This window comes from Silurus meridionalis, chromosome 3, assembly GCF_014805685.1.
Source record: "Silurus meridionalis isolate SWU-2019-XX chromosome 3, ASM1480568v1, whole genome shotgun sequence".
Taxonomy (NCBI): Eukaryota; Metazoa; Chordata; class Actinopteri; order Siluriformes; family Siluridae; genus Silurus; species Silurus meridionalis.
This window is the reverse complement of record NC_060886.1, coordinates 14344779-14416867: the sequence shown is the minus strand read 5'-3', so window position 1 is coordinate 14416867 and position 72089 is coordinate 14344779. Positions and strand designations below refer to the sequence as shown.

The window sequence follows — 72089 nt, the reverse complement described above, 5'->3', positions numbered from 1 at the left end:
GGTCATATACAAACATCGCTTCATATACAAACAGAAGCTGGCACTGTCTTTACTCCATGTTCGTTTTATAGCTTTCTGGTCATGACGTCACCCTGCCAGTAACGCCGTGCCTTCCATTGGACAAATTACACACGTGATTGAGAGTGCGGACAACGCAGAAGCGTTCCCAAAGCGTTGTGACACAGCTCGAGTTCATGAAAGGGAACTACAACTGCTAACTCCACAACTTGTTATATATTTTGCCTTTCAATGAGCAGTTATATATTTTTAGCTTGAACAAAGTCTTCATTTATTTAACAATTTGACATTAAATAGGACATCAAGCAAAACCTAGTAGATATAACAGTTTTTATTCATATTTACAAGTACATTAGTCAAGACAAAAGTCAAGACATTTTGTATGTAAATTTATAATATTAATTACATTCACTTGTCCATGTTGTGCTGTGGCTCCTTTCCATCCATTTTCCATGGTTAACCAGCACATTATTTTTATTTTGGGTTGTTGCCATAACCTGTAACACAGGGCCAATGTAAGGCTTAACTAGTTAGTAATACAGTACTTGATCCTGAAATACATTTCCCAATGGGATCTACTAGCACTGCCCTAAAGCACCTTCAGAATTGTCATATCTGCCATGCCAATTTGTCCTGTTTTGTCCAGTGCACATTTTGTCAGCACCTCAAGATTTGCCACCACCTTGTATATGTCACATCTTGTGATAGAGAGCCAATATAGGATCTGCCAGCATTTTGCAACACTCTTTCATGACACAGACTGTATTTATCAAGAAAATAACATCTTAAATATCTATCTGAACGTTCACAAAGTGTTGGTCTTTGGAATTTTGTGGAAAATAGGAATGAAATTGTTAAAGGAAGTGAATGTTACACTTCTATGAGGACAAAAAAATTTATATGAAAGTAAATGTATTATTTTTACTAGTAAGTGCTATATTTGGACTGTAGATTTGGCTCCACTACTAGACATGGATTTAAATATTCAATAGGATCATTCGTAATCTAATATTAAAAAATGGCATTTAGAAGCATTTTAGAGTCACTAAATAGGCAAGTCAAGTGAGGTTTATTTCTATAGCGTGTTTCACAACAGACATTGTCTCCAAGCAGCTTTACAGACTTTTGAGAGTAAAAAATACCATATTGCTGAATTACTGTATATAATACTGTATTATATAATTATAAATTTTTTTTAAAAAAGGATCCATCTTGATGTGCCGTAGTGTTGAGCATTTCTGTCATTTCGAAAGTTTTAGTGATTGGCTAAATGTTATAATGTCATAAAACCCATGAACAAATATGCCTCTTTAGTGCTGACATTATATTTTGTGACAAGAGGGACATTGTTGCTGTCTCGAATAGTGAACAGAGTTTTATTGATTTACACTGTGAGCAAATAGCAATGACTTTTCCACACTAGTGGCTACTGGGGGTGCCTACTATATTACCTATCACTCACATAAAAAGATGTCCAATGTGTGAATGTTAATGCTTTACAGTGCATGCAAACCAGTGAATATCAAAAAACTGAAATTCTTCAAATGGTGCTTTGGAAGCCCATGACTAAGGACTTGAGATGAAGCATGCAGTCAGTCTATATTAATCATGTCTGGTAAATTCTCAGTCAGACCATGATGAGTCAACAGTTATAACAGAGAAGATCCTGGATTATCCTAAAGAATATGAATGTTTAAGGATCGTGGCACAGAGTATTTGTGTTATCTATACTGTAAGTGGATGACTAAGATATATTTTTCGACCCACACTGATCAGTGTCTTGTGCTTCTTTCTGTCAAATACCCAGATATAATCTAGTGTAGCACAGACCAGACACTTGACCTTTCAGAACCAACAAACTGTCCCTTAATGTGAAGAAAAGAGATGGTTTTTAACTCCATGAAAGCACATATCAGCAACAGCTCCCCACTTAACGTCAATAGCTCCTCTGTGGAGCTCATCCAGAGCACTAAATTCCTTGGTGTTTACCTGGAGAAGGGCCTCACCTGGTCCCTCAACACCAGCTCCACAGTCAAGAAAGCCTATAAGTGTCTTTACTTTCTGCAAAGGCTAAGAAATGTAGAGCTCCCACCACCCATCCTTACCACATTCTACAGGGGGACTATCAAGAGTATCTTGAGCAGCTGCATCAGGGCCTGGTCTGAAAATTACAGTTTTAGATTGGAAAACCCTGCAGCAGCTAGGTAAGACAGCTGAGAGGATCACCAGGGTCTCTCTCTCTCTCCATCACAGACATTTACACCATGCATTGCATCCACAAAGCTTGCAGCACTGTGTGCAGCACACAGCCCTCATACAAACCCTTCTGCCATCAGACTGTGCAACAGCTCCTTCCTCAAGGCTTCCAGACTCCTTAAAACCCAGAGACTATTCTGATAAAATGGCAAAGCCACTTGGCAACTTAATATAATCTTATAGCTTTTTACTATCTGTTTATTGGTAGTATAACGGAACTGGAGCAAGCTGCATGCTTTTTCCAACAAATCCAAATCGGCAAGCTTATAAAGAGAAGTTGTAGGCAGAAGACAAAAACCAGGAACAAAAAACTATAAGGGTTAAAAAATATAAAAGGAAAATGAAAAAGAAAAAAGAAAAACCTCATATAGAGTTGAGGTGATATATATACTTAGCAATGAAATTGGAAATTAGTGTAGCCTGGAATCAGGTGATCAATATTATATCTGGGATTGACTAGACTGGATGTTTTTGTATATTTACTGCATCTAACTTAGACAGTATAATACATTTTATCAATTGACTTTAGACATGCAGAACTAAGTTATTTAAACTAACTTGAATTTTGTATTATTGTCAGTGGCTAAAACAAAGCCCTAATCAGTATAATTTCTTAATAGATATTCTTCCAAAAATTAATACTCTATTTAGCCAAATGATACCTGACCTTCACACACATATACAATATATTAGTCCCAAAACCCAAACAAAAGGATGTAAGGGCCTCAAATCTATTTCAGCATGATAATTCACCCTGTGCACAAAGAGAGAACTATGAAGGCATAAATCAACAAGGATGAAGTAGAAAAACTCAGTGTCCCAGTGTTCCTTACTTGACACCAGTGCCTGACTTGGTAATGCTCCTCTATCTGTATGGGCAAATCCCCACAGTCATGTTTCAAAGTTTAGTAGAAAGTCTTCACAGATAGGCAGAGGTATTTATAACAGCAATTAAGGAATACATTTGTAATGGGATATTGAAAAGCAAACATGGGTCAATTTGTCAATATATAGTTCATTTTTCAGTGATTTAATGGTTATTTAGTTTCTTGGTGCTCACTGGTAGTCAGTTCACTGTTATCAGATCTCTTTAACTAGTTATCCATTTCCCTCACATTTACCCACCACTTATTATTCTTCTTTCGGCTTCTCCCATTAGGGGTCGCCACAGCGGATCATCCATCTCCACAACCCCCTGCCCTTTACATCTGCCTCTGTCACACCAACTACCTGCATAGCCTCCTTTACCACATCCATAAACCTCCTCCTTGGTCTTCCTCGTTTCCTATGCCTGGTAGCTCCATGCTAAGCATTCTCCTTCCGATATACCCCATGTCCCTCCTCCGCACATGTCCAAACCATCTCAATCTCACCTCCCTCACCTTGTCTCCAAAACGTCCTACATGCACTGTCCATCTAATAAACTAATTTCTAATTCTGTCCATCCTCGTCACTCCCAACAAAAACCTTAACATCTTCAGCTCTGCTATCTCCAGCGCCACCTCCTGTCTTTTACTCAATGCCACTGTCTCTAAACCATACAACATCGCAGGTCTCACCACAGTCCTATAAACTATCGCTTTCACTCTCGCAGATACCCTTCTATCACAAATCACTCCTGCCACTCTTCTCCACCCACTCCACCCTGCCTGCACTCTTTTCTTTACCTCTACTCTCCTACACTTCTTCTTTTCCTGCCGTTTTTGTAGACATCTTCCTCCTCTCCTTTTCCTCCTTCGGCCAACAGTATCCTAATATCCACCGATTCCCTGTTGGCTAACGATACCTGTGGTGGTCGTCGGTAACCCGGGCCTTGACCGATCCGGTATGAAGTTCTTATTCGTGATCTGCATGTTCGATTTGGCACGTTTTACGCTGGATGCCCTTCCTAACGCAACCCTCCCCATTTATCCGTGCTTGGGACCGGCACTAAGAGTGCACTGGCTTGTGCAACCATAATGGCTGGGTTCTCACATTTACCCACCACACTGGTCACAATCTCTTTCAATCTTTGCTTTACTCAAATAAACCTCCTTTGTATTTTGACTCATGAAGGTCAAATTTTTTTTAGCTCACAGCCTAGCCAAAATACACTCAGCAGTACAGTTATATGCTTTTCCGTGCATTTCATGCAGAGACTAATCCTTTTAGCCATATAGAAACATCCTCCTGTAACTGTTCAAATGTTCAGTATTACAAAAAGCAAATCTTACTATGAATAAATTATTCTTTCTAGTGACTGCTCGTCAGATTGCCTCTGTTCTTCAGCGTTTAAAGCAATGACCACCCAGGAGACTGTATCTCCAGTTTGAGTCAAATTCTATCTAAAGATCTAAAGGCCTTCAGCAGCTTTTCTGCAGCCAGTTATTCCCAAATGGAACTTTTTGACTGTGTGGCATCTTTGAAGAGAACTCAGAGCCAATTGCCAGTTATTCCAGGTTTCCTAGGAGACCAGGCCAGATATCCAATACAATCTAGTGCATTCCTACAGACGGCTCCAGGATGAAGCAGAGTGTGAACATATGAGCTGTCAGTGAGCCGAGTCAAGCAGCATCTTATAGCCCAAAACTACAGAAGCTATCCTCCAAAAGCACCTGACAGCTTTTCCACTATTCTTACTGCGCTTCCCAAACTGCAACTCAAAGTAATATCTGCTCCATGTCAGCAATCCTGAATGTCGGTTGTAACACTGAATTACAGCATCTCACTCTCCTACTGCAAGCCATGTATAGCACTTAGCCATTATATGTGCATTCTAAATATGAAATATATATATATAAAAAAAAATATATATATATATATATATATATATATATATATATATATATATATATATATATATACATACACATACATACATACATACATACATACATACATACACCGATGTGATCTACTTTTATTGGGAAATTAAATGTGAAATAAATGTGAATTTTTTTCATGCATTGCCAAACTGAATGTGTAATTAAGCGTTAAAATTGCATATGTTGATTGGAAAACATATTTTAGAACATATTCTCTCTTTAGTAAGCATTATTCAGTTGTCACAATCACTTTACCCACACTGGTCTCAGTGAGGTGGGGTTGTCTGGGGTGAAAAATAAATATGTAATTATCCCACCAGTACGAGGCAGAGTGACACAGAATAAAATTCCATCCTCTGCCTGTATAAATATTAATCATGTAACAGCTTCCCAAACTCTATAAGTAAAATGTATTACAGGAGTGTAGTGTAGTCACTGACTTAAAAAACCCATCATATTGTACGTTTAGTATTTTTACATCTTATCTGAGTAAAGAATGAATGAGAAATATGATCTTATCATACTAAGAATATGTATAAAATTAGAAAGTACTGGTGCACATTTGTTGGAAGGTTGCCTTTGTTGTCATTGCAACTGTTTATTCAAGTACATGGCCTTCCAATGAGGTTGCAGTACATGACTGCCCCCTATAGGTGTTTGCTTGAGACAGTGGCATGCACTTTTAATGCTAATGAATTCAGCACAAGTAGCTATGACCAAGATAAACATATATATTTTGAGCAAACGATACAATATTAAAGAGCCATTTTCACTTAAAAAGTGTATAGTGTGGAAATTACAGTTCATTTCAATGCTGTTTGTCTGTTCCTTGCTTTTCTTTATTGAAATCAATTATACAATTATTAATAATATAGCTTTACTACTTTATGGCATTTATGTTTAAAACATTTTTTTAGCAAAAATTATTATTTTTCAACATTCTATAAAAACTCATGTGGCATCCACAATCTAAAGAATTTCACAATACATAGAGTCACTTTGGCATTTGTAATTAATTTCTATTAGCATCTTATATACTAATATGCATACTATACATGTAAATTACACATACATTTAGTCAGTGGTGGCCGTCAGGGCTAGAAAAGTCTTCTCTGCTGGCCTTAACACTATTAGAAGCACTGACGTACATTTACAACCTAAATTCTAATATTTGTTCCATGAAATTTTATTAATTTATTCCCAACAATCTATTTCGTAGCATTTCTCTTTGCTGCACTGCTTCCAGTACGTGTATGTGGATGTTAGATTTTTTTGTCCAATCAGATTTCAGCCTCTTTGTGCTGCCATGTCAATCTAATCTGCCCAGGGCCTTCAAAGCCTGTACTGCTATCCTTTTACCATAGTCTCTTTAAGAAATAAACTAATCAGATTTCAAATTTGCCTCACAGGGCAGCTAGCTGGTCTAGAATAGCGTCAGAATGTTTCCATCCTCTGATTGGTTGGTCAGAGGGAAACTGTTACAGCCAATTTGACTGGCAAAACACTTTTTTATGCCTACATCGCCTAATCTTAAATTGATTTGGTTACGGACATACTTAAAAATACATTTTCGAGAAAAGTTAGACATCTTGAGAGGAGAGGTCAGTCAAGCTAGCTAGCTTGTCTCAGCCCGGGAAAGTTTTTTTGTTCTCCATTTTCAGACTAATGAATACGAGCTGCACCACTGGATTGCAGCCTCTGAGGAGCGGTGCAAATTATGAGTCTGCATCTCTGATGAGTAGGTTGTATTTATTTACATTTTTAATGTTTTTGTCATGTTATTAGACAAATAATGATTCTGAACTGCTCCAGATGATGTAGGTGGCACAGTTGCGGTTTGTAGCTTGTTTTAGTAAAATGGTATTCACCCTCCATATGTGAAATTCCTCTCTCTCTCTCTGTAATACCACTTTTTCTGCTTTCAGCTGCTCCCATTAGGGGTCGCCACAGCGGATCATCCTTCTCCATACCACCCTGTCCTCTACATCTGCCTCTTTCACACCAACTACCTGCATGTCTTCCCTCACCACATCCATGAACCTCTACTCTCCTACACTGCTCCTTTTCCTGCCGTCTCTGTAGACGACTTCCTCCTCTCCTTCTCCTCCTTCAGCCAACAGTAGCCCAATTTCCACCGGTACCCTGTCGGCTAACGATACCTGTGGCGGTCGTTGTTAACCCGGGCCTCGACCGATCCGGTATGAAATTCTCATTTGTGATCCGCATATTTGATTTGGCACATGTTTTACGCTGGATGCCCTTCCTAACGCAACCCTCCCCCTTTACCCGGGCTTGGGACCGGCACTAAGAGTGCACTGGCTTGTGCCCCCCCTAATGGCTGGGTTTCTCTCTGTAATACCACGCTTTGTTATATTGCGTTTTTGTATAGTATTGATGGTTTCTTTAATTGCGGCATTATAGAGATGGTATTAAGGGGTGGATTAAGTCGTATAAGTCCCCACTAAAGGCCCAGGTACCAAATGCACTGCCCGCCACTGCATTTAATAGCTATGATCTTAAATTGGGGTGCAATTACAACTTCTGCTTTTAGGTTCAAACAACTCCAATTTTGGGTTGCATTTCTTCCCATTTGCAAAGCATAAAAACAAAATAAAAACAATTATTAATAATGCGCCCAAAAAGTTTCTGAGACATATGGCAATGCATTAAAATTGTGCACAGTTGGTCTGCCAGGATTTCATCACAAACTGTCCCATTTCACAATGAATGGTTCCATGCCCCATTTCTATGGATTTTTCAAATATGCAAATAGTCTTTTATTCAGCCGTGTGATAAAGTGTGTGGCAGCAACAAGAGAAACACTAGAGAACTGGGTCCCTGATGATTAAAAGGCCCATCTTTCCTCAGGCAATTGTGTCTTCAGTGACATATCATACTACTCATGCTTTTTCAGCTCCAACAAATGACAAGAACGACCTTGACTAGGATGCATTTATTTATCTCCAAGGGTTTTGTTTTCCTAAAGTCATGATCTCTTTAGAAGGGTGGTGATGAATCATATGCAGTCTATGCAAGATCATAATTAAGATTGCTTTCTACCTCAAAATCCACTAACCAGTTTATTAGGAACACCTCTCCTACTGTTCTTTAAATGTTCTCTATCTCATTTCTATGTGCTCTTCTGCACATCACAGATTGACATGCTCATTCTGCAATGCTCACCACAGATGTAAAGAGTGCCTTTCTGCCAGCTAGAACCTGTCTGGCCATTCTGCTATGATTCTGATCAGTAAGCCATTTCTGCTGGAGGGACTAACAAATCCCATTATATAAAAAAAAGCAATCAATAAATGTTCCTTGTGAGAAAATGTAAAAACAAACAAACAAAAAAACCCACTATAATGAGCAAAAGTAATTTTAAATTCTTAGGGTCAATATAGAGTTTCAACAATGTTTAGATATAATTAGTACCCGTGCTTGGAGCCAAGAACCTACTTTAATGATGTTTGATTGATAGTGATTGATCATCTTCGAGACAAGAGCTAATGGCATATCAAACTACTGATGTGAATGAAATTAAATTAATGAAATGATCATTCATACATTAGTATGGTCTGTGAAAAAAGTTTCATGAAAGATACTGTGCAGTGGCAATTTGAATAATTTGTACTGTATGAGATATATTGCTGTAAATAGTTTGTTAGGCATTTAAATATGTTTATTTAAATATTTTTATTTCTATAACAGTTATTCAAATTATTTATTTTCTTTAGCAATGCTGAAAAACAGCATCTACAAATATTGAATACTTTGCAGATAACAGTATTTATTTTGTATTATATTGCCATTTCTGATATTTATTTATATTTATCTACCACAGGCCTAGCAGACAAGGACTCATATTCTCAGGCAGACGTAGTCGTTCCTCTTTATTTGCTATACAAGTCTCTTCTCTTCATACATACTTGACATTGTATTTGCATACAGGTCACTTAAGTGGGGGCTAAATAAATCCTCCTGGGGCCATGGGGACAATTATTTAGGAAATGTGCTCTATTTTTCTGTCAGGTAGGAACATTATTAATTATCTATTTGGGTTCAAAATGCTAATGGTATGTTCCTTCATTTTTGTGGTGTTACATGAAATAATTAATTAGAAATTAGATAAGAGGTTCAGTCATGCTTGATTTTGTCCATCAAAATTTATATAACCCAAAGGAAAGCCACTAAATTTTCACTACTTTATGATCAAATCAATATCTTTGTTAAAAAATGAATAAATAAATAAATAAATAAATAAAGTGCAAGCTATTTTACATGAACTAAATCTAGTAAGCACTTCATTTTATAGTAATAACTATATAATTACATATTGTAACACATAATAAATCAGCCAATGGCTAGTAAGACATGTGATTCATGACAGACCTAAAAATATTGCAGTAACATGCTAATAAAAACAATAAAATACATCTAAGCCTAGAGCTCAATCCCGTGTTACTTTGATTTATATCATCCCAAAAACAACTCTCCAAGTCCAGTAAAGCATGGCAGGTCATAGTGTTCTGCAATTTATTTTTTGCAAGGCAGGAGAAAAAGCGGGGAAACTTTGTGCTGACTGATTTAATGTTCTTTTAGACTGAATAAAGGAATTTTCTATTCATTTTCAACAATTTACACTAGAGTCTTTGATTTCTATCCACTGTCCAAAACCACACAGGCTGGTAGATACATTAACTTGAATATGTGTGTTTAGATACCTTGTCCAAGATAAAGTGGTTAATGAAGATCAATGAATAAAAAATGCAAAAATAAATTTTAGCAAGATAGCCATGTATACTGTGAAGGTATACTTAAGGGACTGCATTAAATTCAGGTAAAATTATCTTCCGTAAATAACATTTGAGCAGTGCTGCATAACTATTTCCCTCTTTTTTGTGCTTCTTGCCAGAGATGAATGGTCTTTGTTACCTCTATTACACTGCATGGTCAAGGTCAACAGTCAAAGTCATCTCCACTTATCCCTATATAACACCTTACCATTCCATTTTATATTTCAGAACTTGGCCCCAGTGCAGGTCTTTTGTCACATTCAACAAATAACCTACAATTATTTTAAGTCTGTTGAGGTGCCATGCATCACTGAGCAGCAGCAGCCAACGATGGAACCTTTGGGAAAGACCACAGTGCGGCCTCCCTCCCCTTTCTGAATAGTATCGTGAGATGAAAAGACCATTTCTAAGCATGTGATAAAAAGCATCCTGTAAGACTTTACACATGATTAACACCTAAGCTTATTTTTGAACAATCCCAAAGCATCTGGAATGATGTGATCTTTAACTGGTGAGGTTTGCTAATTGCTGTAATGTACTGTATGTCATAAATGCTTTGGGTCAATTATTCATAGAAAGACATCTTATAAAAGACAACAGCAGGGAGTTATTATGAAAGACAGATTGCACATTTATGATAGAAGTTTAAGGAGTATATTAAGAAACATCTGTGACCAAAAAGACAAGAGACAATTAGTTTATTTCTAACAGAAAGGCAAGTAAAATATACAAGTGGTTGCTTCAGCAAATCCATAACAATCTACATGCTTATGTTAAGTTTTAACTTTTATGACAACTAAACCCCATCAAGGTACATTTCCCAAAAAAGAAATGCTACTGAGGTAAAATATTGAGTGAGACTGTGCAATAAAATTCAACTGCACAACACATTTTGATACCAATATAGTTATTCAAAATTCTTTGTGAGATCAATTGCCCACAACCCACGAGCAGTGGCTGGAGACATCAAAGTCCAGATGAAAGGCTAATTCTTTATCATCCTGCAGCAACAAGGGAGAGACAGATGCACACAGGGCTCCACTATCAGTCAGGTGATTATCTCTCAAAGGCACTGCTGTCACAGGCTCCTCAAACAAGCCGACAGATTACTGCGACAGGCAATTAAGACTTCAGCGAGCACAGTGACTGTTGTACACACGGTTCACTGCAGTAAGCAAACCAGAAGCTATAAAACTATAGTGGCAGGACATTTTGCTTGCACAGTAATGGATAACATCTTTGCATGCAGATAAAAGTGATGGTGAAAATAGCAAAAAGACTGATTTGACACTTACGTTCCACTGGGCGGAATATGGCATTTCAGCTTTACAATTTGATGCCTCTCAACTATCGTGTATTTGGCAGGATAACCATCAGATATTTTTAATTATTCTCAGAAGAAAAATAAATCTTTTTAAGATAGATTTTTCTTGTTAAGATTTTGCTGATGTTGCATAGGCATTCTGTATAACTGTTTATACATTCTATATACGTATATAACTGAATTTGAGAGCTTACCCAAAAATATTGAAACTAACTTAAATATTGTCGAGCTAAAAATAAGCCTGAAAATAAGATCATATTTTGTTTATAAAAAAAGCACATTTTAGTATTCAGTATACTTGAATATTATTACATTATTAATACATATCCTTATCTGACAGCCAATAATAATAATAATAATAATAATAATAATAATAATAATAATAACTAGAATGTGACATTATGCTTGCCGGTGCAACAGTCCACACCACGGACGTATCGTTTTTAGTGTTGATAGTTTTTTTTTTCGTGCCGACCACGAGACGCGACCGTACTCGTAATAATACGCATGATCAAGCCCACTTCTGCTCTTTGGACCTCCCTGATCCATCCTGATGATCTAGTTCTGGTTGGAGTTCTTGTCAATTGGAAACCACTTGCTGTGTCTGAGGGTTGTGCCATGTGGGCAACCCAAAGATACATATGAGTACTGTGGATGGTAACACTTATATGGATATGTTTGGATTGAAATTGCCACAGATTTGTACTCAAGTCTTCATCAGTGACTGACTGACTTCAACAAAACAGACTTCATAATGTAACTACACTATTTGGACAAGGATTTGAACAATTGATTTTTCCAGCCATATGTGGTTCTTCCCTAAACTGTTTCTCACGTTTTGCCATGTAAAGAGAAAGAAGCAAATGCAAATATTCCTTTTTATTTATAGCATTAACATGTAAGGGCTAATACAAACTAAAAAAGCACTGTCCTATGAAAATCTTAACCTGAATAAGAAGCTAAAGACCATAAGAAACTGCTACAAACATGTAAAAGGAGTTCCATGAAAGGTAAAGCTTATATAAATTGCTAATTGCACAGACAATGCAATAACAATTGAGTGATCATAAATGTGACCAAGTTATCTGAGGTACAATGGCTGCTTTTTTTCACTTACAGCAAATCTATCTTCTTAATTTACCATGATATATTTATATGATCACCAGTCACTCAGCAACTTATCAAGAAACATAGCATCATGTTAATTTTATTTTCTGACCACAATATTTCTTACTGTTCTTTCTCGAACTCTGTTCTAATCTGAATTCTCCCTCCTCCACACACACATACACAAACACACAGAAGGTTGAGCTCAGAGTCAGTATAATGACCTCCTATGGGATTTGTAGATCTGTCCATAATGCTTGGCTGTTTGCTGTAATAGGAATTTGTAATTCCATGTGTAATGTTAACAACTCCAACATATTGCAGCACACAGCCAATCCTTTCCAAATTTCTATCGGCTGTACTGCAGTGATGCACAGCCACAGTCATAAAAAAAGACAGACATGCGTAATGTCACTTAATTAGAGCACGGCTATGATCTGGTACATATTTCCCCCCAGACCATTTGTGAGTATTTAGAATATGCTAAATAGAAGAGCTCACATAAGAAAACAAAAAGACAAGGAAAAGATGTATGCAAAACATTAAAATGCAAAGCAACAAACTTCGCCTTCATGTGAGGTTAATCAGTACAATGTAGTGTATTACATTTTAATGCTTTTAAATGCACTATGTAATATTCAAAAGCAATCTCTAAATGCACTGACCATTAAAAACACACTGTTTTTTTCAGTGTAGGTGATATATTTTTTTTAGCAGCAGTGCTGTTCGGACTTTATAGAGTTAACACAAGGCCATACATGATACATGAACAATGAAATGCTAATGAAGAATATTCAAACAGCTCAGCTGGTCTTTGCTCCTCGCCTTGATTAAAGACAAATCCAACAAAAGAATCAATCAGCAGTCTCAAGTCTCTGTTATCTAATCAGCCCAGTAGAGGAGTTTGTGTCAAAAAATGTTCAGGTATTTTAGAGATTACAGAGTTGTGTCTAATGTAGTAAAAGGTCAGTCAATCATTGTATGCTATGATGTATTAAACACTGGATATTAATGCTTCATATGCTGCAGATTTTATAAATACTAGCTCTGCTGTGTTATAGGAGTATAACCTGTCTGTAAACCCTGTAATACCTTGGGGCCAATATTCCCATTAAAAACAGATTTTAGATTTATCTAATGCAGTGGTTTGAAGCACCGATGTACTGAATGTATTTTTTTTCCCCTCTTCCCAACCATGTTGAGGGCATTACTGTTAGACAACAATTATTAAGCAAAGCAAGAGAGGTTCTGCCTATTTATTTACACAGTGTGCATTACATAAATGCTCAGCCATTAGCTGCATTTAAATTTTTTGTATCTTTCTACATTCACACTGTCACGCTTTGATCAAGAGTCGAAAACCATAATACGAATAGGACGTTTATTAGCCTTGGGAAACTACAAAAATCTGATCAATAGATAGATAGATAGATAGATAGATAGATAGATAGATAGATAGATAGATAGATAGATAGATAGATAGATAGATTGATTGATTGATTGACTGATTGATTGATTGATTCCCATAAGATTTGACAATGGTTTGTTTGGTTTGATAATGATTTAATAATGTACACAAATACATTATGTAATGTAAATCATTTACTATTGGTTTTAATGGTGATTTGTAATTGTATTTGAAGTGGGAACTATTAGAAGTTCTATAATGATTTTTACTGTGGCTTTTTTTTGTTTTTTAGCAAGTTGGAGTGTTGGTTTCATGTAGTTAAGTGAAGTCACACGGTAAATTAAAAGTATACTTTTACATGGTATAAATTGCAATATCCATCATTCCTCATGTAGATTACTAGCTAATGTGAATGCTTCAAAATTCTTTGCTTCTTCCTCAATATGAGAAGATGCAAGATTGATTGATGCAGCTGATCTTAATTAGGTGGCTAAATCATAATAAAACATTAAAACTTTGTTTTTTTTAAATCTGTAATCATAAAACAAATGCAAAACACATAAATTCTCTTTTATTGGAAACAATTTTTTTTTGTCTCATGGAGGGTGCAACATGGAATATGTTGGTGGGTCATACTGCCTCCTTCATACTGAGGAGAACTGTGATGGAAGGAAAGAATAATCCAGGTTCAGAAATGGAATGTAGTTCATTTTTGGGCTTGTCAGGTTTTGGAATCAACTATGGGACATCACCTTCATAGCAACAAGCTGATTAAAAAGGGTAACATGAAAGTCAGCTTTCCTGAGAAAATCCACAAAATACAGTCCCTAACCTTCTCCAAGCAAAATTTTTTACTACGGGTTAAAACGCTACACCATCAGCACATTTGTCAAAAATTATACTGCATACAAGAGGGAAAAAACGTTTCATTTATATTTATATTAAAAAATTTATTTAACGGTTGTAGAAATATGCGTCAGTTTTTGTTTTTTATTCTGCTAAGAAGTGAGCAGGAAAAGCAAATGTGTAATAACATCAGGGAAAAAATGCAGTGTACCTTATTAGGGCATCTGTGCTGATGGATGGAAGTCAAGAAATGGCCTTCTGGCCAAGCTGTAGATCTTGTGTAGTCAGAAATCATTACATTTATTTTGCTTTATTCATCTAAGAAACAGACTTTAAGAAAGGCCCAAATACTCTCTTCTCCCAATTTCTTCATGTTGCTCATTGTAGCCTCAAACCTGTTGCTTTTCTAGCAGACTGTCTACTAAAATTACGTCAGATTTAATACGTATAATGTGTAGTGTAATATTTTATATATATAGTGCACTTAGCAAAAGTCTAAGAAAGCTAAGATGCCTTTAAAAATAAAGAGAAGCAAAATGTAATAAAACAATAATAGTCAATATTTGCAACAAGCCTTTGCATTTAAAAAAAGCTACATCAGCAGTCTCAGGTACACCTTGTGGAGTTTTATATGGAAATTAGCTGGTAAGTTTTAATCTTGAAGAATCTGCTGGAGTTCTTCTAAAGAAATTGACTGTCACACTTGCTAGTTCTTCTTTCTTTGCATGGAAATCCCAGGAGCTTTCATTCTATGTTTGTGTGAGAAGTGGTCTGTCATGGAAAATGTTGCTTCTTAAATTGTTTTTATTTATATATATTTTATTTGGAAAAGTAATGTTCATAAAATGAGCATCTACAACAAAACTACAAAATCGCATTACAAAATAGGGTAAGAAATACTAAAATTACTTCTGCATATATAGTTTTTATGCTGGTCGAAAAAAAGAAAAAAAAAAAAAGGTTTTCTTGTTAAAACAAACAACACTTTTTGATTGCTTGGCAGTTGTATGTTATTCAAATCAGAGGCTTAAAAAAAATGAATATACCTCAGACATACTTAATTCCACTAAATCAGTACCCATTTAAAAGCTTCTCCCATATCATTGTGGTGAGCTACTCATCTATGTAATTGAAAAGAAAGGGTTCTCTCAATTTTTAGTTATGGAAGTAGGAGTTTAAAGGAAAATGGCAGTGCATTGAACTGGGAATGCATGAAGTGTCAGTGGCTCCATTTACTCAATTACTTTCTATTCATCTGTATCTGTTTAAAAATAATAATTAAAGTCTTGTTAAAGTTATTAAAAATATGAACGATTATAAAGAAAGACAAGCAGAAGTTGAACATGACAAACTTTAGCATTAACGTGAAGCAATAAGTGAGTAACTACTAAAAGCCTACATATGATTTTCAATTTAGAGTGTACAACTGTTTACCTCTTAAAAGTGGTAGTTGGTTTCATCAGTGTATCTTGAATTATTCTGATGACTATTGTTTTATTAAGAGGCAAACCAGTCTGCTTTTATTTGGTTGTTCATTTATTCCCTCCAATTATTTATTATTTATTTATCCAATTATTTATTATTTATTAGTTAATGAAGAAAAAAACTGAAATGTTGCAAACAGCTTTAATAATTTTCTCTTAATTTATATTAAGTTTAAAAGCATATTCACATTTTCAAGTGTTAAAATGTGTAGACTCTATATTCCACGCCTCATTCCTGAAAATTCTTTAAACACCTCCAGCTTTTGACAGGCACCAGGTGAGCTGACGAGATCTGTGAATAAGATGAAGCCAAGGTTATCACAGTAATATTAATTGACAGCATTTTTTTGGCAAACATCAGAGAAATGTCTGAAATCTTGAACCTTCTCAAAATGTGGGGGGCTTTTTAGAGTCATTACATTAAACACACCTTACCTTCTTTTGTAATAATTATAAAATTGTATAGTTAATTAGTCTATGTAGTTTAAAAAGTTGGTCGATTTTAGTCGGTGATTTATTCTCAATAGACTCTAGAGCCAATATTCACATCAGACTTAAAAGTAAAAAGGTTTTCAATGCCACAAAACTTTAGAGGATAATTTTTTTTGGAGAATTTGAATAATATTAGAACTAATGGAATGTGTTTTATTATTGTTTAACATGCAAGTGGGTAACACTGCTGTCTTACAGCTTTTGTGATTCTTCCAAAACTCGGGTAATTGTATGTGCTCTATAGTGTGTCTGTATAGGTTTCCTATTGAAGGACTCTCAGACTGTGTGGAAAATGAATCTCTGTTCTGATGAAAAGATTGGTTTCAAATGGTTTGGCCTCAGTTTTAAATATCTGGACGAAATCTGGCACCCCTATTCATCTTCCCAAAACATCGCAAAAGTGAAGCATGATGGTGGCAGCATTGTGCTGTGGATGTGATTTTCTTATGCAGGGACTTAGCAAATGGCAAGGTTGAGGAAAATCAGAATGGAGAGAAGTACAGAGATATCCTTAATAAAAACTTGTTTCACAAAGCTCAGGACCTTAGTTTGGGGAAAAGGTGCACTATCCAGCATGACAACAACCCTAAGCACATGACAAGACCTAAGCCAAGACAAAACAGGAGTGGCTTTGGGACGACTTTGTGAATGTCCGATTGTGGTCCAGCAAGAGTCCTGATTTAAAACTCTGGGAAAACTGAAAGTGGCTGTCCACCACCTGTCCCCCAACTGTCCCCCTCCAACCTGACCCAGTTTGAAAGGAGTTGCAAAAAAAAAATTGCAGAAAATCCCCCAGTCCAGGTGTACAAAGCTTGTTGGGTCAAACCCAAAAAAGACTCAAGGCTGTAATTGTTGCCAAAGGTACTTTGATTAAATACTTAGAAAAGGGTCTGAATACTTATGTACACAAATTAAGTCAGTTTTTTTATTTAAAAAAATTAAATTTCTAGAATTCTCTTTTTACTTTGACATTTGCACTAAGTGTAGAAAAATGAGGGGAAAAATCAATCTGAAGGGGGTCTGAATACTTTATAAATGCACTGTTGGTCCATTTTCTTTCTTTTAAACAGTATTAGATGTTGTTTGCTGTGTTCTGTAGAACTTAGACATAGAAGGAAGTGTGTTCTTTAAAACACATTTCAGTAAGTAGGTTAAAAATTGATTTTCTTAGGTAAATTGTAAAATACTGGATTGGTACAGCTTTTGTGGTTATCAATAAGACTATTTAATCACCCCATGCATAATGTCCAAGAAGTTACTTACTACATGCATTTAAAACTTTCTACATTGTACAGACCAAATACTTTTCACCTATCAAAATATAACTGCAGAATATTTTCTGCACTTTTTATGCAAGCAGAAAGTTTTATAAATAGGCTCTGATGTCTTAAAATAAAATGTGCAAACCCGTACAGAGTTTGCACATAAGGAAGCCTAAATATTCAGAATTTCAATTGAGCTCAGGTGTGTGGATTAATTAGGTCTACATCAATAAAGTCCCATGGGGTAGAGCTGGAAGGTACTGTGGGACCATTTATTTTTGAAGAGGATGTCGTCTTATGGGTATTTGAAGGGCTTTTCCCCCACTCTTTGAATTTGTTTCATCTAGATGCACGCATATGGCTTAAACACCTGACAGCTTGGCTGTTTTTGCATTTTTGCCTAAACATCATGGTCCAAAGTTATGAATATGACTGGATATTTTTCTTCTCACAATTACATTCATATCACATCTTGTTGTGGAGCACACCTTGTTGCACAATGAGAGCACTCAAGAGCAGTTAACTAAGCTATCTGAGCTCTTTTCAAAAGCTAAATTGCAGCTTATTGTTTTTCAGAAGAATTGTCCATGCTGAGGGCTAACTCAAATGTAAAATGGCACAATATCTTGAAGATGCTTTGAGCTCCAATAACCAGAACCTCATTAGAATCAAGGGCTTTATCTGGTGCGTGAAACAGTCAGCAAACAAAGGGCTCTGTTGAAATGAAAGGTCATCCTGTCAAGCCAAGCAAAAAGAAAATGGCGGCATTTGTGTTCTGTGTGTTCTGCTCTGCTACCTGTGGCTGATCTAATGAAATATGGGTACCTCAGCTTGACAGTCAAGATAAACCCACTGGCAGTCAAACTTTTTGGAAGTCTGGCAAGTTGTGGGAATGGGTTTCCTCATGCAGCTGATCTTTAAAACTGAACCTGAGGTTAAATGATTTAGTTGGGTAGCGTTCATAAGGCTGTGTAACTACATTTTATAGCCTTTAAATCATATAAATCTACATATACATTTTAAAGTCTCATTTTGGTTGGCATTAGCAGACAAATATAACCCATGCCAATTCTAAACTTAAGTGGTTATAACATTGTCATGGATATCTTGCTTTAAAGCATCATGCCAGCTAATAAACCACTGACAAGTCACATTAATAGTACTTATGTGAAGTCATACTGCAGTATCTCTTGATACTAAAGTAAATCCGTTAGACTAGAACCATTTGTAGTTGTGTGTCTAGAATCTGATCTTGAAGTCTGCATTACACACAAATGTACTGTGTGAACTTTTCAACAATTACTGTGATAAAAATATCCCTGGCTTCTGACTGACTTGAATTACTTGTGTAAATGCATGCAATACTCATGGGGAATATTCCAGAAAAGGTTTTTGTCACACATCATTGCTTCCTTAGCAGGTTTATGATGCCTGTACCAGCTCGAGTGAATATGACCATTTGCTGCAGCATGAGAAAATAAATTTACTTCAAGGAGACCGAAGACTCACCAGCAATATAATTCAAAATGTCCAGTACATTTGTGTGACATGACTGCCCCCCGGTGGCCACAGATATGTGTTACAGGCCTTCAATACGCTGGTGCTACAAGTCAGACATTATTATTTTGATAACTGCATGTATTTATTAAGAATTTTGACCTGTTGTTCAAAGCCCTTACTTAATGAAAAACGTTTAAAGGCTTTTCTAAACAATCAATAGAGTCATGTAGTGTGAATAAATAACCAGAATCCACAAACCACAAATAAGTTTCCTGGGCCTTTTATGTTACAAAAATCAATTTTGTAACATAATCCAACCACAACACACAAATTCACAGAAAGTTATTTTTCTGCAGTTTTAAACCATCATACAACTGAGCAATATATTTCGCATGTCTCATGCCAATGGTAATCAAGATGCATGCAAATTATTTAAGATTCTTTAAAAAAAAAAAAAGAAATGTACACTACTATTTGGATCAAATCCTTTTCATTTTCCTGAATAATTAAGTCAAAAGCTTGTATTTTGAAGCTCTCCTGCATGTGAACTAATTTTAGGCCCTACTGTATGCATCCATGACTGTGAGCATGAAGTCATGCTTACTGTAGTGGGGGGATTTTTACAACTAGAAATAGATGTGAGACTTAGACTAGAGTTAGACTTGACTTGAGATGAAGAGAAATCAATGAATGATGCTGCACTAAATCCTCCTTCTGCATTCATCAAATAATAAAAAGAAGAAGAAATTCTACAAACCAGCAATAACATTAAACTCTGACTAAAGTGAAGACTACATTGAGAAATACAATGTGTTTATTTGGCAACATACTTTGTATTATATTGATTATAATCCAGTGGAAAACAATCATACAAATTGCAGGACATTTCTGAAAGGGCAGAACCTTTAATATGATATAAAACAACAATTTCAAGAATATCATTGGTGGACCTGTGTGTGTGTGTTAGAAAAGTAAATAAAATAAGCCACATAAATTAGTCCACCGAAAGTTCAGTCAGAAGTCATTGTTATATTCATAATGTTAGGTTGGCACGAGTTCTTATGGCACATTTATACTGGACAGGTGGGGTGTAATGGTGGAAAAGGAAGCATATTTCTACAAAAAAAATATCAATAAAACAAACATCAAGGCAATAACTTTAAAGCAGTATCTATCCAGATGATGAGTCTGTTTTGACTGTGAAGTATTTAAGTCTACCAGTAGGGGCAGTGTAAATTCTCCTATTCCAAACCTGGGCTTATTTAGTGGCAGAAAAGTTGAGCATCATTTCAGCATCATTCCAAGCCCTAATGAACAATAACTGCTGTTTACTCAGAAAATAGTGTTGTTGAATGTGACTGCATTTAATGGTCCTGTATTTGCTGCCACAAACTGGGTGAATGCAGTTTGAATTAAATGGGAATCAGGCATCAAGAATACACAGAGTGTTGGCACGATCTTGTGATATTAAACATTTTCCCATTCCAAATTGGAAGCCTTGTTTGTGTACAAGAAATGTCTAATGCATATTTAAGATCCCTTTACATACTGTTATTAAATGTACATTTTCAGTCTGTGCAGAAAATGCAGTAATATGTGGTTTTTAGACAAGCATTGACAATTTCCTTTAATCTGAAGAAACATGTTGCTAAAGATGCCTCCACCGAAGTCGAGTTCTTCCGGTTACCAAATTGTATACTTGAAATACCGTTACAACATACTTCTAACGAGAATCACAGATAGATGGACAGAAAACCCTGATACATAATACCCCTACTACGCAGAGGCAGAAGGGATAAAATATATATTTCTGAATAAACAAAACATTAATGCATAGCAACAAATAAGGCTGCAAAATAAAAAAATATATGAATTATCTAGCAAATGGCTGAAAGCAAGCTGTGAAATTAAGATAAATTAAACAAGATAGAAGATAGAAAACTTAGTGTTGGGCACAGGTCAGTCACCTCCATGTTAGTCCTAAAGTGCTACAGTCTTTTTCTCACAAAGTAGCCACTGGTCATCGATCACTGAAAAAATGATTGTTTGCATTGAGAAAGTAAATTAGGTAAAGCCTCGACATTGATGACCCACCACTAAATATGGATTGATTGCAATAAAGAAAAAAAAAAATCCTAATGTTCCTCAGAGTAGAAAGTAGATTTGTTAAATGAAAAGTCCATGTGGAATTCAAAGTAAACAGCACCGTTCCTTTAAGCTCTTCTTGTTCTTCTTGTTCTTCCCTTTTCCATTTTTGTCCTTATGTTCTGACATCTTCTTGGCTCGCACTTCTCTCATGAGATCGAAAAATACCTTTGGAAGTAAACGTTTTTATTAACATATACTTATTAGACTGTCGGGTACGAAAAAAACATATATAAGTAAAATATAACTACTCAGACTAACCTTATCTACGTTGGCACGTGTTTTAGCAGATGTCTCCACATATTGTACATTCCACTCCTCTGCTTTGGCTCTGGCATCATCAACAGACACCTGCCTGCGCTCTTCCAGATCAGATTTGTTCCCCACCAGCAGCAGAGGAATCTTATCCTCCTCGGATTTAACACGCAGGATCTGTTCCCTGTACATACATCCCATAAGAAATCTAGGGCATTTTGGCAAGTCTATAACCAGGACGTATTTTGAGCTTGTTTGGTGCAGGGACTGTGCAATTTCACATGTCACATTTGCTGGAAAATGTGAAATGACTAAGTGCCACTCTAAAATACAAGGAGTGTGGACACGCCAGTGCAAAGATCGGTTCCCTAAATGGAACTCGTGTTTGACCAAGTATAGCAAACTCGTTGTGCAAACAGCCTTGGACCATGAAAGAAAAGTATGTGTCTAAACTGTTTCAAGTGAAATATAGACGACATTATTCCCAAATCACAAAAGTGTGCTGTTAATACTGACCTGAACTCCGCTGTGGCTGTGAAAGACTCCTGCTCAGTAATGGAGAAAACAAGCAGAAAACCCTCTCCGCTGCGGAAATAGTTGTCTCGGATGGCTGCATAGTCTTCCTGTCCAGCTGTGTCCAAAATATCGATCTGCACCTCCTCCCCATCCAGTACAACCTTTTTTCTGTAACTGTCTGCTTTTGTAGGTTCATAGTCTTCAACAAACTGATGAGCAAAAATATAGATATCCTAATGTCAAGAATGTATATGTATATGTAAGTGCACACATAGCCAAAGCAAGTGACAACTGATTATCACACCCATAACTGTTTCTTCCTCACAGTGCTGCCACAAAACTACACACACACAATTGGCTAAATTACATTTACATACTATAGCATTACATTTTCCCTTCACTGACAGCAGTTGGCCCAAATATGGTGCAAAACTGCAATGCCTCATGCACAAACTTAGCTCCATAAAGACAGTTTTGCATTTTGAAATGGCCCTCACAGATTCCTGACAAACCTTGAGGATAAACTGAAACTTTGACTGCGCCCCAGACCTCTTCAGCCAAAATCATTACCTGATCTCCCTAATACTCTTATGGCTACATTGGCAAAATTTCCCACAGCGACGCTCCAAACTTTACTTAAAAACGTCCCACATAAATGGAGGTTATTGAAACAGTAAAGGGGAAATAATTTTGAAAAAACATTTACAAAACACACAGCTGGATGTAACAGTCAGGTGTCCACCAACTTTAGGTCATTAGGATCCCACCTAAATCCCATATAATTTCCAAACATTCATGAGTTAGTGTTTTAACATGACTGCTTACCTCATCATACATGAACTGGAGTGTAAGGGCTGACTTGCCTACACCACCGCTGCCCACCATGATGACCTTGTGTAATATCAAGGAGCTTTGACTTTTCCCCTTGTTGGCTGCCATATCTGAAGGTCTCTACTACTGCACACACACTTGATCTACCTCAGAATTACCTTCTACCTGTAGAGAGACACACACACACACACACACACACACACACACACACACACACACACACACACACACACACACACACTTGATATTAATCACACTATTTTCTTCTGTTCTAAATGTAATTTATAGAAATATTTTTAATTTTTAATTTTTTGTATAATTTTAATTATAAAAAAAAAAAGTTTTAGCCCCCATTAGGGGTTGCCACAATGGATCATCAGTCTCCATACTACTCTGTCCTCTACATCTGCCTCTTTCAAACCAACTACCTGCATGTCTTCCCTCGCCACCTCCTCCTTGGCCTTACTCTTTTCATCCCTTCTGGTGGCTCCATCCTCAGCATTCTCTTACCGATGTACCCCATGTCCCTTTTCTGCACATGTCCAAACCATCTCAATCTGGCCTCTATTTTTTTTTGTCCCCAAAAGGTCCTACATGTGCTGTCCCTCTAATAAACCTGTTTTTAATCCTGTCATTCGTCGTCACTCCCAATGAAAATCTCAGCATCTTCAACTCTGCTACCTCCAGCTCCATCTCCTGTCTTTCAGTCAATTACACTGTCTCTAAACCATACAACAACGCAGGTCTCACCACAGTCCTATAAACTTTCCCATTCACTCTTGCAGATACCCTTCTATCACTCTTTTCTTCACTTCTCTAACACACTCTCCATTGTTTTGGACTGTTGACCCCAGGTACCTAAACTCATCCACCTTCATCACCTCTTCTCCCTGCAACTGCACCACTCCACTGCCCTCCCTCTCATTCACACACATGTACTATGTCTTACATTCCCCTTCTCTCCGGCGTGTAATTTTACCTCTCCAGGCTCTTCTCAACCTGCTTCCTATTCTCATTACAAATAACAATATCATCCGCAAACATCATAGTCCACGGAGACTCCTGTCTGACTTCGTCCATCAACCTGTGCATCACCACTGCAAATAGAAAAGGGCTCAGAGCCGATCCTTGATGCAATTCTACCTCCAACTTGAACCAGTCTGTCGTTCCTACTGCACACTTCACTGCTGTCACACTGTCCTCATACATGTCCTGCACCACCCTCGCATACGTCTCTGACACACCTGACTTCCTCATACAATCCTCTCTTGGCACCCTCTTGTATGCTTCCTCTATATCCACAACTACACAATGCAACTCCTTCCAACCTTCTCTATACTTCTCCATTAACATTCTCAAAGCAAATAATGCGTCTGTGGTGCTCTTCCTCGGCATAAAACCATACTGTTGCTCACAGATGGTCACCTCTTCTCTCAGCCTGGCTTCCACTACTCTTTCCCATAACTTTATGGTGTGACTGATCAGCTTTATTCCCCTGAGGTTACTGCAGGTCTGTACATTTCCCTTTTTCCTTAAAACCGGTACCAGCACACCCCTCCTCCATTTCTCAGGCATCCACTCACCTTCCAACATTTTGTTGAACAATCTGGTTAAAAACTCCACTGCCATCTCTCCTAAACAACTTCACGCTTCTACCGGTATGTCATCTGGTCCAACCGAGTTTTCAATGTTCATCCTCCTAATAGCTGCTCTCACTTCCTCCTTACTAATCCTATCTACATCCTGCTTCACAATCTCCACATCATCCAACCTTCTCTCTCTCTCTCTCTCTCTCTCTCTCTCTCTCTCTCTCATCAGCTGCTCAAAATACTCCCTCCACCTTCTCAGCACATCTTTTTCAGCTCGGTCCCTCTACCTGGCCAATCGGTACAAATCCTTTTCTCTTTCTTTAATGTCCAACTTCTCATACAGCTCCCCATATGTCTTTTCCTTGGCTTTAGCCACATCCCTCTTTACCTGCTTCTGCATTTCCTTGTACTCCTGCCCACTTTTCTTATCTCTCTGCCAATCCCAATTCTGTTTTACCAATTTCTTTTCCTTATGCTTTCCTGTACTTCCTCATTTAACCACCACGTCTCTTTGTCTTCCTTTCTACTTCCAGATGTCACACCAAGTACCTTTTTAGCTGTCTCCCTTTTCACTTCTGCAGTAGTTGCTTTATCATCCAGCGCCTCTTCACCACCACCGAGCCTCTGTCTGACCTCTTCCCTGAACCTCACACTACAGTCTTCCTCCTTCAGTTTCCACCATCTTATTCCTCTTTAAGTCTTCACTCTTCTCTTCTTCTTCACCTCCAAAACCATACTACAATCCACCATCCGATGCTGTTTAGCTACACTGCCCACTGCCAACACCTTACAGTCTCCAATCTCCTTCAGGTTGCATCTGTACATAGAACACTACTCCAACTGTGTGCACCTTCCTCCACTCTTATACGTCACCCTATTATCCTCCTTCTTCTTAAAATAAGTATTTACCACTGCCATTTCCATCCTTTTTGCAAAATATACCACCATCTGCGCTTCCACATTCCTCTCCTTACGACCATACTTACCCATCACCTCTGCTCCCTAACCATACAAGGTAAAATATAAAGGCTCACAAAAACATTAACTTCTGCTAAGTGAGATCAAAACAGGGTGATACAAAATATCAGTTTATCAGGCTAAATAAACTGTGCAAATAACAGTGGGAAGTGCAATACAGAACCAGTCTTGTCAAGAGAAGCACCCCTTGCTTTATCCATTTCTTCTTGCTATCCACACAACGTTGCTGCTGCATCGCTTCGTAACTTGACTTCCCAAACTATGAGGCGGGCCAAGGATCAAATCTCAGAACGTGCCGTTAAAAGTAATTTGCATTAACGTGTTATTCTTCAACAGCCCTAATGTGTGTGAGAACATTTTTTTTTTATTAGGGCAGCAACTAATGATTTTTTTGCAATCGATTAATCTGACAATTATTTATGTATGTATTAATTTATTTTGATTAATCAGATTATTCAGGGTTTATGTATAAAAGTTTACTTAAAAAATGCAAAAGCCACATATTGCGTTTGACTATTTTTAATTTAGACATTATAAAGCTTATAGTAGCTGCTTGTTGAGGAGTGCATGGTGAATTCCTCCTTTCAACAAATGCACTCATGCCAGGTTGTTTCTTTCTGCAAAATAACCAAACAAACAAAAACTAATAACAGCATTTGAGTATGCAAGGCAAAGCAATCTGTGTAAATCCACATTTCTATTTTATTTTGCAAATGGTAAGTTCACAAAAAAGTTCACCATGCTTAAAAAAATTATAATACAACATTGTTTAAAGACTATAATCACAGCCTTGATGTCACCCAATTGAGGATGGGTTCCCCTTTTGAGTCTGGTTCCTCTCAAGGTTTCTTCCTCATAACATCTAGGGGAGTTTTTCCTTGCCACAGTCACCATGGCTGCTCATCAGGAGTTAATGCACACTGTTCACCTTGACTGTTGATTTCTGTAAAGCTGCTTTGAGACAATGTCTGTTGTGAAAAGTGCTATAGAAATAAACTTGACTTGATTTTTTTTTTTTTTACACAAAAATTGTCATAACAAACACATTTAGTTTATTTGTGAATATCTAAGCATGTAGAATATATATGTAATTTAATTTTGTGTAATAATTAAATGATCGATACATAGATTAAACCTGACCTGATGTTTGCGAGTTACGTCAGAACAGTGCGACTGTCCCGAAGTTAGCAAACAAACACAATAGCACTTCATTAAACTATTCCATTTTCACATGAAGAAATGCAGTTTCTGCTCACCGTGCTTATGTTTCGCCTTCATCAGTGACACCAGCGTTTCCTTTTTTATACATAATTTTATCGTACGTATCGTAACACACACACACACACACACACACACACACACACACACACACACACACACACACACACACACACACACACACACACAGCATCTGGATAGTTTTCACAGAGCAACATTTTTTTTCCACATTTTCTGTTACGTTACAGCCTTATTCCAAAATAGACTAAATTTATTATTTTCCTCAAAATTCTACAAACAATACTCCATAATGACTATGTAAAAAGAAAAGCAAAAAATGACATGTACATAAGTATTCACAGCCTTTGCTCAATACTTTTTGAAGCACCTTTGGCACGAATTACAAAGTCTTTTCGAGGATAATGCTACAAGCTTGGCACACCTATTTTTTTGGCAGTTTCTCACATTCTCTCATTGCCTTTCCAAATCACGTCCAATCAACTGAATTTATCAAAGGTGGACTCCAATCAAGTCAATCAAGGATGATCAGTGAAAACAGGATGCACCTGAGCTTAATTCTGAGTGTCATGGCAAAGGCTGTGTATACTTATGTAGATGATTTATTTTTATTTTTTTTTATTTGTAATAATTTTGCGAAGATTTCAAACAAACTTCTTTCACGTGGTCATTATGAGGTATTGATTGTAGAATTTTGAGGAAAATAATTCATTTCATCTATTTTGGAATAAGGCATAACAAAATGTGGAGAAAGTAAAGCGCAGTGAATACTTTCCCGTTGCACTGTGTATATAGATTAGGGCTGCAACAACTAATCGACAAAATCGATAGTAATTGATAATGAATTTGGTTGTCAACAAATGCCAATATGGATTAGCTGGCCTGCTCAAATTACGGGTTTAGCGCGATGGCAAGATAACTACAGAAATACAGGGTCAACCAGCACCAGGAAAAAGTGTGCGTCCCAAGTCATTCAAGGGGTGGGAGCATTTTATATTAAACGCAACAAAGCACTTGCAAGTTATGCAAAGTGGAGCTTGTGTGGGATGGAAGTACCACAGTGATGCACGAGCACATGAAAAGAAAACACGCTGGTGTCACAGATGAAGGTGAAACTTCAGCACATTAAACAAAAACTGTAGAATCCTCATCATGTGAAAGTGGAATATTTTAATGAAGTGCTATTGTGTAAACTGTATTCTGGTTCTTTTCTGTGGTGATTCGTGAGTATCAGGTTACACAATCAGCTCGCTCGCGACATAGTGAAGGATTCAGTTAAAACGCTGCAAACAAACACTAAATTTAAAAGAGGCAAATAGCAGCAGTAAACGATTACATTTTAGTCACTTGTGTTTTGTGCAAATGCATGTGTACACTAATGCATTTTTTTAAATAATTTTTTTTATCTTGCAACGTTTCTCCGTTACATTCTCTTTATATAGCATTTGTCTGCTATAATAGTAAACTTCTGTTTTCAAACGTAATTTACTGCGGCTTTAATACGTTCACATGATTGTTATACACACACACACACACACACACACACACACACACACACACACACACACACACACACACACACACACACACACACACACACACACAGTGGTCTCACAGAACTCACCGGGGTTTACGTTCTGAGACTTAATCCCCGAGTTCCGAAACGCGAGTTCTAAAAATCCAAGAATTTTGGACACAAATCATTTTAATACAATAATGCGTTTTAAAAAATTTGATGGAATTTGTTAGTGAAAACAAAGTTTTACATGTGAATCCTAACGTTCCTTAACATTCGGTCCCACTGTGGATTCCTGCCCATTTTAAGATAATCCGCAACTTGCTATTAGTCAGGTTACAAATGAGAACTCACTAATTTTTCAAGCCGTGAGTTTTATTATATTATATTATATATATATATATATATATATATATATATATATATATATATATATATAATTTTGGATATAATTTTATATATAATTTTATATAAAATGTATATATATATATATATATATTGCTATTAGTCAGGTTACAAATGAGAACTCACTAATTTTTCAAGCCGTGAGTTTTATTATATTATATTATATATATATATATATATATATATATATATATATATATATATATATATATATATATATATATATATATATATATATATATATATATATATATATATATATATATATACATCCTGTTTAAAATCTGCTCTTGCATGAGAGGAGAAGAAGAGGAGAGACAGAATAAAATTTCATCATGGTATAAGTATTCAACCTGAAAGCAGATTTAACAATTTAGAGCTTCTTGCTGGTTAAATGGGTAAATGGGTTTCCTCTGTGGGTTTTTAATAAAGTGGGCCTCATTTATCAAACTCATCTCATGCACATGACCATTTACACAAGAAATTTATTTACTCATTAAAATCCTGTAGCGTTGGACAACAAAACATTTGCAGTCTTCCTGTGCTCCTGAGCGTGTGTATGCAATTTGCCCGTATGAACAGTTACTAATGTAAACACTGATTTAATTAACTTCATCTCATACAGTTTGCCTGGATTTTATGTTTGAATATAGAATGCACTGCAGAGATAAATTGCTTATTTTAATTATTTTTGCATTTAATCCAGCACACCTTATAAAAGCGCTTAGTAGCATTTATCCAAAACAACATCCTCATGTAATCTCACTACGAATAACATGAAGAAAATCTGTGTAAACCTGATTTTATATTATGGGTATGTCATTAAAGCATACAAATCATAATTCATTCATATTAATGTAGCGATTATGAAAAAAAGACAGTAAACCTTAAATTGAGGAAAATCTAAATTCACCTTTCAGTTATTACAACGGAAATATTGCCATTTCTTCTGTTCTAACTGAGGAAGGATGACAGAATGGTGTGTCTGTACATTGCCATAAACCATAAACAACTGCCTCAGCTGAGAGATTGATATTATTAACATTATAAATTATTATATACTCTTTTAAAACACAGAAGTGAGTCAACATGACTTCTATTTTTGTCTGCCAGACTTTACTTATTCATTCTGTGCTTCCAGCTGTCTGTGCACTTGAACTTTTATGAAGTGCTGTGGACGTCACTACATGCAAATGAGCTATCAGGAACATGCTTTGCACTGTAGGGTTGATAAAAAAAAAAACATGAGAGTATGAAATAAAACAACATTTTCAAAACTTCTCTAAATTTAACAGAAAGTTGTTGTTTGTTTTGGAATACACTATTATTGACACATGCCTTTACTAAATATTTATTAATGAGGTCCAGTGTTACAGTTTTGAAAACATCAGGAAAAACCTTCAGGAAAACACTTATGTTACTTCTGCCATTTTGCACAGCTGCCCTCCTATGACTCTTATTCTTTAAACATTTTAACCCAGAATCTTTTAATTCAAGCAGTTGATAGTTAATAAATGTTTGTTTTAATATCCTAATCCTAATATAAGAGCTATAAATACTATCAAGTAAACAATAAAATATACTGAAACAAATCAAAATGCTGTATACAATATTTTGTATTTTGTATTAAGTAATAATTTTTTTTTACAAATTAATAATCATTAAAAAAAATAAACTTTAAAAAATGTATTCGCCCTAGTCCAGTGTGCATTGTGTAGACTCGTAGCGGTCGATGACTAGCTAGCTGCAACTCTCCTTCGTTTTATATATTTTGGTTTGTTCGTGTCCACGAAAGTAAATGTTCGTAAAGTAGGGAGCATCTCATCTCTCTCTCGGTCTCTCTCTATAATAATAATAATAATAATAATAATAATAATAATAATAATAATAATAATATATATATATATATATATATATATATATATATATATATATATATATATATATATATATGTATATATATATATGTGTGTGTGTGTGTGTGTGTGTGTGTGTGTGTGTGTGCACGTGTTTGTTTATTTAAGAGTGGTCCTATATGGAAACATTCATAACTCTTGTTCAACCCAACATCATTTTATTTAAACCTTGGGGATATAACATGTTTGAGAAATAAACAGAGTTGTTGGTTTCAAGGATGTGGTGTCCAGTACCTATTCACACTGCTGCTCTTTACCCAGGAAATGAGACCCTGATGCATTGCTTCCAGCTATTGTGCTTGGCATTGTTGAAGTCAATAAGGACCTCACCAGGAAACTGCTCAAACCTCATGCAGGAACACCACACCAGAAATTTGCTGGCTATGGCACTTTTTGATGCATGCTCGCTCTTCCTCACACGCACAGTCAGCACTAACTTTACAGGTACAAGAACAATCCTGGGTTGAGCCATGATCCTGCTCCAACTGGTCCAACCACTAGCAGGACACTCTAATTAGATGCATTACCTCTACACCTTCGACAGAACCCTACCAGACATCACACTGAGTATAGTTAGAAGTATATTGCTCTTTAATTGCAGACAATGGCACCAAGTAGGCCATGACTCCAGGACTGCCTCCATCAGGGGAAAACTCTAGTAAGGAATGAACAGAGGGCAATAGGGTTGAATTTGCGACCTACATATGGTACTTTATTCTGTTCCCCGAATCACTACATGCTGCTGAAATAAAAATGCTGCCACCCTTCCCCCAAATAAAGGAATTCATTAGGATTCCCAGATCGCCAAAGGCTACGCAGCAAGCAGCCCATGACATTCATCTTTCTTCCCAACTCTCCCTCTCTCACAGAAACATCCCACTGAGCCTCTATGAGTGTTAAGCGTGTTTGGCATCAACAAAATCATCTATGCTTATTGTCCACTTATTAAGCCGGAGTCTGAATTTGGGGTTTTACTGTGTTTTTTTAACCATTTTAGTGGGTGCTATTTTTAAAATAAGCTTTATACGGTCTTCCTTCTTCTGACGTCAGCGTGTGGCAAACATAACCTGTTTAACCTCACACCCTCTTCTCTACACAGAGATAGCAATGACACTGGGTACAATCACTTTGCACGTCAGGTGCTTGAGCAGATATAAAAGCAAGGACACACAGCTAATCAGGTGACTGTCTATTAAAGATAGAACACTTCTATATACTATAAACCGTAATTAAACGAAATGCGTAACAGTGTAAAAAGTATAAAGAAGTGAATATTAACTGTCACTATTACTATCCTTATTGAATGAAAGCAAATTTCACTAACGACTTTTCTTTTTTTAATTATTGCTGTTTGGAGTAGTGCAACATAATTTCTCTATTGTATTATTCACACCCAAATGTTAATGACACAAAACAGTTTCATGACTTCCATAAAACTGGTTAATGCTAAAACAAGGAACATGTGTAACTGACATCCCAACAAGAGTTTGTTCCTGAGATAGACTATGACCCACACTGACCCTGACCAGGAAAAAAAGGGTTTACTGAAGAGGAATGAATGCTAAAGAAATCTTTTGAATGATGAACTAATCATTCCAAGGCTAATTGAATCGTTACATTAAATCTATTAAATCTGTATAAATCCGGGAAAAATAGTTCGGCTAAAAAATTAAGAGCTTCTAACATTCTTGAAACATTCACAAATCGCACAATTCGTTAAATGCTTGCATATTTCAGCCCAAAACCTGCCTCTCCCAGGAGGTTCAAGAGTGCCAATGGGCATCTTTTGACAAGAGGATGAACCAATTCAGTACCTAAATGGTTAAAAAAAAAACACAAAACCATGTAAAACCAAATATGAAGAACCTTAAAATGCTTTATATGGAGACGTCAACCAAGATTTCTACAAAACCCTTTTGAATAAAGCTATATAATATTTGCATGTTTGAGCTCAAAAAACTCCTAAGCATGTTTTCATGAAGGATGCCAATAATTCTGGAAGAGAGGGGACAGGCTGTTCAAACGGAAATATCTGAGGGAACCAGATGGATTTCTCTTTATTTAGCTGGCTTGCATTAAACATCCTGATCAAAATTATGGAGAAAACAGGAGCACGACTGGGCCAAGGCCCCTCAGCATTAACATCCTCTTTCTAATTTGCACTAGAGGCAAAATTCCCTTTGCATGAGGTCACATCCCCTCTTGCTATTAGCAAAGAATACACATTACCAAGATCATAGTCCGATCTTTACTGTTGCACTCATACCAACATTATTTATGTCTCACAAATAGTCATGTTAGCATAGACACTAGTATAGTGTATTCATGTTAGTATAGTCATGAGTATAATATAGTTTTGTAAGTATATCATAAGTAGTAATGCTAATATATATATAAAAAAAACCTGCAATTAGATGAATTTGTTACATTACAGAACATTTCAATGTTTAAATTCAGCTGATTTCCAGCATAGAAAGCTGATTATTTATTTTGGAGTGTTCCTTGTTCTAAAAAGCTTCAAACAAGTCGGGAATTTAGTGAACAGCACTGATAATTATGGTTGCCACACTGCTACCGACAGTGCACACAGAGAGAAGCCAACAAGTCAGCATAATCCTGATTTCCATAATAGCTTGCTCCAAGTCATGTTTCAGTTTTAAAGCTAAACCCTGGGATTCTCATTTTTTACATCGCATAACTCTATTACACAGCACAATGCTCCACATCAGAGCAAATACTAGAAATAAGGAGGAAATAAACCAATAGGAATATATGGTGTTGGACAGATTATGTAATATTACTGTAAAACAAACTAAAATGTATTTACTAATCAGTTTTTAGTATTAGCCACAAAATAGCTGCTCAGTAATGCTTCTCTCATAGCACTGGAAACTGCCATCACTGAATGCTAACCATCTCGGCCTGGACACAAATGGCTTTTTGAGCATCACTGAAAAGAATGGTATGGCCTAAATTATAACAGCTTTTTCCCTTCAGTTTTTTTTATCATAATTTGTTTCTTATTATGAGTTGTGATTTTGTTTGTTTTTATGACTAGTGAAAATTAAAACCAAATTTTATGAGTGATTAATGCTGTACAATATATACTTCATAATACTTTTTTTATTAATAATAATTTCATGAGATACTGCAAGAATCACTAATGTAAAAGAAACACAGAAATGCCACACTTAACCACTTTTTAATCTTTTTTAAAATCTCTTTCAGCAAAAAACCCAAACCATTAGTGGTGGACCATTAGTGTAAAAATATTGTTCATGGTTAATGGTAACATGGTGTTAGGAATGTTTTTTTAAGTTAACTTAAATTCACATTGTGGTTTTTTTTTTTAACTGTTTAAGCCAATCTAATTGGTTTATTGCTGAGTCCTTCACTGGTCAAACTTAGGAACATTCCATTTACAATTTTCCAGAAAGGCCTCCTGTAAACATCCTAAACTGACAGTCATATAATATATTCTGTTAACAAAAGATCCCTCACTTCCTCTGATCTGACTACAGTCAACACACACTACACCCCTACATACGCCTGCAAAACATTTGACCAGCCAATCACAAGCCAGATAACTAACATATCACCTCTTATCTGTTCTTCAACATCCTCAACTTGACATTCTGCCTAATCAAGTGTGTATACTTAGCACATTCTGCTTTTCTTTCAACTTCTTTCTTTTACATTTATTTCTCAAACACACACAGTCACTATGAAAACCTTCATAATATATTTCATGTATCATTTTATGTTTGTTTTTTACTTTTAAATTTAATAAACCCTCCTCTTCACAAACGATATGCTAATAAAATCTGTTTTATTGGCATATTACCCTTTAATCTAGCTTTATTAAATACAGATAGATTTTGATCTCAAACATGACTTTCGTGTTACAAAACGAGAGAGATTAAATGTTAGCAGAAATGAAGGTGAACCTGGGTACAATATTTACAATTGAATGGTTTGCCCCTGTGCACAGTCTCAGTCAAACTTTTGCAAATATAAAGCACCAATTATTCAAAGTTAAACCAATATTGTTTCCCTTTAATACTCAGACATTTAAGTCTTTGTAGTAGGAATATCATCAATATGATGATAAATAAGGATATAAAATACACTGCCTGTCAAAAGATTGGATCTACCGAGTCTATTACCGTTTTTGAGACACTCGCATGTGACCTTTGCTCATATGCAACAATCCAGCTAAAAGACAAAAACAAACAAGAATTGGACAGTGAATGACTGGAAGAACGCACTGTGTACAGATGAGTTCAAATGTGACTGGCTTCAACAGAAGAACTTATGTAAGAGGGAGAACAGGAGAATTGATGTTACCAAACTGCCTTATACCCACAGTCAAACATGGAGGTTCAATGGTTGGAGACTCATTCGGGGTAAAAGCAATACTGAGTCAACATGGTTACCATTCCATACATCAATGCCATGTACTTCTGCCTGGACTGCAGCTCATTAGAACCAACTTTACTATAAAACAAAACAATGACCTGAAGCTTACATCCAAGCTCTGTCAGTGTTATTCAGAGAGCAAACAATCGGCTGGAACGTTATCATGGAATGTCCTGCCCAGTCACTGGACCTAAATGATGTTATGGTGAGAAAAAAATATCTAGAAATAACTATAATAACTATAACCACCTGAATGTTTGGAGAAACTAACTGATGCCAAGAGTGTTTGAAGCTGTTATTCATAAAGGTAAACTTCTATACATTTACATGTTTGTTTGGTCAAAGTAAATCTTCACACAGTTAACTTGCCTAGTTTATTGCATAGAAACAAAAGGAACATGCATATGTAACCTTTTGACAGGCACTGTCTATATAGTGTATGTAGTTAATACAGCAATACATTTTTATAACACTGTTCAATTATTTTAGCACAATAAAATTTTTTCCTGTTGTCAGTTTGTTTGCGAACCTATATATTCTGAAACGTCACAGAAATGTCTTAAAGTATCATCTTGTAGCAGGCAGACACTAAGCGTTTTCCTAAATTATACACATTTTAAGAAAAGAAAAGCCGCCTTGAATATGAGGAAAATATGAGGACGTTATTTAAGGTTTCGTCATCATCTTTCACACATTTCATGCTGTAACCTCACCATCTCTAAACCTTCAATGAAATGCACCATCATACAAACTCTGTTAGACTGCAACTAAGTGGAATGAACTGACAACATGAAATTGTAAACAAGCTATAGGACAATACTTAATTTATACTGTAAACAAGACTAACACGCCATTGGAAACCAACTATATTTTGACAAGAAAAAAAAAAAATCGAGAGAAATGAATTTACTGAATGTGGGAGAAACTCAATTCTCACGAAAAGGTTCATAGTTTTCCTTTTCTAGAGGCAGAACCTCACATGAGGTTCAAAAGACTGAAAAGGAACAAAGTTTGCATGCTGCGACATGTAACAAAATACCTGTAGAAAAAAAAAAAAAAAAGTGGAAGTCAGAGTGAACGTTATAGTAAAGAGATTGGCTGTCATTTTTGAGCATTAAAAGAGAAGTGGTTGTATTTTTCCAGTCAGCCTTAAGCTTAAACTGAAGCAAACCAGATCTGGAGAAACAATGGGAAAATGCATACAATTAGATTATCACTGGTCACATGGAATGACCTTGCAAGCTAGAGCTGTGGAAAATGTATTTGGGTCGGTTCCAGTGACCCCACATTATGGGTAACAGACTCAGGAATAACAAGCTAGCCTACCCCAATGATTAGTGTTTTTGTGATAGACAACTGACCAGGTGACAAAGGCAAGACATTGTGTATTTAATCTTATTGTACGACATTAAAATCTTATGTAACTATGTAATTTTATTATGTTAATCCACCCAACACAATCTATATGGTTTTCAGAGCAGTTAAATAAAAGCACAAATAGGAAGATCAGGCTACATTCCTGAACAGAACATACAAATGGGGGTTCTGAATAAAGACTAACTGTAATAAGATGTGATACATGGGTTATTACATGTTTTAATGTAACTATCTTAAATTATGGTTTAAAGCATTGGTAAAAAAAAAAGTATCTATGTAGTGCTCAGTTCAACTTTCTGGGTCGTTGCCACTTCAGAAAGTTTCAATCTAAAAAAATTAAGATGAACACAACTGATAGCATTTTGCCAATAAAAACAGCTGGGCTGGTTCCTGCATGGGTGTGCTTGTTTTCAGGAGTACACCCACAAGTTACATAAAGCCAGGCAACATGTAGTTTCCAAAAGGATGTATATGTTGCTGCTGTGAATGACTGATCACAATTTGTAGAATTCAAATGAACTTGCTTCGATCTTCAATATGACACTAATTTTCTTAATCGCTTTTCACTCAAGCAGGCTTATGTTTTTTGCGCAACCGAGTTGATCATTTTAATGCAGTGCCTCAAGTGACATGCTTACATTTTAAAACTAAATGATGTTTTAATAATTCAGGCACACAAAAAAGTCTTTTAAACACCATTACACACTTATTTTTGAGTATATAAAAAAAAAGCAGTCATTTGAGTGGCACATAACCTGAGTTTCCTGTTGGGGCAATCCCATAATCTATCGGTCTGTTTGAAAATGTTGTCTAATGTGAAATGTGTGTGTCATCTATGTTTGACTGTGCATGAGTGCACTCCTCTACATCAACACACTCTCAAACGGTAATCTGGGTGCTTTTAGAGCTCCCAGTTCGGTTATGTACTAAATTCACAAGTTGGAAATTACACACCACAGAAGATTAGACAGTATTCATTAAAATAACATTCAAAGATTTGTGATGATTTGTATTTATTAGTGCAATACATTTTAAAAGCATTTCTTAAACCTGCAAGCTAAAAATGTCTACAGAATGTACACTAACAAACAAAAAGAGCACACTTACACTAGATTGTTATTGTCTATAAAGAACAAGTGCTCACCATTTCCTGAGGAACAGCAAATGACCTTTTTCTACTACACTAACTGCCGACGATAAATAAAAAGACAGCGCATATAAAGAAACAGCATGTAGACTCGTATATTTATGTATTCATACATGAAGTAAAATGTTCGCAGGATCTGGAAGCCAAACAGATCTTTTCTTAGATAAAGGTGCATATGGGCCAACCTGTTCACCTTTCAAGGTTTTAATCTTACATGAGATAAGAGGGGGGGGAAAGGGCATAAAATATACTTATATAAACTTAAGAAAGTTAAGAGAGGCGAATGTGTGGACAGAGAAAAGGATTTCCACGCTGAACTTGATTTTCTTAACATGCAAAGATGGCAAAGCAGCTTGCACATGTCATGTGCAGCTACCATATTTGTGCTACACATGCAAACTTTATGTATGTATGTAGATACACCTCAATGGTCATTTATGTCTTCCATATGCCTTGTTTAAATTAAGTCAGAGGATGCTGAGAGGATTGGTAGCTTAATAATGCCATTGTGTTACATTGTTTCCTGTAAATATGGCTCTTGACTATATAAGTGTTTGTACACCCTTTAACCACACAGTAGCTAATATATAATTAGCACTGCCATACTATTTACATATGACAGGAAAAACACTAGCTAAAACCAAGAGCAGCCTCTAAAGTCCAATAATGATCAGGTCTGCAATGATGAACAACATACCTTCATCTCTTCAACATAAAATAGACAGTAGATCCTGTTAGGGGCGTGAACGGGTTACCAGCTTCTAGTTTGTTTGTTTGTTTGTTTGTTTATTAAGTTTGCTGATATTCGGTTCAACAGGGTGGACCTCGAAGCAGTATACAATGTCACGTAGTTCAAATAGACAGTTGTGTTAAAGAAACATGATGATCAGGATTATGATTTTGAAAGCAAAATAAAACAAAGGCTCACCACACTCTTTCTCGGCCCTCTCCTCTGTCGTAGTGTTATCTTTTTCCGTGCATTAATCGTTTGTTGAAAGGCACACAGCTCGAGTCCTGTATCAGAGAAAAGCGGCTGCCCCTGAAAGCGCGACCCCACCCTCCAGCACAGGGAAGAGCGGAAACTGGACCGGATGTGACGTCGAGGCCACGCATTCGTTACATCCGGAATCACTGTGTACTATAGGTGGCATACTATTGTAGTGAATTCTTTTGGATTTTGGGTGGTGGCCAAAAGTAGGGTTAAAAAAAAAAGCTTTTTGTGGTTGGAATAATAATGATTATTGTCCGTTAATATGTGTTGGTGCTGATTCCAGTTCAGTAAAAGCCTTATAGTCTACTGGTGTACAGAAAAAGTTTCTAGGTAGTTTGGGTAGAACTTTATCAGAGAATAAATAAGTTTTACTCCATAGTAAAGCGATTAAAGTGTGATATACTTTTTACTCCACTATATTTCAGTAAAACATAAAGTTTGAAGTGAATACGTAAACAGATGGTAGACGACCCCACACAGCCCTCATACACACTCTTTACTCCGAAGCATTCGGGCCTCACATCCAGACTGTGCAACAGTTTTTCCGCTCAAGCCATCAGGCTCCTCAACACACAGAACTGTACAAGATTTACACACTCACTAAACTGTGTTACTGAACTGTTACAACCTGAACTCAACCAATACTCATTTCACTTCAGGACCACTCATATTATTTTAATCATGCTATACTGTTTACATGCTGTTTTTGCAAAACATTGTGTTCATGTTTCCAAGTACACTATTGTTTCTAATTCCTTCTTTTGCCCATTGTACTGTCATCTTCACATCCCAGTCATAAACTGTTTAACCTCCTTCTATCAAGAAGGAGATACATGAACTTGTGCACCAGAACCAGCAGGTTCAGGGACAGCTTTTTTCCATCCACCATCACACTACTGAACTCTACACTACACCGCTAGATCACTGTAAAACAAAACAAAACACTGTATATAACCTCAGTACTATACATGTACATATTACATAGTATATCTTTTTTACTCCTCATTCCATCCGCACTATTTGTATCTATGTCTCTTTGTATCCCTACTGTACATTCTGCCCAACATTTCATTCATTTGTGTATATAACGTGTGTATGTATGTATGTATGTATGTATGTATGTATATATATATATATATATATATATATATATATATTAGACTGTTTATTTAGCTAACTTCTTAATAATAATCTTGTAACCTTTCACTTCTGCACATTCCTCTTCAATGCCATAGCCCTAGAACCATTTCTGTACTTTATCTATATTTTGCACAATTGCTACATTTTGCACTCCATTTTGTTGCTGTGTACCTGTACAATGCAATGACAATAAAGTTATATCTATCTATCTATCTATCTATCTATCTATCTATCTATCTATCTATCTATCTATCTATCTATCTATAAATAACATATTATAAAGTAGGTTTACTAGTCAGGCTATTTTTGTGTTTTGTGTATTTGTCCCACACTGTCTTGTGTTGTTTGTTTGCACTGTCTTTGTCTTGCACTGTTTGCACTTGGTTGCACACGATGCACTTTATGTGGTGAAGACAACTTACTTTAGTTCTTAGCTCTGTGTTCTGTTATGTTGCTCTATGTTGTTTTACGTAGCACCAGAGTTCTGGAGAAAGGTTGTCTCGTTTCACTGTGTACTGCATCAGCTATATATGTTTGAAATGACAATAAAAGTTTCTTGACTTCTGGACTTGACTTGATGTTAATGATAACATGTCATGAGACAGTCCCGCAGTTCTCACGAGAGTTTCAGTAGAGTACGAGTACTCTCACTGTGTGCCTCTTTAAGAATAATCTTTATTACCAAGTATCATGGGTTAAATATGCAATGAATTTGTCATGATGTGCTAGTGCTATAAAAATATTACAACTAGGAAAATAAAATATAATAGAAAACTCTCTCCACAAAAACGTATGTGCCGGAGAATGGGGTGTTGAACTTTTACAATTGGTACTCAAACACAGTCAAAAGCAAGTAGTTTTGTATGTAGTTTTTGTATGCAGTAGAAATGTAGGTATTTTTAACTCATGTAGAGGAATGGTGTACTTCATGCACCACTGCTCCAATATTTCTTTTAAAAAGGGCCTCAGGTATTATTTCACATTGCAGTTTCGATCATGCTCAAAATTCTAGACTTCAGAACACGTACTACATACTGTATACTGTATATTACCATGTACTGTATACAGACTGAATCTTACATACCCACCTACCTGTTTACACAAACTATGCATACATTAATATTTTGTTGTCTTTATATTACTGCGTAAAATGCGATTATTCCCATTCCCATTTCTGTTTAAGTTGTGACAAAAATCTAAATGAAAGTATAATGCCCTCTGCTGGTGACTGTAATATATCAGAAAGGAAATGGTACTTTTTGATAAATATAAGTAAGCTTAAAGGTATCTTGTCATGTTGTTGGTCATTTATATTCCTTACACTAGTTTCATAGTTTCTTTAAATAGGGAGAATTGTACATGTATTATTGTGCAAATTATATTCAGCTTGGTAATGTGCCTACATTTTGAAATAGTAATAAAAAAAACTCATTAAGATTTTAATTATTCAGTTAAACACACTCAAATCGATGTGGACGGATAGAAAGATGAAGAAAAACATTCTCTAATCCTCAGCAAAGTGAAATTGGCATGTTTATGATGTTTTGGGGATGGAGCAGGAGCTGGTTCCCCTTTATTTGACATCCTGGAATGGTGATTATTGTCATTATTTAAGTTAAATAAAGTGCACTGAAATGTCATATCGCCATTCCTGGAAAGTTGTTCCTGATTTTATCTTTAAATCTACTGTCAATTCCAATTTCTATTATTTACTATTAGACATTTCAAAGAATTCTGTGCTAATTATTCTACTTTTATACCTGTGAAAAGTATCTACAATATAAGAGGCAACAGATGTTTGTTGATAATATTTTCAGGTAGTATTTTCATTAGTTCAGAGCCACTTACTTCACTGGACGAGCCAAAAGTGTTTAGTTTGTATAACAGCACTGGGACTCCCACTGACTCCAGTAATGTTAGTTTGTTTGTTTATTGTTCTTTAAATGCCATGCCGAAATCAATGGCTATTGTCATGGCAGGTTCAATGTTGATAGGATGAGACATCACAGCAATAGTTAAATGAAGTCCTTAATTTTAATACAGTATTTTCTTTAAATCATTGCGAAATCCCCTATATACATTCTTTCTGAGTAAAATCTCTGTCTTATGTCGTTTGAGTATTACAATCCATTATTATATGTTTAATTATCATGTCTGCTTTACAGAGGTCACATGATGGGGGTTTTACACTGTTTAACATTAAAGCATGTGTGAGTCTCATGTGTCCATTATGGCATCTTGTGTACATGGCCTTGCTATAGCTGTATTTAAAACTAAAGTTGAGTGATAGTCATTAATTTATAGCAGACTTGATGTAATGTAGCTTGCCATCAGTGCATTGCCAATTTTTAAGATAATTTATTGGTTTGAGGAAAAATATTTATGTTTAAGATTTTTTCTGTACAGTAATGTTGGCAAAAACTTTTTTGGACATGTTGCAATACAATACAAACAATTATCAAAACAATACATAATAAAAAAAAAGGTACAATTTAATTGACTATAATCTTTTAATAAATTACAGCTCTGTAGATTACATTAAGGGAAGCCATGTCCACTGGATACTCCTTTAGCATGGAAGTACAGCGTATTGAGCAGTAGCCTATTTATTTTATGTCCAAAAATGAATATTTGTTTATTATTTATAAAGTTATTAAATGAACCGTGCAGCCTGTGGCCTCATACCTACAATCACAGGTGTGACAATATTCTAAATTAAACTAATAGTATAGAAAATGTTTAGCAAAAATGTGATTTTTCTAATAAGACTGTCATTTTGAATAATGTAAAGATTTTAGGAGTCGTACATATTTTTCTGTTTTGTACTTTGTACAGTCCCCTTTTTATTACCTTCAGCACGAGTCAAGGGGAAATATTATAGATTAAAGATTAGGTGTGTTAAAGTTCACTTCATAATGACAAAATAGTCATTTCCAATTCATTTTGACTAATTAGAAAAAAGAACCTAAATATGAAGTTAATGTTTTACATTAATCCGACTTTACATTAAAAGCATAGCCCCGCCCACTCGCCTGTTTTCCCAAAAGCCCAATGCAGGTAGGTATGGAAATGCTTTTGTTGTTTAGTTATTTTTCCCAGGGAGTTACATCATTTGGCTCTTCTTACCAACACGACTCCTAAATGGCTCATTGTTATTTTGTCTTAAATCGGACCAACCGTGCTTCACTCTCAAGCACGTAAACCGCTGAAAAGCGTTTTTTCGCCACGTATAGCGTCCAATTCGAAAAATCCACGCCCAGATTAACGGCGTGGCCTGTATTTTCGAAGGAATCGTATAAGCGAGTCGACTCTCAGTCTTCACTTAAAAGAGCCGGTTTGATGAGTCGACTCGTTTGCAAAGGAAAGAGTTTAACACGGAAAGCGAACTGAAGCGAAAGATTAACTTAATGGGAGCAAAACAAACAGTTGAGTTATACTCAGTGCTCAGAGTGAAAGGGTTTGTGTTAGCACGGTATTTTAGTTAATCGGAGACTTAGCAGTGTGTTTCCTGTCACATGATCTCCGCCGATAGCTCTAAATTAGTTGGATGAGTAAACCCTGTGCTGAAGTAGCGGTAATTGCTAGCTAGTAGCCGCAAGGAATGTCGTCGGTGCGATAACGGTCACACCCGGCTGGCTTCAAAAACGTGTGTTCTGGACCGGAGATCTTCTTCAACTGCCCAGGCAAGTCTTTTACTGCCTTAAACTAGTGTCCACCCCCTGAACTTTCCGACACCACCGTTTTCCACGGACGGGCGGTTTGGGGGTTTGGGGGTTTGGGGTGGTTACGTATATGACGATAATATGTATATAACACTATTATACATATTACGTCATTATTAATTTAATCGTTGCAAAATAGTGAAATCGTTACATAACTCCTCATTATACAGAATCAGTGCGAGCTTCATTTATCGATGCATTAAAAAAACTGAAACATGTGGTGGATATTGACACAGGCGGAAGTTGTTATCTTTCTGAATTATTTTACAATGAAAATAAAGTAGATAGAAAAGGTTTTGGATCTTTGTGGGGCCCTGGTTCCAAATAATACACAGCCGCTCAAACGGGGTGAAAGTGAAAGCTGAAGGCACAGACACCACAAACACCTCCTTTCAAACTAAACTCCTAGAAGTTAGCAGTGTGTATTTGCACACCAAGTGGTTTTTCCCGGTAATTCTTAATCTACCTATGAAGGGGGGGAATAAAAAATAATAATATATATAGATAGATATATAATTTTTTTTTTTAAACAATATATTTTTAGTGAGGTCTAGTGGTATTAGTCTATTTGACTGGTTCCCCTTTAATGTAGTTGTTTAATCCAAACCTTAACACAAAAACAAGCAGGTCTGTAAATAACCTGAATTAAAAAATTATTGTCAGAGTAATGTTCATAAATAGACAAATCATAAATAGGGTTTATTAAATAAAAGTCTATACACAGACTTCCTTGGACACCAAAATTAATCTGAGAACCCTTGGGATATAATTAGCCTGACACACCTATACAGCACTGTTAGGGGTCATTCACTTTTTCAATGCGATATTAGGTTTTGGGAGATAGATAGAGAGATAGATAGATATATATTATATTATAAAATATTATATTATATTATAATCATATACTGTTCACATGCTGTTTTGCACACCTCAGTTGCTACTCTTGATGTTTTTGCACAACATTGTGTTTGCTTTATAAGTACGCTCTTGTTTATAGATCTCTTTTGCACCTTGTACCATATAAAATATTATACAGTAGGTTTACCAGGTTACACACGATGCACTTAATGTGGTGAGGACAACTTACTAGCTCTGTGTTCTGTTTTGTAGCTCTATGTTGTGTTATGTATCTCTATGTTGTTCTGGAGAAACCTTGTCTCATTTCACTGTGTACTGCATCAGGTTGAAATGACAAAATAAAAGCTTCTTGACTTGACTAATAATTTTTTTTTAAATACCATTTAATTTGTATAGCACTTCTAACAATGAGCATTGTCCCATAGCAGCTTTACAAAATGAAATAGAATGCGACTATATATTTTAACATCATAAATGAGTCCCTATATGTTTGTCCCTTACGAGCAAGTTTAGAAAAACTCGCCGAGATGTAAATTGGAAAAGAAAGTGAGAAATAGCCTGGAAAGGGAACCCATCCTCATGTGGGTAGAATCATTCTTCACATTTTCTCTACTGTATTTCTGTTATCATGAGATGAAAACACTCCTCTGTTCCATTAGAAGTGGACATGATTCACACGGTGGGTGCTGGACTGTTTGTGAGTCATAGCTGGGGGTGTGTAATTTATTTTTCTGAAGTGTAAAAATTTCACTCCAGCTTATCTTATCAAAGCTGTTGTAAGTTTTATGATGTCCGTCCTTATAGTTATTAGTCTGTTTGACTAGCCAATTAAAAAAAAATTAAGATGTAATCCAGATTACAGTATTTTATTATCAAGTAGGTCTCTGAAGAATCTCATCTTGGATGTAATATTTTGTTTGTAGAAAATGTAGAACCTCTAAATTAAAGCCAAAATGGTGTACATGTTTAAATGATTAACTTAAATATCGATTTTTGCATTTACACAATAATGTGTTGGTAGTGGGTATTTAATTCTTTAAACCTTTGGTGTTCTGTACAGTGTAATCCAGCAGTTTCATTATTTTTGTTAGCGACACCTCTTTATTAAAAAGTGCATAATTAATTCCACTGGATTGCAGTGCTCACGTGAGAGCCATGTATAGTCCCGGTTTAGCAACCCACTGAACGATTGAATATAGCATTATAGTGAATCATGTTTAATCTCTTCTTTCTGATATTGAGGCAAAAAAAAAAGCTCTTTATGAATGTTTCTACTTGATTATGCAAATGCAGTTAAATACATCAGTAATTAATGCATTTATAAAATGTTTAAAGAAGTAGTGTTACAGATACATGGATGTTCTTGAGTTACATTAAGTGTAGTTGGGGTGGGAGGTATCGCATAATCCTGTTTAACAATAGCAATAAGATTGCTTTAATGTTATCTAAACACATGACTGTATCTCACATGCCAGCTGATTGTATTACCTGTAATAAAGATTTGTAAGTACTGCCACAGCTGAAAGCCTTTTTGGGTGTGAACTGTTTTCTGTTCTTGTACAATATTTTCACATATTCCATATGTGGACTCTAAACAAACGTTTTTGTTCTAGGAATGATTGAACTTTGAAGCTCTCACAGGCCTAGTATGAGCACGAAGACCAGTTCCTGTCTGTGGACTCCTGTGCCTCAGATTTCTCCTGCACCATGTGACCGCTATAAACATGCTATTTGTGCTTACAATGGGAATGTGTATGTGCTCGGAGGTAGAGGGAAGCATTCGTTAAAAGACTTCTGGAAATACAATGTGTGTAAGTCATCGTTACTGCTCACACCATAAGATGCATTTTATGTTGGATAAAATGCTTGGTGAAATGAAATGAATATTTTTGTGAAATTTTAGTATGTAACAAGTGGTTGGAGTTGGACTGTGATAATGATAATGCACCTGATGAATTGGAGGAACACAGCATGGTCCCCCATCAGGTGATTTTAAATTATTATTATTAGTGTTGATTGTTGTATTAAGATGTAATGCTTTCTTATATTGTAGGTTAGAAGTGACTCAGTAAGTAAAATGATATATAATGGATAATGCATTGCTTTTACCCAAATTGTTTTTTTTGTTTTGTTTTGTTAATTCTTTCTCAGGGTGTCCTTTATGTTTTCGGAGGCTTGAGGGATTCGGCATATTCTGACTCAAAAACACCTCTTTGGTTGTTTGACACAGGTGATCCTAAATGAGCAAAAGAAACTGTCATGCATGAGTTATCAATATAAATTGTAATAAACCATTTGAAACATTTTAAAGTAAAAAAAACACACAGTACCACATTGTCCAGTCATGAATGTTTAATTATTTTTTTCACCCAGTCTCATACCTTTTCATTTTTACATCCAATTGCAATTGCTCTCTGCAGCCAAGGAGCTATGGTTTTACATAGAAGAACAAAGTCCACTTTCTCAGGTAAAAAAAAAAAAAAAAAAAAAAAAAAAACAAAACATCTGAAAGATATTCATAAGAAGTTAATAAAGATGCTTGCATAGTTAAATATGTGGCAGACTGGGAAAAATCTTTTATACTGTTAAATTCTTATCTTTTTAACTATATGACTTTATGAAAACTACAGACTTTCCTGAACTGCAATATTTGTTTTTACCTTTTGCATGTAATTACAACTAAAAGTTTAGCATTTGAAATTCTCGTTACCTTCAAAAGCAAATTACATTTAAAGGAGACAGGAAGATATCCAATATATCTTATTGACAAATGTTTGTGGACACTTGATCAAAAGATCCATATTATAATAATAACAACCATACATTTTATTTAGACACCTTTCAAAACACTCAGACACCATACAATTGAGTGCTAATCATAAAAACAAGACAAACAGCTGTTTAATTGTTCAAATTGATCAGAAAATGAAATGAAGATCTGTGCGTGCGCTTTGGGATGCAAGTATTAAAAATGTTAGAGGGAGCAAGATTATGAGGAGCTTTGAAAGTGAGAAGCAGGATCTTGTAGTCTTTTGGATATTTGACAGGAAGCCAGTGTAGATGATAAAGAACAGGAGAGATCTGCTCGATGGAGGAGGTTCTAGTAATTATACGCCAGCTGAGTTCTGGACCAATTGATGTTTATGAAGAAGTTTTGGAGGTAACCCAAATAGAAGTTGTGTGAGGTTAGTAAAGCATGTACAAGATTAGCTGTAGAATTGGATGTAAGGAATGGACGAAGACAAGCGATGTTCCGTAGACGGAAGTACACAGACCGAGTAATACTGTTCATGTGCTTTTCAAAAGACAATGTACTATCAAGGATGTCACCCAGACTCTTAACCTGGGAAGCTGAAGAGATTATAAAATTATCTATTCCACATTCAGTCCCCATGCTGTTACAATGCACTTCACTATTTTGGGAAGATAATCCACTAGAGCTTGGAGATGTGTGTTTTAGCAACTAAACCATTAGGAAACTCAGGTACTGAAGTAGGGCGAGGAGGCCTGTGGTCCAATCAGCATTCCAGTTCATCTCAAATGTGCTCAATAGGGTTAAGGTCAGAGCTGTATGGCAGGACATTCAAGATCTTAACTGCCATCCCATTCAAAACATATCTCATGGAACTGGCTTTGTGCACAGGGGCATTGTCATCCTGGAACAAGTTTGGGTCTCCTAGTTTAAGTGAAAGGGAAAATTTTCATACTACAGCATCCAAAGACTACAAGACATACAATTGTATGCCTCCATCTTTGTGGGAACAGTTTATGGGAAGAACCACGTTTGCCTGGAAAAGTCAGGTGTCCACATACTTTTGTTCAAATAATGTATTTTCTAACACGTTAAAGATTTTGAGTAAATAAGCCTGCTCTATTTATTTCCTAGAATGTGGTGCCAGCCAACAAGAAAGGACACAGTGCTGTCGTGTTGAGATCCTGCATGTTCATTTATGGTGGATACATTGACATGCGCGGGGCATCACAGGAATTCTGGAGATTTGATATGGGTTAGTATTATTAGGTTACAAGAAGAAACGTGAACAAAAATCAAACTATGAGATAAATGGTTTGAATTTGAGCATGTGACTGTCGATATGCTTGGAGCCAAACTCTCCCACACCAAAATGAGTAATGATTCTCATTTCCAAATTCGCACGAACCACTTGTCTGCGATAGTGCTGATGCTTATGAGAAAGCATGTAAAGACCATACAAATTATGAATTAATAAAAATGTGGGGCTCCTAATCCTATTTTACACTGGACATATACAGTGAGGAAAATAAGTATTTGAACACCCTGCTATTTTGCAAGTTCTCCCACTTAGAAATCATGGAGGGGTCTGAAATTGTCATCGCAGGTGCATGTCCACTGTGAGAGACATAATCTAAAAAAAAATTATCCAGAAATCACAATGTATAATTTTTTTAAACTATTTATTTGTATGATACAGCTGCAAATAAGTATTTGAACACCTGAGAAAGTCAATGTTAATATTTGGTACAGTAGCCTTTGTTTGCAATTACAGAGGTCAAATGTTTCCTGTAGTTTTTACCAGGTTTGCACAAACTGCAGGAGGGATTTTGGCCCACTCCTCCACACAGATCTTCTCTAGATCAGTCAGGTTTCTGGCCTGTCGCTAAGAAACACGGAGTTTGAGCTCCCTCCAAAGATTCTCTATTGGGTTTAGGTCTGGAGACGGGCTAGGCCATGCCAGAACCTTGATATGCTTTTCCTTGGTTATCCTGGCTGTGTGCTTTGGGTCATTGTCATGTTGGAAGACCCAGCCTCGACCCATCTTCAATGCTCTAAAAGAGGGAAGGAGGTTGTTCCCCAAAATCTTGCAATACATGGCCCCGGTCATCCTCTCCTTAATACAGTGCAGTCTCCCTGTCCCATGTGCAGAAAAACACCCCCAAATCATGATGCTACCACCCCCATGCTTCACATGGTGTTTTTGGGCTGGTACTCATTATTCTTCTTTCTCCAAACACGTTTAGTGGAATTATGACCCAAAAGTTCTATTTTGGTCTCATCTGACCACATGACTTTCTCCCATGACTCCTCTGGATCATCCAAATGGTCATTGGCAAACTTAAGACGTGCCTGGACATGTACTGGTTTAAGCAGGGGAACCTTCCGTGCCATGCATGATTTCAAACCATGTCGTCTTGGTGTATTACCAACAGTAACCTTGGAAACGGTGGTCCCAGCTCCTTTCAGGTCATTGACCAGCTCCTCCCATGTAGTTCTGGGCTGATTTCTCACCTTCCTTAGGATCATTGAGACCCCACGAGGTGAGATCTTGCTTGGAGCCCCAGTCCGAGGGAGATTGACAGTCATATTTAGCTTCTTCCATTTTCTAATGATTGCTCCAACAGTAGACCTTTTTTTCACCAAGCTGCTTGGCAATTTCCCCGTAGCCCTTTCCAGCCTTGTGGAGGTGTACAATTTTGGCTCTAGTGTCTTTGGACAGCTCTTTTGGTCTTGGCCATGTTAGTAGTTGGATTCTTACTGATTGTATTGGGTGGACAGGGGTCTTATGCAGCTAACAACCTCAAACAGGTGCATCCAATTTAGGATAATAAATGTAGCAGAGGTGGACTGTTTAAAGGCAGACTAACAGGTCTTTGAGGGTCAGAATTCTAGCTGATAGACAGGTGTTCAAATACTTATTTGCAGCTGTATCATACAAATAAATAGTTTAAAAATCATATATTGTGATTTCTGGATTTTTTTTTTTTTTTAGATTATGTCTCTCACAGTGGACATGCACCTACGATGACAATTTCAGACCCTTCCATGATTTCTAAGTGGGAGAACTTGCAAAATAGCAGGGTATTCAAATACTTATTTTCTTCCCTGTAATATATAATGAGTAGTCACAGTTTCTACCACTGTAGCTGCTGGGAAAATCCAGCCTCTTGTAACATTACTTTAAAATACATGAGCGCACCATTTATTTGGAAATTCATAAAAAATAAAAATAAAAAAAACCCTTCTTGAATCATTTTGGTAATAAATAATAAACAAAACCAAGTGTTTCCAAACATTTTGCAGTATACTTGGTTTTATAACTCGGGGACAATTTAGTGCACAAACATTGAGCCAGACATTATTTCTCAAAAGTTTAGTCATTAGTAACTGTGAAATATGAGTCAACTGTTCTCTTGTGCCTTCAGCTGCAGTAATGACAATTTCACACCCAGCAGATGAGATAAACAACTAGTAGACAAGATGATATTCAAATTATGATACCCAACATTCTATTGCAGCTGCCATGTTAAATGCCTGCTTTTTGCATACAATTACACTGAATGTGACCTTGTGTCTGTGTGTAAGACTCCAGGTTGTGGTCAATTTTGAGTATTCCACAAGTGGGTCCTGGACCTCGGCATAGCCACTCTGCCATAACCCACCAAGATTATATGTACCTGTATGGTGGTTTGCAAGGTCTGAAGGAGCAGAGGGACCTGTGGAGATGGAGCTATCACAGTCAAACTTGGACCTGCATCAGAACCACGTAAGAAAATCATATGATCATCCTCAATAATAGCTAAAAATATTCCTGTGTGCAAATGAGTTCAACAGAAAAATCATGTATATTATAGTTGAAGGCAAAATGGTACCAATGATTTAGTTTTAATAATAAAAAGTTCTGACAATGAGAATTTGCTAGTGTTTTGCTCATTTTATATGTCTAATCTAGCATTTTGTACTGATTATTACAATTAGCAAACGTACATTAGTAAACAAAGTGATTGTTTAAACAAAGGAAGTTAAAACTGGCTAGATTTCATCATTTTATTGACTGCTTGATTTAGGATAAGCAAAGTATTTTAGTAAGGTTATCCACTAAGTGCAATGGTACAATGATAAGATGAAGTAAGAGAACTTAAAAGTAGGTGTCAGAGCTTGATAATAATGAGTGTAGTGGTGGGTTTTTTTTTTTCCTTCTTGAAAATTACAGTTTGTGTTGAGTGTAATTGTTGGCTACTGTTCACTGTTATATGTTTAGTTGGTAGATCATATTCATTACTGATATTTGCATTACTTTGATATAAAGATCTAAAACCGATATGCACTATATGGACAAACGTTTGTGGACACCTGTAAATAAGATTTGTATGTGCTTTTTTTTTAACAGCCCATTTTACATTTAACCTCTTATAATAACCTTAGATTTTTCTGAAAAGATGTTCCATTAGATTATAGAATGTGGCTGTAGCAATTCTGCTCAATAGGCAGCAAGGACATTCGTAAAATTAGTTACCGATGTATGGTGAGGAGTGCAGTCAGCGTTCTAATTCATCCCAGAGATGTCCAGAAGGGATTAGGTCAGAGCTCTATATCAAGCAATTCAAGATCTTCCACTCCAACCCATATCTTCATTGAGGCTTTGCTTTTTTTCCAAATAAATCCTATAAAATTGGGATCCTCCAACTTTGTGGTAACAGAACCACAAATTGCTGAAAATGTCAGGTGGCCCAATGCTATTGTCCATATAGTGTATCTCATGACTAAACACATGGCACATGCTAAAACCTCCTGTACATATATTACTGGACATAATTTAATTATTTTTTGAAAATCATTGTAATAGTCATATTCCATTGGAAAGCATGCAGCACTGTAACACTGTAATACAAATAAGATTATGTTTAACATTTGATTTTCTGCCTCTTTGCTTAAATGTGCAGCTCAGGACCCTCTAAACTGATGGGCCATGCTGCTGTGGTGTACAAGGGCAGCATGCTGCTGTTTGGTGGGGGAGAGGCCCCGACTGCTCCCACAAACTGCCTGTGGTGTCTCAATCTTACCACACTCATGTGGGAGAGGCTGCCTTCATTGCATGGATCCACTGCTCCATGCCGGATTCACCACCGCTGTGTTGGTCTTGGCCCTAAATTCCAGCCTAGACCACCAAATAATACCACTAGCATTGAACTTTCCATAACAAAAAGCAAGGACAACACATTTAGACCCTTCAAGAACAAGTGTTTCCCCTCCAGACCCTTAAAATTGCAACCTGAGGAGGACATAGAGCTTCAGAATTTGCATCTTGGCTTAAAAAGCACTAAGGTATATGGGAACTGCCTTACCTTTGAAAACCATGTTACTCAAGAGAGCAGGGATGATGAGCATTCTGAAAATGAAACTGAGGACCCTGTGGAGGTTCCAATGCCTGACTTGCTACTTGTATTGGGAGGTAAACCTCTAAAAGAACAAGCTGCCATTTCAGTATGGCAAATGACTATGGGAGATAGCTGAGAGTGAGTGAAATGTTTTATACCAGCAAATGCTACTTTTCTCAAAGAGAAAAAAAGAAATTCTTTAACTTTCCTACACGAGGACATACACTGTATAGACACAAGTATTGACACACCTGACATTTACAGCCAAATGGGGTTTTACTCAAACTGTTTTTACACAGTTGAAGGTGCACAATGTTATAGGGTGTTTATAGGGTAGCATTACATTTTCCCTTCACTTGAACTAGGAGACAAAAAACTGTTCCAGGATGAAAATGCTCCTGGGCACAATTCGAACTTCATGAAAATATGGTTTACATTGATTGGAGTCAAAGATCTTGAGTAGCCTGCTATACATCTCTGCTCTCAACCCTATTGAAGACTTTAGGGTTGATTTGGAACACTGACTGCACCACAGGCCGAATTAACCCTGTATCATTTACTGCAGTAATTTAATAGTGCCTTTATGGCTGAATGAAATCTTCATAGAACCAGACTCCAAAATCAAGTTGAAAACCTTCTCTCTTCTAGAGAATGATTATAACTTCACATGGGACTAAATATGGAATTTTAAAAAGCACAAATGTAATCTTATGGTCACGTTTATTAATATAGGGTACTTATCATACTTTGTGTACATCATATGGCTCAAACACTAGTGACTGTTATTTACAAAGCTGATTTAAGGTGTGTGTGTGTGTGTGTGTGTGTGTGTGTGTGTGTGTGTGTGTGTGTGTGTGTGTGTGAGAGAGAGAGAGAGAGAGAGAGAGAGAGAGAGAGAGAGAGAGAAATGGGGAGATCTTAATATTTATATTATTTACTCCCAGCCTTTAACTTTTGTCTGTGTTGTACATTATACTTATTTATGAAGCCAGTGTAGTATGATCACACTCCTTCATAATTTCATATTCATTTACATCCAGGGCCAAGTTAGCAGAGCCAATCCACCTACTGATGTGTGTTTTGTGGCTATGGGAGAAAATTCAGTGTATATGCATATTTGCGCAACATATTCCTTTTGCTCAACAGGTTCCCTTGTTTATTTTATTTTATTTTTTTAGATTTTTTTTTTCTTACAATAATAAAGATGCACTCATTCAGTATGTTTACACTGTAATTAGATAACATTTGTATATTATGAATGGGGTTTTTTGTGCATTAAGATGGAACTGTTTTTAACACAAGCTACATAAATTAGAACCGAGTAATCTAAAGTTGTAAAGTTTGTATCTTGATTAAGTCAATGTTGAGAGAGACAAAAATGTTTTGATAATTAGAGCATACTACAGATGAACAAGAGATGGCGCCACTGCACCAAAGCAAAATAGAAGCCCTGCATGAAACAGAAGTGCTTTCTTAAAAAAAAAGAGGGTATATAAATAAAGATAAATTTGCATCAATTTAAAAACACGGGGATGTGGGAAAAAATACATCTTACAAATAATTTCAGGAAATTTTGATTGACAACGATGATAGATAGATAGATGGATGGATGGATGGATGGATGGATGGATAGAGATAGATAGATAGATAGATAGATAGATAGATAGATAGATAGATAGATAGATAGATAGATAGATAGATGCGCATGTACATACAATTCAACCAGATATTTGATACATTTTACATTCACATTATTATATAGTATATTGTGAACGTAATATAAAACCTTCCAGGAAATCATTCTATAAGCTGTTGCACATAGAAGGGAATTTACAGGATGACGTTGACACTTTATTCAGTGTTTATTTGCGTCTAAAGGAAGGGATTTTACAATGTGACGTTTACACTTTATTCAGTATTTAAGCTCGACTTGCCACTAGAGTTGTTCATCACAGGCAGGAGTAAATGGATCGGCAGCTGATGCTGTGTTCGCCTTTACATACTCCACAGAGAGGTAATCTCTCAGCCCACGTGGTTTCAAGTATAAAAAAAAGTTTCCGCGCGAGACGGCTTTAGAGGTTACTTCATTGAGGAAAGGACAGAAAGCGCGACATCGAGCCCGTAATACGTATAGGTTATGCATCAGCCAGAAGCTTGGGATTTTCTAGTCTTTTATAATTCCAAAAGAGGACCTGGACGAAGAGAAGGTGCGATCCAATCGAGGACAATATTTCAGTTCTTAGTACTTTTAGTGACTAATCTGTGAATTCGATTAGCGCTCGGACTCTGATTGCACTCTTGGTTTTTTGGGTGGGATGAGTTGTTCCGTCTTTAGGAGGAGGATATGTCAAACAGATGGGCGAAATGTGGCGTGTAGGTTGAACGTACACTGATCTAGCCTGAGGCTGAGTTTGGATGCTCGAAGTCAAGCCCATCTCTTCTTACCACCTCCATCCTTCAATAAAACCAGAACGTATGGAGCTTTCTCCAAGACAACTTCTGGGAGCCTGGACCGTTTCCTAACTCAGATTGTTCTTACGTGCGTTCTCAAGAAAATATTTTTCTTTTTTCAATAACTTTTATGAACACGTTGTTTAAATATCTCATGTGGCTGCACAGCGTCGATTTGTCTGGCACGACGGATCTGTGAATGCAAAAGAGCAAAGAAATTACTCAAAACACCCGGTCTGTTGAATTAAAAGATGATCGCCTGTAGACGAGAAGGAGAAAAGATGAAGCTAATGGTGCGGGTGATGTGCTGGTTAATGGTTTGTGTGCTGTCAGTGCGGGGCGCCGGGAGCGACACCTCTGCGCTGCCCCGGGACTCGTGCGCGTCATGCGGCCTCGGCCGTCCCGACGTTCCAGACGCGATGGACACGGACTTTCTGGAGGCAGTGAAGAGGCATATACTGAGCAGACTGCAGATGAGACAGAGACCCAACATCACGCACCCGATCCCCAAAGCGGCCATGGTCACGGCATTGAGGAAGCTCCACGCCGGGAAAGTGCGGGCGGACGGGAGGTTCGAGATTCCCAGCTTAGACGGCCAAGCCGCTTACAGCAACGAGGCGCAAGAGGAAACGTCAGAAATTATCAGCTTCGCTGAGTCAGGTATGTAGAAATCTTCAAACTGTATAACACAGTCTGAAACATTTTAATCCCTCAGTTTTGACATCGAAAACCCAAGAATAATATTTGCGGAGATGAGTTGCAAAACACCATTCAGCACGTGGACTTGTTTTTGTTTTTGTTTTTTACTTTTTTTTTTTTTTTTACTTTTTTTTCTTTTAGATTTTTAGATCTATCGACAAAATATTGCGTCATAAATTAATTATTCTTAATTTACATTTTTCCAGCTATTTTACATAAACTACATTAAATTACATGTAAATAATTCACAAAGTATCATACAATTCCATAGAGGTGGATATCAGAATGAAAATCTCTTGTTCTGCAGGATCCAATATATTTACACCAGATCACAATGACGGCTATTAACAATTCTCTATTAAACTAATTTCATATATTCACACATTTTGCCAATTAGGTATATTCTACTGTGACCGTTTAGATAAGATATTTCAAATAACATAAATAAAAGTTTGAAGTGGCACCACTACTTATTAAATAAAATGTAGTTGTGATTAAAACATTATAATTCATCTGGATAGACAGGTTAACGTTTTTAATAATGAATTCTTATCGTTGTTAATATGATGAAGACTGAAAATCAGGCTGCTACATTTCTTCACTTATGATGGTTGTAGTATGAAAGATGATGCACAATGTTTCTCAGCCTGACTCCCTCATCTCCTTTTCTAAATACCTGCACAGCACAGAAGCTTGGACAACTTCTTTTCACCACCAAGATTGAATGAAACACACTTATGACAAGTGAACAAAGGAATAGCAATTATTGGGAGGTCACTGTGCTTTCCTGTTAAACCCAATATGTCAACATTAGAAAAAAAAAGAAAGAAAGAAATCACTCAGAATAATGCATGAGACATTTGAGTTGTGCGGTGGGGGAGCAGAGGCTATAGTGGGGGGGTCTACTCATATCGCAGTTCTGCAAAGAATGAAAGAATGCTTTTAAAATATCAAAGCAAAGCTAGGCCTCTTTGCATTTTCACCCATTATTTAGGACACCTTTGAACCTTTGAGCTGCATTGTGTCATGAAACTGGCTTTGGTCCCTGCTCTCTGGACCCCTTCTGCCTCAGGGCCAGCTGGCGCTAACCCCCAGAGTGGAGGTTGCCAGCCAGGGCATGGCTTTGGGACAAACTCCCAAGGTATTCTGCAGTGAGTGGCACACTCCTCCACTGAGCTTTTAGATGTGCTCATCCTGTGTAGTTCCCCTGATCTATACAACACCTAGGAGATAAGTCAGCAAATCACTGTAGTTGCGGGCTGAAAGCTGGCCTCAAAATAGAAATCTCACCATATTTTCTTCACCTAGCAAGGGCCAGTGGTCTAAATGGTTTGTCCAGAATGTTTGCTTACATATCACACCCTACTCTAAAAGGGCAGAAGGTTGAAACCTGCCAACATGCAGGTGAGAACAGCTGCCAGCTTTATGTCTCTGTTAACTCTGTTCTGTGGTCCGTTTCAGAAGGATTTGGTGTCCCGTAGCCACAGGAGCGAAGCGAGAGATGTGTGCTTCTCATTTGTCCGAAGCTATTCGGACTCGCTGAACTCTTAACTTCCAGTCCAGCATGGGAAATTAGGCTTTATTATTTGACATTATTCAGTGTAGCATGTATTCAGAAGTTTGCAAGAGGACCTGCAATTTCATCATGCCAATCAAACCCCATTTGAATTGAGCCCCTTGGAAATCTTTGTTTTATTGACACTGGATACTGTTTTGGAAATTTGATTCTACAGTATCAGGAGATCGGTAGGATGCTAGAAGCTAATCAGACAGCAGCCCAAATTCTTGCACTAAGCAGTTCATATGAAGCAAATCCAGCATGAGAGCAATTTCTAGTGAGGTGTAGAAGAAGGCTGCTGTTTATGTAACCACTTTTCCATTTACTGTTTGACATTTGTTTTAGAATTCTTGCAGGAGAGTAGGGTACACTGGCGGCATTGGCACTTCACTGATCTGCACGCATGTATGCAGTGGTGGGGCAGCTTGTAGTCTAAAAGGTGTATTAAATGTAACAGACTGAACTAACTAAGAGTCTAGTAAATTCAATGGGCCACCGGGGCATCTGCTGATAAACAGACTCGATAAACTCAATGAGTCAATTTTACAAGATAGCAAAGTACTAGATTCCAAATATTTTCTACCCCCTCCCCACCTTTTTGTTGACATTTTAAAATTTTTGTTGTATTGTTGTCTTAAATGATTAGTTACATCTTACTCAGGTATATGGCCTGTTTCATCTGTACACCACCTCCTAAGATCACAGGAAACTGGAGGGGAACCGGAAAGGAATGTCACATGCAGCTCCATAAGGGATTAAAGTGTTAATGAGAGCCGGTAATCAACCCTTCTTTCCTCTGCCTCCTGTAAAGTTGGCCAGACAGTGCTGATTGCCCATCTGTGGTTCAGCTCAGCTGAAAGTAAGCACGCCCAATCAGCATGTGGGCAATGGATCATGTGGCTACTTTCCAGACCTCACCTCCCTTCCTGCTTTCCTGTGCAGAGGAACTCTACAGACTAGTGGACATGGTTGTTCCATCAGTCAGACCAGTCTGCACTGTGCATGTCATTTATTTTAAGAAGGATCTGTTGAGGCAGGCAGTAGAGCACTTTATTGCACAGGTAATGCTGGAATATTTACAACCTCAGGGTCTGCCGGCAGTTAATGAGGTAGAAAGTTTCAGGGGAACTGTTTGCTAATCTATTTTGCTCATATTTTGCTACACAGCTTTTAACAGCTGATACGATGTCCCCAGGGCTCTATTTTCTGTCCCTCCTGAGCTTTAACTGTGTGCCACTTTGGGACTGCCGAGAAACTGGGTTCCTGCCAGAGAGCAGAGGCAGGCAAACGAGTCTGGACAGGGCTGAGTGCACATAAAGCCACTGCTACATGGGGCCAGACAGGCTGTCAGAGAAACAAGCCATCTTCCGAGGCAAGCTGTTGACACTGACCTCAGCTAATCAGTTTGCAAACAAGGTAATTCAACCAATTCAGCACATGCCAGCCGTAAGCAGCTCTGCGACTTCAACCAAAAGATCAAATAAAATATGATTAATTATACCATCCATCACTTTGGTGCTATCAGCAATTAGGTGTTTGTGGGCTCAATAGAACTTTTCAAAAATGAAAAAAAGGCCTGCATCCTGAACTGTTCCAAACACTGGCTACATGCTGAATACAACAGTATTGAGAATACTGTGCTGTGTCATGCAAATGTTTCTTATTTTTCCTGATCATCCTTTTTATTCAGAGGCCACATGCTCAATACTAGGCTGTCCCATAATACCTCACAGAGTGCATTGTGCTGTCAGTCTCCAAGGCTCCAGGAGCTGTGGGTTTTTTTTTCACTACGCTCACTGTGAACTCAATGAACCCCCCAGGGCAGAACTCACAATCCACCCCTACTTCCTTGCATCAGCAGCCTACAATGCTAGGCCAACTGGGCCTAAGCCCAATGTTGTGCTGCTGCAGCCTCTCCATCAATCCGGGTGATATATGAAAGGGAGAACAAAAGATCATTTGAGAAATCTGAACCTGTCAGGGCTGTGATAGGATGGAGCAATTTACCTTAGGCACAAATAGCTATATATGGTATTATTTAAAATAAAATGAACACACATGCCTCAATAAATGCTTTTTCCCTCCATTTCCTATAGATGACCTGACTTCTGTGAAGTCCAGCCTCTATTTTGTGATCTCCAATGAGGGCAACCAGAACCTGTATGTGCAGCAGGCCAGTCTATGGCTGTACTTCAAACTTCTTCCTGGAGGCCTGGAAAAAGGTGTGCGTCGGAAGGTGACGGTGAGGTTGCATTGCCAGGAGCTTGGCGGTCAAGAAAAATGGGTTGAGAAGCGGCTGGAGCTGAAGCGCAGTGGCTGGCACACATTTCCATTGTCAGAGGCAGTCCGAGTGGCATTAGGAAAAGGTGGCCGTCGACAAGACTTGGATGTGCACTGCGAGGGCTGTGACATAGCCAAAGTGGCGCCGGTTTTAGTGGACGTAGGTGATCCCTCGCACCGCCCTTTCCTGGTGGTGCGAGCACGCCAAGCCGAGGGGAAACATCGCATCCACAAGCGTGGCTTGGAGTGCGATGGAAACCATGGTGGTCTGTGCTGCAGGCAGCAGTTCTACATTGACTTTAGGATCATAGGCTGGAATGACTGGATCATAGCTCCCGCTGGCTACTTTGGCAACTATTGCGAGGGCAACTGCCCGGCATACATGGCAGGAGTGCCGGGCTCGGCATCCTCATTTCACACAGCTGTGGTCAATCAGTACCGCATGCGAGGCATAAGCCCAGGCTCAGTGAACTCCTGCTGCATTCCTACCAAGCTCAGCACCATGTCCATGCTCTACTTTGACGATGAGTACAACATTGTCAAGCGGGACGTTCCGAACATGATTGTGGAGGAATGTGGCTGTGCCTGAGGCTGTTTAGGGAATTGTAGACTTTCAATGTAATCAAAGGACATTACAACAGCAGTGACATATTTATGGGCCCGTACCACAGGCATATACATGTTATTATAAGGACACTCAAAATGCAAAATTGCACACTACTGTGTGTGCATGGAGCAGTGGATCGTCAGTTGTATGACAGGAGTAATTATGTTACAATCTACAAACACAAAGACATTGAAATGAGAAAGGTATGAAAATCACCAAACCTTGTGAGGTTTTTTTGTATCTAGGTGAAAATATGATGTTGTCCTTTTTACTCCAACAGAACTGAAAGGTACATTTACCTGTGACAAGCTGGTACTGCCCACTGCTTTGAGGACTGAGCAACAACCCTTCCGAGACTAGTGAAAGCACTGACATTACAACGTCCTTTACACTTCAGAACATCAGCACTTCAAAAACAGTGACAAATCATTCCATAGAGGTGGAGTTTTCAATAACTATGTATAGCATCACCTTTCATGCTCAAGTCATTCCCAGTACCACGACTAAAATCTTCTGCGGCATTGTTCCATATCAAACGGGTAGGCTACATAAAACTGCTAGCAGCCTTTTGGACAATTCTTTAACAAAGTGGCTTTCCCTCATGCTGCTAATGCACCATCCATGTGGCAGACTGCTGAACCACGACGCAAGGTCCAACAGGTGAAGTGTGATGTTATAGTTCTTTGGCTGTGAACTTCAGTGTCTCATAAATGCTGTCAGCACCATGTGCTCTGTGGAGGCATTATTACTGACCAGCTGGCAGTACAGCACTTGACAAAAATGCTCTAAATGCACAATTTAAAGCACTTGCCTATTGAAATGCCTTCAAAAGGATTGTCAAGAGGTGCACCTACCCCAATCCTCACTCAGTCCTAGTCATATAAAGTGCCGCATAACCTATGCAATGTATAGTAATCCTGGTCCGGACCAAGTGTTCTGTTCTGCTAATCTTTAACTTTTTATCAAATACTTGAAAGGTCTTTCGCTTTCTTTTCAAAGCGGATGAATGTTCATATTTTTGCACTGAAAAGCTGCAGAAATATTAAAAGACAAACAACAACAACAACAACGAAATGCTGTGGGGAAAAAAATATTTTTATAATAGGCAACTGAATTTTCTGTGTACCGTATAATTGAACCAAAGAGGCCAATATCATAGTTATTGTAATATGGTGGAAAGGCTGTTACAATATTTGTACAATATTTGTTTATCCTCTTTAAGAAGCCTAATCACTGTGTCAGGGTACGACATCAGAGTTTCCCTTTCAGCTCTTGATACTTTTTTTTTATTTGTACAGCAAACCTTTCATATTTAATTCTTTCTTAATTTTCTATGTAATGAAACTTATTTTTAGCTGTTGGTACAAAGTCAACCAGTACAACATGTAATTTCTGTACAGTTTATGTAAAAATAAAAGAAGCTTTCGTAAAATATTTTGTAACTTTAAAATAAATTCTTACTCTTAATGATATCAAAAATGATTGAAAATGAGTTTTTTCTTTCAATTTTATAATAAGAATATATGCAGATACTGTTCCAAAGATTTTTTTCCATTGAAGAGTTATGGCTTCTGACTTAACTAGCTGCATAAATACGATATGGCATAAATACACTGTGTACATGTCTGAACAAAAAGTTCTGATATTGTTTGTCATTCTCGGTGTCCTCTCAGCTGTTAGCAAAAGGTTTTCTACCTGTCGACATGTAGCCACACGGCATGATTACATCAGAGTGGGTTCCCAGCTCTTTCTTTATCTGTTGCCTTTTTCTAGACCCTTAAGGCAGAGCTACGAAAAACAAGCTGGTATGAAGGAACACTTTATGCCACACTGGCCACACTGGCCTTCACTGAGTGACGCAAAGCAAGTCTTCCAAAACACATCCAAAACCCTAGGACATAGTGGAATAATCATCTGGAATTTAGCTCTCCCACATCTGAAAACTGAACAAATGTGTGAAATGTTTAAGATATTCAGAGGAGACATCTAAATCATGACAACAAAAAGGGGATGAGTCACCTCTGGCACTACTACTACTACTAAACAGAGACAATATTTGTGTGTGTGTGTGTGTGTGTGTGTGTGTGTGTGTGTGTGTGTGCATGTGCAGGCACATGTTTATGCACGTGTTGGGGTTGTATGTGTCAATAAGAGAGAGAGAGAGAAAGAGTGATCATATAGAGGTTGACTGAGCTGTCTCATCATGTAGTGCAGAGTTAGCGGTGTCGGCATGGCTGTTGGAATGTTAATGACACTATAGTTATGCCCCCTAGCTACCTTGTGAAGCCAAACACCAGCACACACACACACACACACACACACACATACACATACACACCCACACAAGCACACACACACACACACACACACACACACACACACACACACAGATTCACTCTTACCAAGGAATTGAAGGACCTTTTCACTTCAAAATGCAGTGAGGAGTTTGTTTTGTTTGTGGCAGTAGCATACTCCTACACACATGCACGCAAATAACGTGTGAGATTTATGTGCATATGCATTCTATTTATTCTATACAATCCATTTTGTTTTTCATTGTTCACACACATTTCACAAAATTTGCTCTTATATAAGAATTTAACTGCAAGCAAAACCAAACACTTGGTCCAAAACCCTCAATGTCCTCCTCAAAATGGAATCTGTATGTATCTATATGTCTGTGTGAGTAAATAACAATCCATTATTTAATTATCATTTTTTCAGACCTCTTTGCATTTTGTTGTCTATTACTAGCATTTTCCTTTTTTTTTTGCATTTTATTATTTACTATTTTTAAAATATAAAAAAAACCCAATACAATTCCATCATTCTATCATGTTCTACATGTTCTAAACAAGTTTCAATTGGTGATTTAGTCTTGTTGGATTCAGGTTACATGATTGGCAAAACATTTGACATATTTTCCTTTGGGCTGCTTCTGAATTATGCTTTGGGACATTGTTTAGCTTCACTGTGAACTGTTAACCAATGAGTTTGAAAACATTTGGCTGAATCTCACCACATATAAACCAGTTTAAAATTCATCCTGCTGATTTTGTTAGCAGTCACATCATTATTAAAATTCAAGGGTATCAATACTATTTGCACCATACTTGCCTGTGCCAAAAGATTAGATTGCTTTGAATCATGAGCATTTTCTGCCTTTTGATTATTCAGGTACAAGTTGATTTTGGATTATAAGAGGTTGTTTCAGAACAGGCTTTTTTTAAAAGATGCTAATGCTAAACTGGTATGTATCTTTTCTGGTTTACAGCTTGTGGCAAAACCTCTGTATTTATTTTGGTATTCTCTTGATTGTTGGCTTTGTCAAAGATATGCTTCCTGGAGCACCAGGGAAAGAGTTCTGCTATCTACCTCAATTGTTTTCTGTGGTTTTCTGGCCCTTTGGTGTTTTTTGAGCTCATCAGTGCAATTCTGCTTTTAAAGACTGTTCTAAATTGTTGATTTTGTCCATGTGTAATGTTTTGCTTAAAATTTGTTTAAAATGTGCATTTCATATTTTCAATCAACTCTAGTACTTTTATCTGATTACTTGTAAATGAGTTAACACAAACTGCAATAGAACAAGTAACCAGTCAATTGAACTATTACTTTTGGTTCTTAAAAAATCTGTTGAACCTAACGAATTTGCTTTAATTTCTACACTCTTTACCCATTTTTGATACTAATACCCTCATGTTAATGAAAGTGCTTATATTATTATGTATAATCATATTTATAATATAATTTCCTATGTTTAATTTTAAAATCAATATATTATGGTAAGCATACAGCTTTGTCAATGTCCAAATAATTTTTTAATTGAATTTACTTTTAAAATATCCATTCAATTTCACCAAATATGATAAATATTGGTGTTGTTTCTACCTACAAAAATATATAATTACCTGGAAAGAAAGAATTAAGCATTTCTAAAAAAAAAACAAAAACATATAGATCTGTTAATTGACTTAAAGGATTATTGGGTATTTGCTAAAACAATAAAATGTTTTTCAAAGGTCACAGTCCAATTCTAGTCAGGATCATAAAAAGTGTGACTAAAAATCCTGCTAATGGCTTAGAGCAAACAGTTTTAGATGATGCAAGTGGCTCAAATCTTGCCACAAAATATTTTTGTATTAGACTATGGACATAAAGTCCATTACTTGGATATTTTACACTTTTAAATACACAGCAAGAAATTACTTTACACAAATTTAGATGACTTTACTCGACCAACTTTACCATTTGGTTTCCGTTAGGAACCTTTGCTGAAAGGTCAATAGGATTCAAATCACCAAGGCCAAAGGAAAATGACCTTTGAATTATTCACAGCCCTGCAAACTCTATAACATGCAGTTCATCTCTCATCATCATAAATCTATGAAAAGGTTTAATAGCCTGAATGGCATGTCTAAAGAAAGTTTCCAAGACCTATACATTTTCCTTGGCCAATGTGAAAACAACCAAAAATCTGTGTTTCTCACTCTTCTGCTCTCTAAACCTTCACCCCACACTGCCCCCTCCCTAGCACACACCCTCCCTTTATGGTGACCTTTTGACTCTTGGACCACTAGAGTATACTGAGGGCCACAAAGACTCCATTTGTGTCCCACTTCACCTAGTGCAGGCTAGGACCCAGGGATCGACAGAGGCCACCTCCATAGGGAGTCGATGGCAGAGTTACCGCTCTGAAAGAACTGATAGTGTGCCATAAAAGGGCGACTGATTTTTTGCAACTGAAAGCCTATAGTTATTCCCCCACCTTTTTAGCGCTGCCTGTCATCTAAGACATAGTCAATAATCTCTGTGTCCTGTCAATATATACAACTGGCCATCTTGTTGTTGTTGTACTGTCAAATGGGCTGTCAAATGTCTTGGTGAGGCAAGACATCTTCATGGCAGCACTTTAAATGATAAGGCTAGTTTAAACTTTAAATTGAAACTGTAGTGAGTAGTTTGTTCACTGAAGGTAAATGTAGAAGAGGGTAAACAGCTGGCCTTTTGTGTGCCAGGCAGAGTTTCTACACACATTCATGTGACGCGGTGCATGCAGAGCCTAAAACCGCTGATGGAGGCAGTGACAATAACGAGAGTGAATGAAGCAGCCATACTGCTCTGGACTCAAGTTAACTGACAAAGCGAGTTGTCTCTCTGATCTTCCAGGACCAAGAAAGAACTGAGGAAATAGGAGCTTATGAGTTAGCAGTGTATCTGTATGTGTGTAGTTAGGGAAATTCCATTCAGGGGGATTTCAGGTGTGGCGGCAGCTTCACCTTAGAGTACATTAAAAAAATGCCATCAGCATGTGTGTGTTTCATCAAGACTGACGTGAGTTTCGTTATTTTTCAGGTGCCTTATTGTTTGGTCACTGAGGGCTTTTAGATTTGACAAAAACAGAGATACTAATGGAAGGGGGAGGGAGTGCCTCAAGATGCTGCTGACTGCTTCAATGAGGACAGAAATGGCTTCAGGTAAAAGGAAAGACTAATAGAACTTTACTTTAAGATGACACACACCCCTGTTAAAAGGGAACCCTTCAACAATGGCACATAGAAAAAGTCTGATCACATGGTTTGAAAAGGTTATGTGAATTAATGAAATGTACTAATTTACTAAGCGACATGTTGATAGAGCACTGGATGACCTTATGTAAGTGTCTCATGTACCATATCTTTATGGAGCTCGCTTTATGCACATAGGGATTGTCATCCTGGAACAATTTTGGGTCTTTCAAGTGAAGTGAAAATTTAGTGCTATTCCATCCAAAGACATCCTACACAATTGTATGCCTTCAAATTTGTGGTAACAGTTTTTGGAAGAATGATATATGTTAGTAAATGTCAAGTGTTCTAATACTTTTGGGCAAATAGAGTATGTTCTATATATGAAGGTTCTAAGAGTACTGGTATTACACATTAGCTTACAGTTATCAGCCTAATATTATTTAATAGTTGTTAAAATCTATGAGTACAAATGTCCTCTTGATAGTGTATTAAGCATTAGCATAATCTGTGTGCCAAAATATTAAACATAAGACCTAACATATGACCTATATAGCTCTATTAACTGAATTTAAATTAATCAAACCACAGGTTTTGTTATTAAAATGGACTTAAAAGAAATCATAAAGGTTTTAGACAACATTGCTGATCACCTGAGCCAACTGGTATAGGCCAATAGAAATGTGGCTTGAGTTTAATAAAATATTTAGGGAAATGGAAACAGAACAGAGATGGTAAAAGTACACTCGTCCTTCACTCAAGTAGAAGAATAGCCTTTATTTGTCACATATACATTACAGCAGAGTGAAATTCTTTTCTTCACATATCCGAGCTTGTTCAGAACCTAGGGTCAGAGCACAGGGTCAGCCATGATACAGTGCCCCTGAAGCACAGAGGGTTAAGATCCTTACTCAGGAGCCCAGAAGTGGCGGCTTGGCGATACCGAGGCTTGAACCCTTGACCTTTCCAAACAGTATCAATATGTTTTACTTGTGTTTTAAAAGACTCTGGTAAAAAATTTTGTACTGACTACACTTTTTTCATTCAGGTTAAAGTAAAGAAGTTTGGGCTATGACATGTACTTAAGTAAAAAGTAGACATTACTACTACCTATTTTAGTATCACTGGTAACTGGACCTCACATCATAATAATATATTAATACAAAAGAATTTCAAATGTTTTTATCTAATGAATGTATCCCGGCTGAACAACTACTATGTAATAGGTACAAGCAGAGCAAAGATCATGATAATGAAGTGATCAGGAATGTCTCTGTTCATAGTCATGTTTACATCGCTGACTCCCTCTGTCTCAGCCACGTTAACTATGCTTCTTGTTGCCTTCTGCATCGCTCATTGTTAGCTTTGTAAACTAGCCTATGACTGTGGTGTGTGTGAGCGCCAGAAAATGATAGACCAGTGGAAGTGGCTGTGGTTAAAAAAGCTGTGCAATAACAAGAAATAGGTTGATGGGCTGAAAACAACACACAATGAGAAGAAAAAATATGCTATGAATATAAAAATATAATATTATGGATTATGTCACCAAATAGATTCAAACTAAAGTAATGAGTCTTGAGTAATGTGTGTGTATATATATATATATATATATATATATATATATATATATATATATATATATATATATATATATATATATAAATAATATATCACTTCAATGGAATTCATGAGAGAGTTAAAGAATAATGAAACAGTCAGACTCCAGGCTTTCCCCATCTAACCTTAGAGCCAGAGGGTAAACAGTGAGTCAAAGTCTGCGGTTATCACTTCATTCAAATGAATCTTACAGGGCAGAGAGTAAAGAACGTGACTAGAACCACACAGAGTGTGTGATTCTCTGATGACTGATGATGATGATGCCCTGGCTCTGATAGCATCTTAGGTTTTTCCATAGTCAAAGGCAGGGTTCAAACAGTGCAGAGAAGGACTGGAAAAGATCTACTGTTGACTGAGAGCAGACAACAAAAGACTGTTATATCAGAGAGGCCATTGTTTGTGTGATTTAAAGTTATATAAATACTTTGATTTTCAGGTGCATATTGAACATTCCCGAGGGCTGGGCCAGATATTACAGTATAGGGGACATTTTAACAGGAGTAAATGGAAGCAGGGATATCCCTGGAAGATTAACAGTGGTACAAATACAAAGAAATGCAAAGTTATTCAGATACTACATATGAGTAATCAGTTATCATCTCGAGGTTTTCTTGATCCTAAACGTTAATCTGCAAAATCTAAGTCATATCTGGGTTTACCTAGAGCATTCGTCTTGTTTTTTAAAAGACACTCCCTACGTATCTAGAAATCCAGAAACTTCTCGTGAATTACTTATACAGAAAAGAATACCTGGATTGCATTTAATGAGGAGGCAGCATTCCTGTGTACCAACATGTTTATCTATCACTCTACTGTAACCAAAGCTCAAAACCACTGCCAAATCTCACTCCCACTTGGGAATTAGAAACCACATGTCAAAGTTTAATGCCATATTTTTTTCAATAATCATTATGACATAGCCAATTGCCCTAATAAGGTACCTTTTGGGTGTGAGTTGCTATGCTGAGCATGACTGAGGTAATGGTGGTGGATTCCACTTCAATTACCTAATGTTCCATGGTGGAGAAAAAACATCTACAATATATCAGCTACTTCCTGATGTTGACCGCATCTGTATTAGTAGGAGCAAAAGCAAGTGGTCATGTTGTTGAGTACCATGCCAGAGGCAAGATTAGATTTGTGCTTAAAGGGAAATAAATGCATACTGATGGCTATGGGGAGCGATAGGCAGACTTTTTCCCCTGGGTGTGCCAATGCTCAGGCCTTGGGAGTGGCCAGTGCTCTTAGGATAATAATTTATGAGTCATAGATAGAAACAGAGGAGCCTCTAAATAGAGGTGGGACCACTGTAATGTGGTGGACTAGCATGTGAAATCCAGATCTGATGGGTACATGATGAAACTATGTATTTAGGGTGGAATAGATATTTTAGAATTGTCTTTGGAATGCATGACTATACTCATTTATTTGAAGTGAGTACTAATTTGTGGTCTAAAAAATTCAACTTGTGTGTATGTCCAAATAGGTGGTAGCAATTCTGTTTCAATTTCCCTCTGATGCTGCTTTATATCTTGTATTGCAATGCCTTCAGGTGAAAACAAGATGTTCTTACTTCAAGGCTTGTCCAGACTTGGAGATGATGAGAGAATGGGAGACCATTGTGCTTTTTCTATGTCAGGGACAGTGGGCTGTAGAATGAATAGGTCTTGTTCAGAGGTGGGTGGACATGCATGTAAATCAAACAAAAGGGAATCCCCACAAAGATTTATCAACCATTGTATATTTCCTCAACTCAATTCAACCTTTTACAGACTGTCAAATAGCAGATCTGACCATTAGAGAATACTAAGAATAATGCACTGGATGCATGCCCCAGAAGACAAGGAAATGTAAATACAAATGGTTTTTCTCCTGGCTCCTGCACTGACTGCAAGGTTTTCGTGTTAATCAGTATACACAAATTCCTACCTAAAACAAACAAGTAATTGCCTTGTGTTAATACTGTGTAGCGAGGATGCTGAGTCATTAAGAAGCTTACACAAATATGTGGCAAACTGTAAAATACTTTTACCTTCTTATGCAGATTTAAATAGCTACTTATATGTATGTACCTTTTCGAGGTCACACCCAAAAGCTCTATTAGATAAAACTCTCTGTTAACTACATTGACAGGCATGGCTAAAGGCTGAAGAAAAAGAGCAATGCAGAAAAAAAGGTGTTTAGGATATAGAGTAAAATGAAGGAACTAATTGTTAGGGTTTCCCTATACATCTGTGTTACTGATTCTGACATAGATTGTCTGTGGGTAGTGCAATGGGAGAGAGCATACGAAAGCTTGTGCTATAGTTACAGCAATCGGGTGTGTTGCATCACTGTGAAGGTCAACTTTTTCAGGGTAGGATTTATTTTCCTACCCTGGTTGGTTATATCGTCTGTTGGGCAGCAGCACATATAAAATAAAAGGCTTGGGCATGACATGTGTTTGTCCCAGACACCTGCGCTTTTGATTTGCCCACATGAAATGGTGCTACAGTTTGTACATCTAGTTTTACATTTAGAAAAAGAGTTCATAAATGGTGAAGGTTTATTAGCTTGGGGTTTATCGAGTCAGATAATATATACAAATTCAAATGTTTTACTTTCATTATGTGCAGCCACACATAATGCAAAAATATTTTGCAGAGAGAACACTAAAGCCATTGTAACAGGTATATATTTGTATCAGTCCCCATTCAGGACTGGAATCAATGGACGCAACAGCAGCCTGTGTTGACACAAACCAGGCGAGGGCCCAGATCTCAGAGAGACAAATCAACAAACACTGGTGAGGCCCTGCACAGCTGATGGTGGACAGAGGACTTCCTTTGTGCTTTTGACTCTCTGCATGCACAGCACTATGTTCATCTCTTAGCCAGTTACTTTAAGACTAAAAATAAATCTTACTCCCAAACCATGCATAAACATAACTTGCATCATCTTATATATATATATATATATATATATATATATATATATATATATATATATATATATATATATATACAGTACAGACAAAAGTTTGGACACACAAGGTGTGTCCAAACTTTTGGTCTGTACTATATATATATTATAGTCACACTGAAGGCATCAAAACTATGAATTAACACATGTGGAATTATATACATATATACATATATATATATATACATAACAAAAAGTGAACTGAAAATATTTCATATTGTAGGTTCTTCAAAGTAGGCATCAAGAGAATGCCAAGAGTGTGCAAAGCAGTGATCTAAGCAAAGGTGGCTACTTTGAAGAACCTACAATATGACATATTTTCAGTTGTTTCACACTTTTTTGTTATGTATATAATTCCACATGTGTTAATTCATAGTTTTGATGCCTTCAGTTTGACTCTACAATTTTCATAGTCATGAAAATAAAGAAAACTCTTTGAATGTTTGTGTGTGTGTGTGTCCAAACTTTTGGTCTGTACTGTATATATATATATATATATATATATATATATATATATATATATATATATATATATATATATATATATATATATACAGTATTCCCAGTTTAAGTGTAGATTAAAAACATATCTTTTTAGCAAAGCCTACACATAACACACATCACATCATAACCTTGTGCTCCAGAACATCTGATCACATGCACATTATCAACTTGTGCTGTTAATATCATGAACAGCAGCTACGCTAATTCCTCTCCACTGCTTCTCTTTCTCTCCCCATCCCGAGACACCCTGAGGTTTGGCCAGCTCCAGTCACCTCCCACCTCGTGATGATTACGGACCTTTGAAGAAGTAGATGCCGAACTCACAAACATCCCGAACCATCTAGAGACGTACCAGTGCCATTTGGATCCCGCTACATGTGTGGAGTTTTGACATTGGACCTCCTGGAGTGTTTAAAGGCTCTGGCATGGAGAAGCTGATGCTGGATCTGTGGTGATCACAAATGCTGAGCTCATAAAACTCGGAGCTACTAACCATATAGACTGTATAAGACTGCAGAAAGAACATCACTTATAATCTTATACTCCAGAAATCATGTTAGTTCTCACTGTCCAGTGTTCTGTATTGTTGAAAGATTTATGATCAAACTCTTGATGTCACCCAGATGAGGATGGGTTCCCCTTTTGAGTCTGGTTCCTCTCAAGGTTTCTTCCTCATAACATCTAAGGGAGTTTTTCCTTGCCACAGTCGCCACGGCTTGCTCATCAGGGACAAATTCACACTATTCACCATCACTGTTGATTTGTGTAAAGCTGCTTTGAGACAATGTCTGTTGTGAAAAGCGCTATACAAATAAACTTGACTTGACTTGACTTGACATAGGGACAAATATTGATGCTTTATGCAACTATGTTTATTACTAGTGTAACCATACTCAACATAGAGCATGAAGACAAAATATTCTTGTAAGTTATTTGTATTTAAATTACGTAAATCATCAGTACACCAAACAGAACTTTTGCTATGCGTCTGTGCATCATGGAGGATTTTGGTGCTTGATATGTGACTTGGAGAATCAGTAAAACTAATTTAAAGTGATTATAAATTACCTTTTGGTGGAGTTTTATTTATTTATTTATTTTTTAATCTGAGTAAAGAAAGGACGTAGTGAATAAATGTGGGTAGAAGGTTTTAATTTAGCCTCTTTTACATTTATTTATTTATATTTTTAATACAAAATCTGGTCTGGAGTCATACTTGGCCTCTCCATCACCTTCACCTTCAGCTTCTTCAGCAAGGCAGTTGTCATCTTGGTGGTGCGTTTGAGGTCGTTTTTATTCTGTTGGAAAAACAGCTTCTGAAGGGAGGGAATCATGTTCTGCTTCAGAAAGTCACAGTATATGTTGGGGTCCATGTTTTCCTCAATAAACCACAGCTCCCAAGTACCAGCAGCACTCATGCAGCCCCAGACCATGATGCTA

At 37.0% G+C, this 72089-nt stretch overlaps 3 protein-coding genes across 6 annotated transcripts; 2 read left to right on the top strand and 1 right to left on the bottom strand.

Moving 5' to 3' along the window:
• Window positions 1-20090: 20090 nt before the first annotated feature.
• ralba (v-ral simian leukemia viral oncogene homolog Ba (ras related)) lies at window positions 20091-38712 on the bottom strand. Its single transcript, XM_046844881.1, has 5 exons — window positions 38553-38712; window positions 23036-23206; window positions 22211-22419; window positions 21701-21878; window positions 20091-21607 (listed from the first exon to the last, which is right to left on the bottom strand). Exons 2-5 carry the CDS (start codon window positions 23147-23149, stop codon window positions 21485-21487), a joined length of 624 nt encoding a protein of 207 aa, XP_046700837.1. The 5' UTR covers window positions 23150-23206; window positions 38553-38712; the 3' UTR covers window positions 20091-21484.
• A 4200-nt stretch (window positions 38713-42912) lies between these two features.
• si:dkey-3d4.3 (tip elongation aberrant protein 1) lies at window positions 42913-53688 on the top strand. Its single transcript, XM_046845243.1, has 8 exons — window positions 42913-43438; window positions 45949-46146; window positions 46239-46321; window positions 46487-46565; window positions 46756-46802; window positions 48222-48342; window positions 50676-50856; window positions 52034-53688. The coding sequence occupies exons 2-8, from the start codon at window positions 45984-45986 to the stop codon at window positions 52602-52604; spliced, it is 1245 nt and encodes a 414-aa protein (XP_046701199.1). The 5' UTR covers window positions 42913-43438; window positions 45949-45983; the 3' UTR covers window positions 52605-53688.
• A 564-nt stretch (window positions 53689-54252) lies between these two features.
• Window positions 54253-70000, top strand: inhbb (inhibin subunit beta B). 4 transcript variants are annotated; one of them, XR_006925143.1, is made up of 3 exons: window positions 54253-55579; window positions 59273-60723; window positions 69871-70000. XR_006925143.1 is itself a non-coding variant. In XM_046845244.1 (2 exons), exons 1-2 carry the CDS (start codon window positions 55171-55173, stop codon window positions 60043-60045), a joined length of 1182 nt encoding a protein of 393 aa, XP_046701200.1. In that variant the 5' UTR covers window positions 54253-55170; the 3' UTR covers window positions 60046-62813. The 4 variants fall into 4 exon arrangements, 1 of the variants encoding a protein (XP_046701200.1); XR_006925142.1 differs by lacking the exon at window positions 69871-70000 and adding an exon at window positions 65416-65537; XR_006925144.1 differs by lacking the exon at window positions 69871-70000 and having other exon boundaries at window positions 59273-60266; window positions 60344-62819.
• Window positions 70001-72089: the final 2089 nt, after the last annotated feature.

What these genes read in the sequence shown, in the direction of transcription:
- ralba (XM_046844881.1), bottom strand. Translation starts at nt 23,149, where the DNA reads ATGGCAGCCAACAAGGGGAAAAGTCAAAGCTCCTTGATATTACACAAG. An exon ending in TCCAGTTCATGTATGATGAG is followed by an intron (nt 22,420 to 23,035) that starts GTAAGCAGTCAT and finishes TTTGCTCATCAG; the next exon opens with TTTGTTGAAGACTATGAACC. An exon ending in CACGTGCCAACGTAGATAAG is followed by an intron (nt 21,608 to 21,700) that starts GTTAGTCTGAGT and finishes TTACTTCCAAAG; the next exon opens with GTATTTTTCGATCTCATGAG.
- si:dkey-3d4.3 (XM_046845243.1), top strand. Translation starts at nt 45,984, where the DNA reads ATGAGCACGAAGACCAGTTCCTGTCTGTGGACTCCTGTGCCTCAGATT. An exon ending in TCTTTGGTTGTTTGACACAG is followed by an intron (nt 46,566 to 46,755) that starts GTGATCCTAAAT and finishes TGCTCTCTGCAG; the next exon opens with CCAAGGAGCTATGGTTTTAC. An exon ending in AACAAAGTCCACTTTCTCAG is followed by an intron (nt 46,803 to 48,221) that starts GTAAAAAAAAAA and finishes TTTATTTCCTAG; the next exon opens with AATGTGGTGCCAGCCAACAA.
- inhbb (XM_046845244.1), top strand. Translation starts at nt 55,171, where the DNA reads ATGATCGCCTGTAGACGAGAAGGAGAAAAGATGAAGCTAATGGTGCGG. An exon ending in TATCAGCTTCGCTGAGTCAG is followed by an intron (nt 55,580 to 59,272) that starts GTATGTAGAAAT and finishes CATTTCCTATAG; the next exon opens with ATGACCTGACTTCTGTGAAG.